This window comes from Cheilinus undulatus, linkage group 19, assembly GCF_018320785.1.
Source record: "Cheilinus undulatus linkage group 19, ASM1832078v1, whole genome shotgun sequence".
Lineage (NCBI taxonomy): Eukaryota > Metazoa > Chordata > Actinopteri > Labriformes > Labridae > Cheilinus > Cheilinus undulatus.
The window spans coordinates 11,233,518-11,305,606 of record NC_054883.1 but is presented as its reverse complement, the minus strand read 5'-3'; the positions used below and the strand labels follow the sequence as shown (position 1 = coordinate 11,305,606).

Genomic DNA, 72,089 nt, shown 5'->3' with positions numbered 1-72,089 from the left:
TCGGCGTTCCCCATAAGCCTCTTACCCCAAACCCTCACCTCCATCTTTCTCTGAGTCCTCACTGGAACAAAAAAATTCATGATATCCAGGGAAAGAAGAGTCAGTCAGACACCTTGACTTTTTATTCACACCTGGATCATGTTGGCTGGAGGTCTCCCTTCCCTGTAGGGTGTCCTATGACTTCCTTATCAGTAGTTACACTTGACATTCAGTTTTCAGCTGTGCCAAGTGAATACACATCTACACCACAATCTCCATCTGCTGAAACCAACAATTTCACCAGAACGTGTGAGGCCAGAGCAGAAAAATAAAGCAACAACTCAGCAGGAGTGGCCTACTTAAGCCGGCAGTTTGATGTGCTTCCGTTTGACTGATTTCACAACTGTAAGTTCCCAAAAGGCTTAGCTTTTAAATCCCTCTGAATGGTCTTAAGGGTCCAGACCTCACAAAAAGATCAAGTTGATGTCTTTTTATCCATAATGTCTTTTGGTTTCACTGTAACAATACGTTTAAAATATTCATAAAGGGGCTGAGAGCTGCGGAGGGCATTCATGTTTCCACATCAGCGCACAGACGGAATTTCCTCTTTGTTTTTCATCTTGAATAATGGGATTTGTATCATAATGCGACTAGTTCAAAGTACAATCATCATCAGCTGTTTGTTTGTAACAATGTTCTGAATAAAATCACACACATAAGTCACACTGAGACGATTCTTTGTATTTTCATAATCAGCAGTAGATGCTTATTTTCTGAGCAAGTTCAGCGAACCGCTGTCACTGATCAAAATTCTTACTTCAACGTTTTTTCTTCTCTGCAGGAGGTTGTGTTTATTAATTTCTCACATCTTTGCACAAGATGGAGAGAGTTGCCAGGAAAAAAATTCCCAACAGAAACCTTCTTCTCCCGTCTTCGTTCTCCTCCGCTCACACAGCTCAGCTCCCTACGGCGCGGCACAGCTTAGCAGACGGCTGTCCAGACTCCCCCAATCATTACACAGGAATCACACAGGGAGGTGTGTGGGAAGTGGCCGTGACTTAACGTGTGCAGCAGTGTTTACTGACATTAATCTCCATATGCCATAACCCCAGCCAATCAGGGAGCCTGGGCCTGGTTTCAGCTTTGGTTTCCGCAGCAGGAGTGTAGCCAGAATTATTTGGGCTGGGGTGACATCAGCCCAAATAGTGAAGAGATTAACTATGGACATAAAACAATCAGCATACAAACTGTTTTTCAATGCTTAGCTTTTTAATGAAAAAACTAAGAGCTGTAAAAGTTTTTTTCAAATTATCAGGATATCACACTACACACCTCCTGGGGAAAGTCTGCTCTTGGGTCCTGGAAAGGAGGCTCCGGCTGATTGTCGTGATTCCTTCCTGGCCGCGGGACAGGGGACCAGCTTTTTCCTCTTGCACAACTTCTTGAGGGAGCATGGGGGTTTGTTCATGCAGTCTAAATGTGTTTTGTGGACTTGGAGAAGGTTTACAGTCATGTCCCTCCAGAGGTCATGGGGGGTACTGTGGGAATATGGGGACCACTGCATCAGGTCCCTGTATCACCAAAGTGGTAGTTGTGTCTGCAGTCTCAGCACAAAGTTGGACATGTTCCTGGCCTCCACTAGGGCTGCCCTTTATCACAAATTCTGTTTGTGATTTTCATGGACAGCATCTTGAGGCGCAGCATCCTGAGAATTTCCGGTACGGGGACTGCAGAACTCCATCTTTGCTTGTTTTGCAGATGATGTGGTTCTTTTGGCTTCCTCAGCTGAAGACCTCCAGCAGTGATTAGGGAGGCCGGACCTTTTTTATGGACCTTTCTGTTGTGTGTGAGGTGTGTGTTGAACCCAGAAGCAGAAGAGGATGACGAGTTAAACAGATTTATTGACAATAATACAGTGCAGGAAGGGGGGGGTCCAGTGAGAGTGCACTCGGTTTGGGGCTGATGTGAGGCAGGAGTGAGGCACTGGAAGAAAAAGTGGAGAGTCACGGTTAATATCAGGTTAAAGCTTTCACAAGAAGAATTACTCAAAATGGATCACAAGTGGTAACCAGAAAGAGCCGATGTACCACGGTGAGAGGTAGACAATACCCTGGCACTGAGGCGAAAGTCCTTCTTCAGGGAGAGCTTGATTGCAGAACAGTCTCAGGTGTGAACAATTAGCCTCAGCACCATGGAGAAAGGGAAGCAGCCTCAGGAGAAACAGAGGTAAGTTTCCCACAACAACTCAGGAAAACAGAACCGGAAGTCACCAAAATAAAACAAGAAAAGACGAAACCACCACACTTTCAACCCCGGTTAACGCCCAGAGACCACCAGCTGGGGTGTTTAAAATCTAGGCCCATCATTCTAAAACCATAATGCACTGTATTGACGATCAAATTTTCACTTCCTCTACCTATAAAAGGGCAGCAACTGTCAAATACTTATTTTCATAACTTAGCATAACATGGAGAGGGAATGAATTTAGTGTAAAAGTTTACAATTGGCCCTATTAATTTAAAAAGGGGGGTTCTAGATATAGATATTTTTTTCAAAATATGTAAAACATCAATTTTGAATACAGTTTTTAAGTTATTTTTGTACCGTAGTGAAAGCGTGTAGAAGTAAAATTGAAAAGTTGGATTTTATTCAGTTTGCCTACAAGAGTTAATTTCCATGTCCATTTTTTATACTATAAAAGATTTCTTTTTGTATTTATTGATCATTCTTGACAGAAAAAAACTTTTAACCAACCTAAAAAAAGTCTGGGTTTTTGAGGAAGCCTTTAGGCTTAAGTCCTGTAAGGTACTTCCTTGGTCTGCTGATGCCACCAGCAGTTTTCTGGCCCTAAGGACATCCACTGTACAATCAGGGACTCATGGCAACCTTACTACCTGCCTAGACAGTACGCCAGGCCATGCTTACTTGCCACATCTACTCCTTGCTCTGCCCTTAAGGTGTGGTCTTCAACATATTATTACCCCATGCAAGGACATCCAGAACACTAAGGGGTTGTGTCAGTCCTCCCTCCTGCCCACTGTTCATAACATCTACGCCTTACTGCAGTTACAATTTTTGGCCCCAACATGCCTTAAGGTCTACACAGTACTGAAAAAGATGTTTTTGAGAAAGAAGCATGTGTGAACAAGGTTATTTCCTAAAACTAAGGAGGAAAACCTCCTGCCTATGTGTTGACAAGGCCTGAGTCTGACAGGAAAACTGTGAAGTTCATAAGTGAAGAAGCACCTCAAGGCCATTTCAGATTTCAAGGCCAGGCTATAAATTTTCTAACATCTCCCAGGCTTTGCATTTGTGAATACAGTTTACAGGAAAGGTCACAATACAGAGAGAATGTGCCACACTGAGCTGCTACACAAGACTCATCCTATTACAACGCAGTAGACTGATTTGAGTTGGAGTCATTCCTCTTATGAGGTGAATATTTTAGGATTTTAGGCTGGCATCATTTTCATTTGGGGCCCAATCCACCCCAGGCCACCTCATGGATACACCCCTGTTCGTGGGGATAAACATGCGCAGTTTTTGTGTTAGCTGTTAGGCATTTATTTCCACACCAGATTAGATCCTATCCCCTGAGCTTCAATTCATCTACAATACATTTACATTAAGCCAGTTTTGCAGCATGCACACTGATCTAGAACAGGCATGCTGTTCAGATGGAAAAAAAAATATCTCAAGCCCCAAATGAACACCCTCAAATCTCAAATGAAAACGAGCGGCTCTTGTAGCGACTCCAATTACATTTTGGCATATCAGTATGAGAATACATACTCCAGAGCAAATTAAACCCCCTTGCTTAACCAACCTCCCCCCCCAGCAATTCAATTGAATGTAGCTCTGAAATGACTTCCCTGACTGCTCTGCCACTCTCTCCGTATGAGGGGAGAGATTCACTCCAGTCTATTTCTGAAAGTCTAATAAGATGAACCCTCACACTTGCCATGCTTAGATAAGGAGTCACTTGAGTGTGTTCAAGTGTTTACCATGGCTCACGCTTGCCTTCCATACGCACAATAACCCACCCCCCATTAACCCTTTCTTTATCCCACAAGTGATTCTGGAGCAAATTTGTATCAGAAAAGCATTAGAAATTCATGGATTCAGTGCTTTCCACTGAATAAACTATTTCACTTAGTAATGGCACTCATCTTCTACATAATGGACAATGTTTCATTCCAGTCATTGCTCTTGCTTAGGTTGGTCATTTATAGAGATTCGGGGTAGCTACAGGCCCACTCGAGGGCTGACCTAAGGGGAGATTGGACTCCGATGAAGAGGGAGGAAATAAAGAGGTTGTTCAATTGGCCTCACATCTTATTATTAACCTTGTTACCAGCCTTCAGGCATACAGTTCCACTCTGTTTACGCATTCCTTCTGTTATTGAATGCCCATAGGCCATGCCGCCATTTCATCACAGCCTGTTAAATTACTGAGTTGAAAGCAAGCCCGTCCCGTCAGCTCGACCACTGTGAATCGCTTTTGTGCATGATGCAAAGCAGAAAATGTCATCAGCGGTGTGATTCTCAAGTCCTCCGAGAGGACGCGTCCACCTCCTGTTTCTGTCGCATCAACTTCTCCTGCTCATTCCGACTCCCCGTGTGAACACGTATAACTCACCGTGCCAGAGCTGGCTGGCATTTAGGTTGTTTTTGAGGAGGCCACGCAAAGTGCACAGAGTGAAATGGAGCATGCTGGTTATTCATTAATGACATTATTTCTTCATGTGAGCAGGGAGATGTTTGCAAACATGCCGGTATGAAGTAGTTTTACACACGCTTCTCTGCGGATAAGTCAGAGACAACATCTCCTTTTTTATCTCTTAGATGGCTTAGAAGCACGGGAACTGTAGTTGGGGGAAGAGTGAGACTGCTTAGTCATTGTACCATTTGAGAAGGGGCCCCAAAAAATTAATCAGTTTAACCATGAATTATTTATGATTAACTACACTTTTTTAAAGCCGAGTTCAATTTTACTAGCCACATCCAGGCCTGATTAAATAAAACCTGTCCAACAAAGTCAAGTGGCAAAAAGATCTCAAAAAGTAACACATTATGCTGTGATCTAAACAAATCCAAGAACAGATGAGAAATAAAGTCACTGACATCTATCAGTCTGGAAAGGGTTTCAAAGCCATTTCCAAGGCTTTGGGACTCCAGAGAACCAAAGTGAGAGCCATTGTCCACAAATGGAAAAAACTTGGAAATGTGGTGAATCTTCCCAGGAGTGGCCGGCCCACTTAAAATGACTCCAAGAGCGCATCACCGACTCATCCAGGAGGTCACAGAAGAACCCAGTTTAGCATCTTAAGTCCTGTAGACCTCACTTGACTCAGTTAAGGTCTGTGTTCATGATTCAACAATTAGAAAGAGACTGCAAAAACGGCATCCACTCATCTCACATTTACATAAAACATCTTGATGATCCCTGAGAGTTTTCGGAAAATGTTCTGTGGACTGACAAGACAGAGGTTGAACTTTTTGGATGGTGTGTGTCCTGTTACGTGGTGTAACAACTAACAGTCATACCAACAGTCAAACGTGGTGGTGGTAGTGTGATGGTCTGGGGCTGCTTTGTTGCTTCAGGACCTGGATGCTTACTATGATTGACTGAACTATGAATTCTGCTCTGTAACAGAAAATCCTGAAGGAGAATGTACAGCCATCAGTTCATGACCTTACATTTAAGTGCACTTGGGTTATGTGGCAACACAATGATCCAAAACCCACCAGCAAGTCCACCCTTTAATTTAATTAATCAGGAAGGGTATCACAGGCTTGACTGAGGCCTCGGTGGACAGTTTGATTTCTTGTCATGGTAAATCGAGGAGAGGCCAGTCATATAGGGATAGATGTGTCAGTACAGCCCATCTGATTTTCAATAGGAGAAATGTGCTGCAAAATTTAGAAACCTAAGAACCCCTTATAGGTTGTAAACAAAGCAAAAGCAAATTAGGTATCTACGTTTTATACTACTGAACTTTACAGCATATCTATTCTTGTTTTGTTTGTTTTCTCAGCTTAAATAATGTTTATCCACTCCTCTTGGGAATGACTTTTCCTCATTAATAAACGCTTTAGAGTATATTTTTAGGCATACATTTCAGCAATGACCAGCATGTCTATTTATAACCATTGATTGCATGATCACTGTGGCACAATCAGGCGGTGCAGACCTAGCAGAACAGCATTGGTTGATTGTTCTCTCTGAGCGAATTCTCTTTGATTATTGCTGGTGATTGCAACAGAGTGACTTCGGCTGCACACGAACTCCATCAAAAAATGTGACCTGTAGTAATCAATGCAACCGCTTTGTAATCACCGTGCGTGTTGATGTGAGTCGGGATGAAGGAATGAGTTTAAGCATGAGTACAGTAGAGTCAGCCGCTGTTTAATCTACTTGGCTCCTGGGTTGTAATCCTCTTTCTTCGACTCTGACCTCCGGGGTTTAGAGCACAAGACTGCACACACCAATCTTATTCAGATGATACAATAATAATAATCATCTCTCCTCCTTCTGTCCCGTGCCCCTGCCTACGCCGCATGCCACCACGGATCTTTGTAATTATCCCTGTGCTGCAGATGGCAAAACTTGATTAAAACCCTTCCCAAAAATCACGCTTTTGTGCCCATTTCACCAGACGACAGAATGTGAAAGTCCACCTGAGAGTTCACAGTTACAGTAGCTGCGAGGGGGCTGCTGTGAAGGTGGTTTATCAAAGTAATTGGTGCTTTTCACGTTGGCCCAGGGTGTGTAGCGGAAGGTAACAGATGTCTGTCTGAGGGAGATGTAGGTCACTGAGTTTCCTGCTCTCCCACTGATCCCATCAGATAAAGGCGAGGTGCTTTCTAAGGCTGCTTCCCACCATGCCTCACTATCTGATCTGTCACCCCATATTACTTCCTATGTTTGAGGAAAATCCATGTCTTTTGAGAGGCCATGTCAGAGTAATTACCGCGCCATGATATCATCTACCCCCACTTATCCTCTAATGGCAATAGAAGCTAAACCCAAGCATTGTAGCCTGCTTTTATGAGCTCTATCCCTGGATGTGGGAGGATTTGATTTGAAAATTAGAAAGGTGATGATGGCTGAAGCAGGGTGGCTTGAACTTCCTGTGTTATTATTCAAACCAGACAATATCCAGAAAAATCCTCAACATGCATCCCTCTAAGCATCTCCCGTGACACTTAGGTCTGTTTCGTGACACAGGGTTAACAAGGAGCTTAATGGTGTAATCCTCATCGGCTGTCAGTCTGACAGACTGTCCTCTTAGTGACTTATCCCCCTGAGCCACAGGTCAAGGGTCACAGCCCCGGGAGTAAACCACACTCCAGACAAGTCCATGAAAACCTGAGAAAGTCGAAACATGTGTGCATTGTTTAAAGCTGCTGTCAAGTGTTTTAAGGTGGTTATGAAATGAGAAATTTTACTACTGCCTCTTTATTACATGCAAGAGCAAACCCAATCCTCAGAGAGAAGATGGATTATCTCCATACATCTTTTGTATGACTGTGACCCCTCCTGTGGGTTAAGCCTGATTTATATTTCAGCATTATATATCCATGTAGCCTTGAACCCTACACAGAAGCCGATGCACATAGACTTCCTCCAGAATGAAACCACTCATCGAAGTCACAGAGACCACAAGCTCTGTGATTGGTCTTCACTGGGTGACTGCCAGTCTCCGAGTAATGTCTACAGTCATATTGTATTCATTGTTTTGTATTGTATGCAACTCGTCAAATCTACTTTCTAGCATCTGATAATGCACTATATGGGCAAAAGGCGGCCACCTGACCATTTCACCGACAGGGGCTCTCATGACAAATTCAAATACATAAACTTTCTTATGTATATCTGTGTATATTTGTGCCCATTCATGGGTCATGCACTGATGTTGGATCAGAAGCCCTGGCTTGCACTCTCCGTTCCAGTTCATCCCAAAGTTGTTCAGTGGGGTTAAGGTCAGGGCTCGGATCTGGCCAGTCAAGATCTTCCACAGTCATGTTGGAATTAAAAGGGCTTTCCCCAAACTGTTGCCACAATGTTGGAAGCATAGCATTTTCCAAAATGTCTTAGTATGCTGAAGCATTAAAATTGGCCTTCACTGGAGATTAAGAACCTAGCTCAAACCCTGAAAAAGTCCCATTCCATCATCCCTCCTCCACTTAACTTCACAGGTGGTAAAATGCAGTCAGGCAGGTAATGTTCACCAGCCATCCGTCAAACACAGACTCGCCAATCTGACTGCCAAAAAGAGAAGCTCATACAGAAAACCCATTACATGAAGCTCTTGCTGCACAGTTTTTGTGCTTACAGTAATGCCAGTGAACCTGGCATTACTGTAATGTAAGCACTTCAGCTATGGAATCAGCAGAGCTGTGGTGACTTTAATGCCAGTTCCGTTATTTTACATGGTCTTCCGCTTCGTACATGTACTGTACTTTAATATGGAGTTGCCCTTTTACTCTTCTTGGAAGGGTTTCCACAAGAATTTGGAGGGTTTTTCTGTGGGAATTAGTTCTCGTTCATTCTGCACAGCATTTCTGAGGTCAGGCACTGATGTTGGATGCGAAGGCCTTGCTGAAAATCTGTTCCTGAACGCTTCCACTTTCTAATAATATCACTGACAGTTAACTGTGGAATATCAAGCAGGGATGAAATTTCACAAACCACTTTATTGCAAAGGTGGCATCCATCACAGTACCATACTATAAGTCACTGAGCTCACCAGGACGACCCCTTTATGTATCACAAATGTTCACAAATGGAGACTGCATAACTCGGTGCTTGATTTTACACACCTGTGGCAACAGGTCTGATTGAAACACCTGAATTCAACAATTATGAGGCGTGGTCAGTTACTTTTTTTCCACATAGTGTATCTCTGTGTTCCTCATCCTGGCTGCCCCACCTGATTCAGCAGCCATCCTTTTCTTGTTCTCTGATGTCCCTTCCTTTCCCCCCATAACTGCAGTATATGGTGTTGCTTTGGCATAGTTTTGACACAAATGTTTAAATCAGGGTTTGGATATTTGATTGGTCAGGATGATAATTCTGACTACATTTTTTCACGCCAAAGATTCAAGGCCTAGTTCAAAACAGGATTGTGTTTTACGTCCACTTCATCCGTCAAGATTTAACAAAAAAAAGACTTATTGACAGAATAGGCAAAAGGTTAAACCTGTGAAAAAGATTCAAAAAGACATTGTCTTATTCACAAAACACAGCCAAAGAGTTGAATGCACCCCTAACTTTGTTACAGAACACATAGCATCTCTATACGTTGGTTCACACATGTTGTATAAGCACTTAAGGAGTCATTAGGGGAAACAATGCTTTTATCTGCATATACAGGCATGTGCATCAGTTTAAGGTATATATGGCACTAAGGATTAATCGCAGGGACCAAAGTGCCACAACCTGGGGCTGGAGACAGGGGGAGGGTGACCAGAGCCAAGCTGGAAACATGTCAACAAACATATGTGTCACTCAGCAGTCAAGGTCAAGCCCAACCACATCTCTTTTGTCCTGGCCTTTTCACCTCTCAGAGAATGGGGGCAGTTTTCCTGCCCTTGGGACATCCACAGTACGACCAGGGGCTCATGGCAACCCTACAACCCACCCTGCCAATACTTACACACCACATACACTTCTTACTCCACCGTTAAGGTATGGACTTTACTATTTTTCCAACAAATTATTTTTCCACGTCCCTGGTAAAATGCAAAGACATTCAGATTACGACCTGGGTTGTGGAAATCCTCTTTTCTGCATGGCGGTGCCCTCAGGTGGCTTACTCGCCACATCTATGCTCAGCTTCAGCCTAAACTTTGGCTCAAATATGTCTTAAAGTTTCGTACAGTAATGCAAACTTATTTGCAGAAAGTGTGAAATTAATCCCAGTTAGAGTAGAAAATTTACCACCTTTTGAGAGTTAGTGGTAATAGGGCTGCAGTATTAATAAAGGATATGTTATGCACAAACTTTCCAGTGATCAGAAAAACAACTATGCCTCTGGATGACTTAAAAATATATTTAAATCAGTAAATTAAATCTGCAAATATGGATTTGTCATGACCAAAGCTGGGGTCCTATCTGTCCGTCCATAAATAACTAATAAACTGGAATATTTTTAAAATTCTCGGTCATGCTATGCATACGTTAGAGTATTTTTTTTCTACATGAATTCGTCTCCATTCTCATGGATCATGGACAACATGCGTAAGAGGATACAGCTTCCTGTTCATTGGTGAGCTTGTTGAATAAGGAGCCAATTATGCATCTCAGCATGGGGTGCTTGTATTGTGAAATGCTGCTCAGACTTGGGACTGTGCAGCACCTTGGTGCTGTGCTGCTGCCACTGAAGGGGGATTTAGCATGCCAGCTGGTATCACGGAGTCTTTCTCTAACTTTGAATTTCCTAAGAGATGTTTAGGTTGAGAAACTTTCAGCTGGTCATTCAGAAAAGCTAAGTTTATTACATGGAAGGTTTCACTCGATTTGGATTAATTTAACTGAAGCACTCAGCAATTTAACATCATAATTAGGCTATATTTTCAAACTGATTGTGAGCTGTACAAACCTATTTTGGGGGGGTTTAAATACTGAGCATATTTGGTTGTGTTTTGTTCTCATTGCAGTGTACAACCTGTCCAACATTGAGAGCAACTGTTTGACTTTCTACAGGCTAATGTAAATATAAGCCTCTATTACTTTTGAACAGGATTAACAGATTAACTGCTATCATATTTCTTCACAGATTTATGGTTTACTGAGTAAAATGCCATGATTTAACTGTGTCCAACTCTGGACATTACTACTAATAATATAGCCATGGGTTAAATCCGTCCATCAGCACCTTGACACCTCATCCTCATGTCTCAAGCCAGGGGTCACCAAACCGACACCAACCTCAAAATTCCTCATCGAAGCTCTAAAAAGAGCCATCACGAGTGTGTCATCAGTTTCCCTGTAAAAACCACACACATATACACAACTAGGATAAACACCAAATTTAACCCCCCCTCCCCTTACCCTTCCCCGGCACACGGCCTGCACCACCCTCACCCTCCATGGTGGATTATGGGAAAGGCCTCAGGGCAAGGGCTGACTGGCTGGTTTCACTATCAGCCGGGTGTGACCCACATCCCTCTCCGGCTAATCCTTTTGTTCCTGCGATCTCTGAGTACCTAACCACATCTAATCCTTTGTGCTGCTTTGTTTCAGCGTTAGATTTCATCTCGTCCATGTGTCTTCCTGATGATACCCTTCATTCAACCTCGTCAAATGCTTGGGGATGTGCGGCGAATCTCTATTCGCCACATGGGTTCAAATAAAGGGAAAAAAGTTTGGGTAATTTGAAGTGGTATGTTCTGATCCCTCTTTATCTTATCTCCCAAAGTATATGGATTAGTGAGCAAACAATTACGACTACACTTATGCTCTTTATATTGTTTTCTGCATTCAGTATATCTTCAGTTTACATCTCCATGACAGAGATCAGAGATCATTTGGCTCTGTAGCAACTTGTTTATGTAGAAACTGTATTCTTGCAAAATGCCAATGTGTCAGAACGAATACGCCACGCTACGACACCCACCATTCATTGATCAATCAGTTCAATACTGTTAAAACAATGTGACATTGGTGTTGACTTACTCATTTCACCTCATGAAAGGGCAAGCTCAGCGAATATATGTTTGGAAAAAAACAGAGCCAGCCTTGTTATTTGGACACACTGGATTTCATATCTCAAATGGAAAATCAAACGATGCTGGCTTTCAGGTTGAATATTTCTTTAATGTTGTTTCCACTGATACTACAAAGAGAATAGGCCATATTTATTCTCATCCCTCACTCACATGGACACACACTTTTATGCGTGAGCACACTCACAAGAATTAAATTGGTTGAAGCCCCCTGAGCCATTTGAAGCCCCTTAACAGCTAACCCAGTATCTGCCTTAATAAATAAATAAAGCTCCTTGCATCTATTATACATGAAAATATGGACATATGGAAGGGATAAAGCTATGCATTAAACATAGTTATTCAGAACTAAATTAGAAGGATAATTCATACTGCTGAAGATCATTTGTACATTGAACAGACTGATATGGTCATTAAAACACTCTGAGCGTTTACATGCATTGTAAAGTCAAGCTGAAGCTTTAGCTAGACTGGACAATTTACCTGGACTGCTGTTCTCATTCCAGTATGCAAAAAAAAAACTGATTTAATGGCAGGAGCATATCCACCTTTGCTACTGTAGGTGCACGGCAATATAACCCCTTACAGTAATTCACGACAGATCTTCTTCCTGTCAAAACTTTATGGCTCCATTTACTTCATACACTATGTTTTACTTTTTGTACAAATGACATGAACATCATACCTGAGGGGGATAACTGAAGGCAGACTCCTGCTACATGTTGCATTTATGCTAGTGGAAGCATTTAGGAACAACAGCAACTCAGCCACTGAAATCCCAGAACAGAGTCAACAACTGCTAACGCACCTGGTGCATAAAAGTCACCAACTCTCTCCTGATCGCATAGCTGAAGAGTTCCAAACACCCCTTGGCATTAATGTAAGCATTAAAAAAATGTGCAGTAGGAGCTTCATTGAATGAGTGTCTGTGGTCGAGCAGCTGCATGCAAGACTCACATCACCAAGTCCAATGCCAAGCACCAGATGGAGTGGTGTAAAGCACTCTGACACTGGACTGTGGAGTAGTGGAAACATTTTCTGTGGAGTGTTGAGTCTGCACTGTGCCAACTGTGAAGTTTGGCGAAGGAAGGTCAATGGTATGGAGCTGTTTTTCAGGGTTTGGGCCGGCAGCAGAGATTTCCAGCAAGGCCTTCACATCCAACGTCAGTGCCTGACCTCAGAAATGCTGTGCAGAATGAACGAGAACAAATTCCCACAAAAAAACCCTCCAAATACTTGTGGAAACCCTTCCAAGACGAGTGAAAGGGCAACTCCATATTAAAGTACATGTATGAAGTCATGTTATTAGTGGTCTTACTTGTTTTTATAGCTCTTAAATATGCATCCCTAAAATTAAAGCCTGTTTTATAACCTACTAAAACACCTCACAGAAGCTTTAAACATGATACGAGTTATGTAAATCTATAAAGCACCTTTTTATACCCCTTTTCTTCAACAGTGCAGCAATGCCTGTCTCAGTCACAGCATGTATGAACATTAGCCATTGTCAGTTTTCATGTCAGAAAATTAAGAACCTGGCAGGATTTCTGTTCATTTATGGTCTAGCAGGAAACATTTTTTCTTCATAACCTATCACACTGAAGTATACAGAGCCAGGCTTAAGAGTAAACTACACTTAGAGCTAACAAAAGCTAAGCTTAATGGATCCTGGGAAGGCAAATGTGTGCTCCAATAGCTATAGACAGGCACATATTTCTACACATATTGCTTTGATGGCAGACATAAGAAAAAAGGAAACACTTTTAAAGCTAACAGCTATTGCTAGCCACGTTATTACATTCCTAGATTACATTTAAAGCTACTAGCTATGCAATTAAGATGAGATGACCAGATTTCTGAAGTAAAAACTGGGTGAAAAACTGGGGACATTTCCAGTTCGGCAGAGTAAAACCTGCAAATATAGTCATGATGACATACCAACAGGGACACTTGAAGGTAATGTCTTTTGACAAAAGCTATGCAGAAGGCATCAAACACAGCTTTGCTGCTTTATTCTGACACTGTATTGTGTTTATAGTTCATCAAATACTGGAACTAATACTAGAACTAAATAGCCAATAATCAAATAAATTATGTACTTTAACTTATTAACACAACTCTGCTAAATTACTGTTCATCTGTAACTCTTCCACTCTTCCCATGTATTTTTTCTTCTAAAATTCCAGATCCAGAAATATTTATTTTACTTTATTTTATTTTTATTATAATATCTTCCATTTAAGAGCTGTCATGGCTCTGTGTCAAGTCATTGCTACTGAAAACCAAGCTCTGTGGTGTAATAAGAAGGGTTTTGTTTTTTAATTCATAGTAAAAATCTGGGACCAATCCGGGAACAGGCCTCTCAAAACGGGGACTGTCCCTGGAAATCTGGGACGTTTGGTCATCCAAAATCAAGATAATTTTGAAAAAGTCCAGAGAACTGTATATTTCTGGCTTCAGCCATTTTATTTTGAAAGGAATTTCTGTTGCTCACAGACTTTATGTCCTGCAAATAGCTCACTTTTCAATTAACACACTACAGAATGTGTGCCATCATTATCTTAAAGTTGAAAGAATAAGAATATTTCTCAATTTCAACAACCAACATTTATTGCTAGCAGTTCACAGATAGGCCTACTTTTAAGCTACTAGCTTAGTAAAAATGCTAACATTATCTCAACATTAAAATAAAGTGAAAAACTCTAATCTTCAACAACATATTTTCTAGCTAACGTCTTTTGATAGCAGTTTTAATGGGTGTAGATACTTTTCAAACTACTAGCTTAGTAAGTAGCCTATGCCTATGCTCACAAAAAACGTTTTTGAAGCCAAAGTATGTTGTAAGCAGTTTAAATGAGTGTTCTTTTCAATGTACTAGCATATTTATTGTGCTTTAATTGATTAAAGGTTCAAGAAAATGCACAAATGTCTAACTTACAAACTTTTTTGTAACTAATGCCTATTGCTAGCTGTTTTATGAGTGTACTATTCAAGTTACAAGTGTACTAATCATGCTAACATTATCTCAACATAACAAGAGAGTGCATATTTGTAACTCACAACAACGTATTTTGAAGCCAGTCTTTATTGCTAGCAGTTTATAAATGTGGATGGTCCTTATTTAACACTGCTAGCTTACTTATCATGCTAACATTATCGCAACATTAAAAGAAAGCGCATTTTTCTAACCTTCAACAACGTACAGTATTTTTAAGCTAGCATCTTTTGCTAGCAGTTTTAATGAGTGTAGATTATTTTTAAATTACTAGCTTACTAAAAATGCCAACATTATCTTAAAGTGAAATGAAAGTGCTTATTTCTAACTTTCAACAACCTATTTTGAAGCTAACAGTGATTGCTAGCAGTTTTTATAGGTTTAGAGACTTTTCAAGCTACTAGCTTACTTAGTATGCTAGCATTATCTTAAAGTGAAATGAAAGTGCATATTTCTAACCCATAACAACCTTTTTTGAAGCTGAAGTATGTTGTAAGCCGTTTTAATGATTGCACTAATCAAGATATTAGCACAGTAGTTATGTTTCAGTTGATCAAAGGTTGAAAGAAAATGCATATATTTCTAACTTACAACTTATTTTGAAACTAACGTCTATTGCCAGCTGTTATGTGTAGATCATTTTCATTAATTATGTTAATATTATTCCAAAGTCATACACAAAGTCATTCATTTAAAGCTTATATCTGTTATTAGCTCTTTTTAACAAACAAAATTTGATTTTGTTTCTTTAAATGCGCTGTGTTGTTTGAGTGTCTCCTGCTCCTGTCTGTGCAAACTCCTACATCTCCTGTCTCTCTTCATCTCTTTTATCAAAAGTATAAACAATGAAAGAGCCACAGTATAATGTCAAAAAAAATGAGACAGACATGACTCTTTATGGTAACTTATTTATGTCAAGTTTTGTTGAAACCTCTGCCTCTTGAAAATTGAGATAAAATTAAATCTATCATGTGTGTGACAGACTGCATGGCTTAATTAGCTTATCTTGTAGCAAATTGTGGCATGTATGCTAAAAAATTCTATTTCACCTGAAAAATTGAACACCTGTTCTGTTGCTAGTTTTATGTCAGCCATGAAATGAGTCATGACATTAAAAATGCAGTGTGAGAAATGAATCCAGAACATGTTTACTACATAAATACCACCTGCACCTTCCTAATTATCACCTGAGTACCGTGGTGTATCATGATTAGTGTCAGATTTTTGCACTTAATTTATATTTTTCCCCCATCTTTCAACTGTCTGAATGTTTTCAACTGAACTTACAAAATATAGAGCACTGAATCACAGATGTCTGTAAAAACATAAAAAAAAATCAAAAACCAATTTTTAATGAAGATTATTGCTATGACAACTCTAGTTAATTTAGCAAAAGAGAGCCAAAAATGAACATGTAGGCAGCTGGCGAGGCAGACACGGGTCATGTTTTGTCTGAACATGTGGTTGCACTCACAAACGCTCCCTTTCTTCTTCCTGTGTTTCTCACTCTCCCTCATCTCCCACTCACACTTATGCAAAAGGCAAAACTTGGCAGTCAGACACCATAACTACTCAACAAATTGCTGTCCGGCCTGCTGTAGGCCCGTGTGCATCATGTCTCAGCGTTCGAACGACAGCCTTGGATTGCTTATTATGCAGTTTCTCCGGAGTGCTCTGCTTGCACATGCACGCCACAATCTCAGTGCAGCAGCAGCTGACTGGGGGGAAACTGTGGAAATAATTGTCTGTCGTTCCTCGTTGGCTGCTTTGACGTGTGGTGAATCCCTTTGTGGCGCGCTAACAGAGTTGTCTGAAGTCTCTGTCAGCGTGGGTAGATGACGCGCGGCGCTACATGCTAGCTCACATCTGTGGTGGATGCTACGATATCCACGTCGTGTCAGACAGGCTTGGTGGGCAGAGGAGAGGTTGCGGAGAAGACCATGTTGAGCATAATAGCAGCAGGTTTGACCCTGGCAGATGGACAAGACAGCCTCCGAATAGAGATTTCTCTTTTTTTTCAGATAGCATCTTGTGCTTTTTTTCACACATACAGACCAAACACAGACAAAAGCAAGCTGTTGTGTCCAACCAAGCATGTGTTAAAATTAAGAGCATGAGAGCTGTTGCTGAAAGTAGACATTGTAGTTGATTGCCGTATTTTGATCAATTTCAAACGCGAAAAACAAACTGATTGTTTGCTCAAGGTATAGTTTGCTACTGCTTTTTCCCAAATTGGATTTTTTTTTACTCAAGTAAAAAGATCTCACACATTAATCAAGAAACTTAAATTGCCTCTAAAGTCACAATCGACCCAGCAAATGGATGTGAGCGTCTGGTGTTTACTCTGGCATTGTTTCTGAAATATTTACTCCTGTAGTGCTTCAAATCAAAGATGCAGAGAGCTGGGAATCTTTGAATAGCTGCAATCAACTTTTCATCAATTTTGCACTTGTCAGAGGGGAACTATTGTGCATGCAACAAATGCAATTTGCAAGGAGAACAAGTGAGGATGCATGCTTCCTGGACTCCCTTGTCCTCTTGGCTCTGTTGGATTTGAATGGCAGTAACTATAAAATTCCCTGCAGAGTGAATGGCGTACTACCTGTGCAAACTCCTTTCCAAAATCCCAGAAAAAGTGAGAAGAAATCCGTGGTTAAACTTTCCAAACATGTCATCAGCCTTAACCTAACGTCATTGAGTTTTTCAGTCCATGGAGAAAATGTTTCATTTTGTCCACTCAAGTGTCACTAAGTGATGGATGCCTTTGTAGCGGCCTGCGGGGGCAAACGTGCAAAGCAGCAAGGATTTTAGCACTGCTTTTCACAGGCATATTGGAGATGCCATGTGAGGTCAGTGAGGAGTAAAAATAGCCCCAAGAGAGTGTTAAAGACCTCGAACTCATGTCAGATGTGCGGCCCTCTCTGTGCTCTGGAGGGCAGGGAAACTAAGCATATTATTAGGGTGCTCCAATGCAGGCTATGGAGCTAACGCTGTGGTGTATATCCATCCAAGACATCTATAATTTGTCTCATTCACCGTCTGTGATGGCGGCCCTTCTTACCTCCTACCACAATCAGTGCAAATGTCACCTAGTATCATCTCTAACTTGCTAAATGCTAATTACATCTTGTTTGAGTCACAGCACACCATATGGTGAGAAAAAAATCTGATCTTGGCTTTGCTGCAGACTCACTGGAAAATGCACCCAAATTCAGCATGGATTTTGAACAGATGTGCACATCAAACGTTGGATTCACCAGGCGAGGAGGTGCGACAGGCATTCACTGCTATCTAGCGTGCACGGTGGCTAATGTTTTGTCTTTAGCACGGATGAATACAAGCTTAGATAAGTGAGTCTGCTGAATAAATGATGTTGATAATCATAGCTGTGGGTGTCGCCTAATGTGCCCGGGGAGAATGGGATGTTAGGGGATGAAGGAGTGGGGGCTGGGAGGCGAGGAGTTGCAATCATATGTCCTAGCAAGCCCCTCTAAGGCAGATGATAATGTGGGTCTAAACTGCAGCACGGGTGGGTAATGGGATTGCAAGCACGCCGGTCCCCTGCTGGATAAGCTCCCCTGATAGCGCCACTGACCTCTTCCCCTGATAGCTGGGACAGAAAGCAACAGCACAGCTTCGCTCTGGTGTGTTTTTGGGTTGGCAGTATCATATTCAACAAAAGGGCAGAGTGGGAGTGTCAGCGAGGAGGGGAAAAAGGTAGGAGGTGTGCACTTTGGCCAGCCAAAAACAAAGGGAGAGGACAAAATATCAAAACAGGAATAAAAGTTTAGGAGGTCAGATTGTATTATTTCATTCATGTTCAGGCCTCACTCGGGCTCCAGTTGTAGAAGTTTATGGGAGATTTCTTGTCCTGATATATAGGGAAATGGACATAACTTTGCACTGTGCCAACTGTGAAGTTTAGTGCAGAAAGACATGACTTGATGAGCTTGGTGTGAAAGAACTTGACTTGACCTCACAGAGCCCTGGCCTCAACCCCATCAAGCACCTTTGAGATGAACTGTAATGGAGATTGCTACCAACTCCATATCAAAGTACATGTATTTGAATACAATGTCATAACAGCCCCTGCTGGTGAAATGGTCAGGCAGCCGAATACTTTTGTCCATATAGTGTATGTCCACATGCTTGGCTAGACACAAACGATGTCACTAGAGAACACTTGTTAGGGCATAGGAGAGCTCAGGACAAAGTGTCTTAGTAGGCAAATAATTTCATATCAAACTAAATGCTAATTATAACTGCATTTAGTTGAATAGTCTACTGTTGAGAAAACACATTATGTTAAACAACCCCTCAGCATAACAGTATGTTAAATATAGCTAGCATTAGTAGTGCTAGTGCTGCCGGGCTTTGATCCTCTTTGCGGGTTAACAACCACATTCCCACACTGAAAGTCTTCACTTATAGCGTTGGTTATTGTGAGTAAAACCTGAAAAAGCCTCTGGAACACTTTATACCAATTCCTTGATCAAAACAGTGCTAAACCTTTATTCTAAACATGTTCTTATGAGATGCTATCAGTCTTATCAGTTTACCATTGTTTACATCAGGTTAAAAACCACAGTGGCAGCAAGGCAGCAGTCAATGAGAGCAGCTACATGAGCTACTAGAGGCGACTTCTCTGTTACATTTAGATGATTAAACCAAGTTTGTAGTTAAGAATGTGTTTATCTGACTTATAATCCTGGGGCTAGCTACCAAGGGATCTGACTTCACAATTTATCTGTATAATTACCCACATCCCTACTGAGAACATGTAACTACTGGTTATAAACAACAGACATGAACACCCTCTGGGAGATGACTTTTATGATGTAGGTGGTATGTAAAGTGGCTAAATTAATGCCACAAATCATCACTATTTTTAAATGTCAGCCAGGTTTGTTGATGTTCTGCTATGTCAGATAATCTCATGAATCATACACCACTTAAGTAAACCATGTCACATCCCCTCTGCCTCTTCACTAACCCCGTTGTTTATGTGCAATTTCATCTTGCTACCACATTGGGTTTATATTTATGAGGCTGTGCAAAGCCGACATTCAAAATAGACACTGTGGCAGCCATCAAGTAAGTATTACTCTGTGCTGTGTTATTGAAAAGTATGTTTGAATTTTAATATAGCAGATATCAACTCAGTAATGACTTTGTGAGAAAAAGAAAAAGTAAAGCCAAACTACTTCTGAGTTTGTTGTTCTCAACTCTGTGTTCACACTGACATCACAGTGCTTTGTTTTATTTATTTATTTATTTATTTATTTATTTATTTATTTTTGCATGAGCCCATGTATCAAACATTAGCCTTGTCATCTCATATGGGAAGAAAGATGGTCCTGACCACTGTGAGGCAAGGAGAACCAAAAGTCTTCCATCCTTAAGAGAGGACTGTTGGAGCAATGATGGGGAGGAAGGTAAGTGGTGCATTTCTTTTTTTTTTTATTAAAAGAGTTGAGCTTTAGTGGGACATAATGGTAATCATTTCTGTGAGACATATTTTACCTATTTGTTATACACATAATAGATATCTAACAAAAGCTGTAATAAATGGATGTAGTTAAATGAATGTTGGGGGAAGGATAACCAAGGTTGTGTTTTCTGTTTGGGAGTGGATGTCGCATTTTTAATGACCTGTGCAGTACATGTCTGAATTTTGCACTTCTCAAAACAGTTTAAAAAATGAATACAATTTTGAACTAAACAAACAAAAACAAAACCTGATGTGATTTCATCTAAATCCAATGAAACTCACCTGATTGAAAACAGCAGCATGTCTATCTATTTAGAGCACTGTCTGTGTTTTTTTGATGGCCATGGCTGTTGAATGTTGTCATCACTTTTCTTTTTGTCTGAGCAGGACTACAGCGCAGGACACCAGTGATCCAGCTGGACACCAGTGATCCATTTTGAGTTGCAGAAGTTGAGCACCGGCAGAGGGAGTTTCTTCCATGTAGCATAGTTGTAGTTTAAGCTACATTGTAATTTAGCATTAAATTCATGGTACACAACCTATAGTGTTGAAAAACTGGGCTGCTGTTGGAAGTATAATAAACTGCAGTTCCCTGATTGTCCACTTGAGGCTGTCTGCAAAAATCCCTGAAAGTTTATTGACCCCCATATCAAAGTGTACATTTTTACAGAAAATTAAACATATCTACTGTCAGGTTCACAAAGCACTTTTGGTCTAAATGGATTTAGTATTTATTGGAACAGATGTGTGGGTGAGAACCCATCAGTTTTGACTGATTTGACACTAAGTCTAAGAGTCATGCACCATCAATACTGATCTGACAACGCTGTAGCTTTTTTGTCCCGTCTCTTTGTTGGTAAGTTGTCTGAAAGTTAGTTAAAGACAGCACCACTAATATGGCAACTGCCATCAGTAGGTTTCAAAACAGCTTCAGAAACCAGCAGGTGACATCACAGAGACTACGTCCATGTTTTATACAGACTATGGCTCAAAGATTTGAAAATAATAATTGCACTTTATCTTCTGTTGCATGTGTATTAAAACCGCTAACTTTACTAGAGATAGAAAGCCCTTCGAGGCTCTCTATTCAGTGACCAGTCTAAGTTAGTTTATTTTATTACACAGCTTCTGCTTCCTCTTTTGGGTTTGATTCAACTGTTCAGAGCACATAAGACTTCTATCATTTAAAAGTAGAAAGATATCAGTGAAAATATGATTGGACATGCCAACACATTCTTATGAATAGTCCATCTATCCATCCAACCATCCATCTATCCATCCATCCGTCTATCCATCCATCCATCTGTCTATCCATCCATCCATCTATCTATCCATCCATCCATCCATCCTCTTCCGTTTGTCTGAAAGAGATGGTCTGGTTGCGGAGACAGCTGGCAAAACAGGTCAATCCAGACATCCCTCTCCCCAGCAATGTTTTCTCGCTCCTCCTGTGGGAATCTGAGGCATTCCCAAGCCAGATGGGATACATAATCCCTCCAGCAAGTTCTGGGTCTGCCCCAGGGTCTACTCCCAGTTGGATATACCCAGAAGACCTCCACAGGGAGGCCACCAGGAGGAATCCTGTTGAGATGCTTGAGCCACTTCTATTGCCTCCTGTGCAGGTTTTTTAAGATTATTTTTGCTTCTGTGTGTGTGTGTGTGGGTGTGTGTGTGTGGGTGGGTGGGGGGGTGGGGAGGTGGGGGATCTTTATTTGGATAGGAGGGTGCATGGGGTGCATTTTCAACCAGCTAGCTAAACCAATACCATGAAAGAGTGTAGTTTTTATGCCTGTGTAATGGCAATGACAGGAGGCATTACGTTTTCAGGTCGTCTTTCTGTCCATCCATCCATCCATCCAGGTCATTCTTGTAAACCAAATTTCTCGAGAACACTTTTAGGACAAATGTCCACTTGGACTCAATGATGAATTGGAGGTCCGAGGTCAAGAGGTCATTAGGTCTCATGGTCAGCCCTTGCAAACTACCCCCTCCATATTTCAACTCTTTTTGTGAGCTCTTGTGGAGTGTCTGCCAGACTGCATGCTTTTCAGAACCTTGGAGTAAGAGGCGTACTTAATGCCCATCAGTGAGTCTGCACAAATGCTGACTTACTTAACAGATGCATTACCTTTCACTGTTCTTCACTGGAGTCGTTCTGTAGGTTAAAGTTCCTTGATATCTGCACAAACTTTAACACAAATCATTATCATTATTATAGCAGCATTATATTGGAGAGATGTAGAAAGATTTTTTTTTTTATTTTAAGAAAGGAATTGATCTTTTTTTAAATGCTTTTGGCTCTAAAGGAAAATCATACCATATACAGGTACATCTCAAAAAAATTAGAATATCATCAAAAAGTTGATTTATTTCAGTAATTCCATTCAAAAAGTGAAACAAATATATTATAAAGACTCATTACACACAGACTGGTATATTTCAAATATTTATCTTGTTTAATTTTGGTGATTATGGCTTACAACTAATGAAAACCCCAAATTCAGTATCACAGAAAACTAGAATTTTACAACCAATAAAATGCTGGACTACTGACATTTACTAACATGGCTCCTTTTGCATGAATTACTGCATCAATGTGATATGGCATAGAGACGATCTGGCAGTGGCACTGCTGAGGTGTTATGGAAGCCTTTAGTGGCCTTTAGCTCTTCTATGTTGTTGGGTCGGGTTTCTCTCATCTTTCTCTTCACAATCCCCCATAGAGAATCTATGGGGTTTAGGTCAGGCCAGTTTGCTGGCCAACCAAGCACAGAGATACCATAGTCCTTAACCAGATATTGGTACTTTTGGCAGTGTGGGGAGGTGCCAAGTCCTGCTGGATGATGAAATCAACATCTCCTTAAAGCTGGTCAGCAGAGGGAAGCCTGAAGTGCTCTAAAACTTCCAGGTAGATGGCTGTGTTGACCTTGGACCTGAAAAACACAGTGGACCAACACCAGCAGGTGACACGGCTCCCCAACATTACTGACTGTGGAAACTTTACACTGGACCTCAAGCAACTTGGATTTTGTGCCTCTCCACTCTTCCTGCAGACTCTGGGACCTTGGCTTCCAAATGAAATGCAAAATTTACTTTCATCTGAAATAAGGACTTTGAACCACTACACAATGGTCCAGTTCTATTTTTGTGTTCCCTCCTTGTGGAGGGTGTCAATGACCTGCACCTGTCTTCTGGACATCTGTCAAGTCTGCAGTCTTCCCCATGATTGTGTAGCCTACTGACCCAGACTGAGAGACCATTTAAAGGCTCAGGAAACCTTTGCTGGTGTTTGGAGTTAATTAACTGATTGTAGTGTGACACCATGAGTCTCCAATATTGATTTTTTTCACAATATTCTATTTTTCTGAGACACTGAATTTTGGGATTACATTAGCTGTAAGCCATAATCATCATAATTAAAACAAATAAACACTTAAATTATCAGTCTGTGTGAAATGAATCTATGTCATGTATGACATTCAATTTTGGATGATTTACTGAAATAAATCAACTTTTTGATGATATTCTAATTTATTGCGATGCACCTGTGTATACTGTAAATATCCAAATACCAAACAATACTCATGAACTCTTTTAGGAGTCTTAGACTCACCTTGCTGATATTTTATCATGTTTCTAGGCCAGATGGAATCTATACATATTCAAAAATATACTCATTTTACTTTCTTTGCAGCAAATCATACATTTTTATGTGTTGCATGCCATTTCATTTCCCAATGATCTGCCAGTTAATTGTTTCATTGTCTATAGGAATCTCTTTAACTATAATTTGCTTGATATAAAGACACTGTGGAGCTTTTTGAGGAGCCTGGACCTTGCTGTGGTGGCCAGGACTCCTTCCCACTATTTTTTTAAAATGACATTATTTATTTGAAGTAATTTTAGATGTTTGAATCATTACACCTGTAATAACTTTATCTTGAGAATCCTCAGAGCACTCAGCCCCTGGCAGTTGCTGACCTTGGCTGAATCATAGAAATCTGCTTTCAGATCAGTAGTTCACATCTTCATCAGTAAGTGTCAACTCATGACTGTTGTTCCTCTTTCTCAAAACAGCTTGTTTCAGCCAGCCGAGTGTTGTGATGACTTCCCCAACATTTCTGCTTGACATACTGAGTAATTTTTGCAGTTTTAGGATTCCAACACAGATGATTTTTCCCTCTTTGGAGCTCTGTTGGTTGCCTTGGGTTTCTTTGAATACTTGCAGATCAAACTTCTGATTAAAAAGCACTCGACTGAATGTAATGCACCTTTGCAGATGTGATTAATTCAGAATTGAAATAATTTTTCTTAAATGTAAGACTGTAGCTGCAGAGCGAAGCGTGAGGCTTTTATTCCTATCACTATCATCAAAAGCTTTGAAGATAACCGACTGACTCGGCTCAGCGGATTACACTTCCCTCCCCCACAGTTAAAAACACTCCTGAGCTTTACTTTGAAGGGGGATTGTCACAAAGGTGTGGCTCGTCCTGGATGCCCTTGGCCTTTAGTGATGAGATAGTTTCCTGTATTTTGTTTTTCTTTTCTGTGTTAAAACGTCCAAAACTTGAACATCAAACTAGAACCAGATTAACTTAAAAAACACGACTCCCACATTGCTTCTTCTTGTCCTTGTCAGGCTTACTTCTGTACTTTCATACAACAAATAACTCCAGCAGTGGATTTTTTTGTGGTGGGCTGAAGTGTGCGACAGCTTTAAAAAAAATAAAATAAAAAAAAAAAACAGACAGCCTCAGAGCCAGAGTGCTATCTAAATGAGGCATAATAGATGTGAGAGTGACATAACCGTGTTGAAGGGATGTAAGCAGCCTGACAGGAACATCGCTTCTAGCAACTCCTGTGTTGCATTAGTGATGATTTTCCAGGAGAAGCGCTCACAAAGAGTCTTCAGAGCACTTCTCCTGAGCCCTGGCCAAACCCGGAAAGAAAGTTCCCCAAAACAAGAGGCCATGTGCACGACATGGCTTCACACGTTGTTATTCCTAACCGACCCTCAACGCTGGCCAAATCTGTTTTCCCCCCCAACATGTCAAAAAAAAATATGGGTCAATTTTGATCTAAAAATGGCTGCCTCTCCCTGGGGCTTGCCAGAGCATGAAATAGACTTTACTTCACGTTAGCCAGGAAACTTTCCCCGTTTTTCTTTTTTCCTTTCAAATCACTCATTGCTCATTTTTCATCTCCTTTTTGTTGCCGTAATCTAACATATGGCGCATCCCCCACTCTGTCCTCCCTCTTTTCCTTTTTTTATGACCTGAATAAGATATCACCCGATTGCCAGGTTTGGAATATGACAGGCGAGTCTGAAGTCATGTAGAGATTTAGATAACACGGTTGTGGAAGACTACAATGCTTTTCCAAGGCTGCCTTTCAGACTTCCTCCCCCCTTGCTGATAAGACGAAGGTTGGGGGGTGGATTTCAAAATGCTTTGAATTGACTTCTGATATAACAAAGGAAGTTGAATTCAAGCTGTGATTTCCTACACTGAAAGATGAAGCTAAGAAGTGCAGTAACTCAAGTGTCCACTGGGGGCTAGCTGCCAAACTCCCTATTTGGCAGAATATCAAATGTCAAATATATGAGTTTAAACATCAGCTAGAGGGTATTTCTTTTGTTTAAATTTTGTTCTAATTGCTGTACTAAAAAGTAGTGAAATCAAACTCACTCTTAAATGGGTTTGTTGTTCTCAGCTCTGTGTTCACACTGACAAGATGGGGTTTCCTTCAGCTTAGTTATGCATCACTTGCAAGTTAAAACTTTTTTCTTGCTGGTATTTTTCCCATAGACCTACACCTATCCAGTCACTAACCCTGCCACTGTGAAAGAGAAGAGGCACAGCCCCACCAAATCAGAGATGCTGTTTGTAAGTAAAAGTGCTGTTGCAAGATCATAACTGTACAAGAATCAGCTGACTTTCAAACTTCAATAAAATAGTTAGCTTGTGCTGAAAAGATGCAGAAACTCAAGGTAAAAATTTATTCACTGCAGAAAGATTTTAGGCTATGGAATTTATGATGAACTGCAATTGTCCCGACTTCTGCTCTAGTCTCTTTTTGTTAACAGTAATTGTGACATTCTCTCACAAAACAAATAATAACTGACTCAATAAAATATGTGAATACCAACTTAAGTGAAGGTACTGTACATTGGTTTAATAACAAACAATATTTTAATAAATTTGTTTTTTATGTAAGGTTCGTTTCATTGTGGATGCTGCTATCCTCCTCCACCCCAGCCACCTCCATTCAGCTCATCAGGTTGTCATCGCGGTCTTCTGCTCTACTCATCCAGCATACCTCAGTCTCCTCCAAGCCACCTCATTGGTGTCTTTGTCCAGTTTCGCAGAAGTCTACTCCACATTTTCTCCTACATCCCAACACCACCACCAGTGTCTAGACTCTAAAGGCCAGCTCAGACTACATGAATTCAGCCAGATTTAAGCCCAACTGCGACATCGCAGCTCGTCGTCAAAGCTCGGGCATGATTCTGAGAGTCGGGAATGACTAACAGTCTTGAAGTGAGACATAATTAACGACATGTCCAAGATGCCCCACGACCACGAGGGACTAGCATGTCAGAAATTTTTCGTACATCGTCGTCTAGTTTGACACCCTGACCTGACATTGACGTGAATCCTGTCTAACCACAGGTGAAAATTTGCTCCTTATCTCTGCATCATCATTTACCAGATTTACCACTTTTATCCCATTTTATTTCCTAAAACTAATGTGTAAATTTTTTTTTTTTTTTATTACGTTATCAGATGCATACCTTAAGTTCTATCTGAAGGGGAGAGCCAGTCCATATTGTCCTCCTCTTGATACATCCTTACTTATTATCCATAATCCAATCCATTATTGTTTCTTATTTTCCTTTATATGAGCAAAAGACCACTACAATCACACAGAGCGCTTCTGTTGCACAGTGATTGATACTCTTTGAATCCTAATCCTGGTGCTATTTGGTGCATGTTTTCCCCCACTTGCTCTCCCCACATTTTCTTCTCTCTTTGGCTATCCTGCATATATATATTTATATAATCTTTAAAAAACAAATGTGAAAACTGGCAGAATAAAAATGAATAAAAACGACTGTTTGATCCAAAATACTTCAAAGAAATAAGAATCTAACTAAGCTTTGAGTAGCATCTAAATGGAGATCATACCTGGGAAGCACTGCATGAGGAAGGGTCGGTGCATTGCCTGCAATATCTACTGGATCAAAAGATTCATACTATATCTTTAAAGTGTCTATTTTTACAGCTGAACATGTTTATGGTCTGTTATCTTATTCATTAATTTACATGATTGAGGCGGGGCAAACTTTGATGGACAGGTGGATGTGTTGTAGCATTTTCTCAACTGCTCAAAAGTTAGTTGGGGATAATATTTCCAACAAGGCCATTTCTATTGTATGACTTAGAAAAGCATCTTTACAAACCTGTGGGTGATATCGTAGAGTATGTTTCATGCAGTCTCATGGTTGAATTGTAAAAACACAATTGTTTTTACCTTTGTATGATGTGTCCTTTCTCAAAAACAACTTCCTGATGCTATAACAATACCCGATCATCTCTCAGTTGTGGCTGCAGAACACAATATGTAAAAATAAGCTGCTCTCGCCTCCATTGTGGCTTCAACAACTCTGACTGCAATTTATGGAGGAGGACTGGCTTGCAGTAAATTGGATAATGCAGCGAGGAAATTTCTGGGTTCTATTTGCCGTCATTTAGAGTTTACACATTCCCAGATGCTCTTCCTCCACAGCCATATTGTCTCATTTGGATTTTTTGTTACAAAGCATCTTCCTATTTCTTTCCTCTCTGTGTCCAATGCATAAACTCCCCGGCGGCTGCCCCCTTGAAATTGCCTCATGTTTATTTAAACTCAGAGGGGTGGCAGCGGAGCGCCTGGTGCCCCATTTGTTTTTTTATATATTTCTCTCTCTCTCTTCGTGGTGTTTTCTTATAGCCAGCCAACCCCGGAGTCATTCATCAGCCAGGGCTTAAGTGTAGCTACAGCGCAGAGGGCTAAACAGCACTTCACCACAATGAGTGTGACATCAACTCTCTACACAAACCAGCGGGTGTGTCAAAGAAAAAAAGGCACAATTACAGAGGAGAGGGAGAAGGAGAAGAGGTGGAGGAATGACCGCGCAGAAAGAGAGAGAGAGAGAAAGAGAGAGAAGGAAGGAAAGGAGGCAGAGAGTGTCAGTCATGAAGCTTCTAATTTTGGTTCTGGCTCGAGCACTACTTTGTTCCACCGCGGGCTTTTTATGCTACGAGCATGAGCTGGCTCAAGACAGACGGAGAAGAGCTATTGAATTAGCTCAAACCGCACTCCACTCATGCACAAAAATATCATGCACACGCAGAAATAATGAGCAGGAGAAGAGTTAAATCAAAGTGGCAGCCACTATTTGCATGTTGTTTTTCTTGTGTTTTTTTTTTTTGTATAATTAGCGTTCATGTGAATGTTACACCTCTTCTATTTAATCCAACGCCCTTGTAAAAATTCCACATGCACTAAAGTTTCCAAATGATCTCCCAACCAAAGACGGATGAAAGAGAAGGACTCGCATCCTGGCTGAGTGGCGAGCACAACAAAGGGAGCACGGGCGAGGAACCAAATTAGAGGAGAGATGAAGATATGGAAGATCAAAAAACAAGAGGAGAAGGAATGAGAAGAAAGAAGGAAGAATTGGCAAACACTGACATCCAGCTGTGACACACTATCAAATTTTACAGTCCAAAATCGCCTCAAAAAAGATAAAGACAGAATCAAGAAAGGACAACACACAGCCATAGTGAATATATCTATATATATATATATATTTTAATATATATATATCCTCTTTTATTTTAATATTTAAACCCACTAAAAAGTTGTAAATACAACTTTTGAATGAAAGGCACAGGAAAAATCAGACAATGCTGATATAATACTCAAAAGAAAAATTACAGTACAAAAGTGGACAGTTAGTTGAAACGCACTTACAAATCCCTCCAGGTTCAACTTCAGGGAACAGAAAGATATCGCACACAACAAAGAGGCGAGGGAGTGGAAAAAGGGCCGTTGAAAGCCAGAAAGCCAGAAACCCATTAGCCAAACTTCTCTTTATTGCTTTTCTTTACTGACGTGGGCCATATCAGCTGTGCGGGTCTTGACTGAGGACAAAAAAGCACCTGCTGTGCTTTCTAGTTTCACATGGAGTGGCTTAGATTTACATGATTGTTCACCAATGTTACTAAATACTCCACTAGGGGACAAAGAAAAGGGATTTTTTAAGGTTATTTCCTATCATAATCCATTACCAAATAAGCCTGTATTTGTGATTCTGCTTTAATTCCTTGGTACTCCTTAGTGTAAAAGCAACCAAACCTCTAAGTGGTGCTGAGTGTTTAAATATTCAGCAGAAATTTCTGGGCTGCAAAATTTAAGAGAGCAGGTCAGGAGCCGGTTCTGGAGCGAGGAAGTAATTTAGGATTTTTTTTTTCCATATTAATTTGATAGCGCTTCCTGCATGCAGCACTTGTGGGAGAAGTTTGACGAAAGGATGAATCCATCAATTAGAAATATATGGGGAATATGGAACTGGAGCCCACTATTATGAAGCTTAAAGAATCACTTTATTTCCCACTTTCATTTTTGGTTGAATTAGAAGATCTGTATGCCTGTCAGATCAGCTTCTACAAATCCTAAGGAGTAAAAATCTTTGACTTGCACATGTCCAAAATCCAAAACTTAGTATGCAGGCCTGCCATCTTGTATACATTCCAGCTCTTTTGGACAGCTCTATCGGGGAACATCTGGAGGGAAAGGTGCATCACTGTACTGCTTAGGGTTCTTAATATCATATATAGCCTCTTTGGTATAGGCACATCTGCATCAAGGGACCACCACTGTCCAATTATTCCCTTCCTTTTCCTATGGGCAGCTGTCTCACTCTGTTTCCTATTACAAAAAGAAAAAAAAACACATGAAAAGAAATAAAATGATTGCCACAATCTTGGAACCTGGAAATCAAGTGATTGATTGGAGTAGCAGGAAATCAGACTCATATAACCGTCAAGTTTTCTTTTTTCCTCTCTACCTGCTGTTAGCTGAGCCTGACAGCAGCAGATTCATGCTACCTTTGCCTTCGCTGCAGCCATGCTACACAGAAAAAAATATAATGCCATGGTGCAGCAGAAATGTAAACGCACCAATTTACTTTAAATCAGCCCTGAAAAGAATGTTGAAATAAGAAAATAAGAGACCCTCAGGGGCGTCATGAAACAGGTATTTGGATTGGATGTTATGAAACACAACAGTTCTGACAGATTTGAGAGTAAACAGGAGGATGGATGTGTTCAGGGCTGTGCCATGTTGTTGCATGGATGCTCTGGTTTGCTTTAGCCCGGGTCCAGTGAATGATGCATTTACCAGAGCCCTTTCTTGCCCCCCCCCCCACTGATGGATGGCAGCCCACCCAGGGAGAGTAGAGGTAACCTCTATCCCCACTCTATCCTGGTTCTAAGCAGAATCTCTTAGCGCCACACTCCTCTTTAACACCAGAGGAAAGTCAGGTAACAGCAAGAGCTTTAACAAATCTTGCTTTGAAGTTTGAGTCTTACACTTCGTGATGCAAGACGTACAACGCCTCCTAGTTCCAGTGCACAGAGAGGGGGCGAATGACATCATGTACAAGAACCAGAATGTCAAGAGTCCGGGGATAAAGAGTTCAGGATTCAGTCTGTCAGTGCGTCAGGCTAACGCCCACTCCATTCATTACCTGGCTGAAGCAGAGGAGGAGGCGGCGGCTAGCTGTGTGAGGTATTCTCGCAGTTCCTTTGCCGCCTGGAAGCGGCCGTAGCGCTTTTTGGGTCTTGTGCACTCGTCCAATAGTGCCTCTAGCTGTCCGTCTTTGGCTATGTGGGCTGGGGGGTCATGGAGGAGGCCTCCGGTGGTGCCCCGCCACGTAGCGTAGCGTGACAGCAGGTTCTGGCACACGGCGTAGTAGTTGTGGTCCACGGTGACCCTGGAGCAGAGAGAGTCCTTGGAGAAAGACAGGCAGGCCTCCCTGTCGCACTCCTCAAAGCGGCTCTCGTACCACACGTCGTAGTTTTCTGGCTTGTCTGCAGGGAGACAGAAATGAAGGGTATAAACACGCTGATCATAAAAATAGTCAAATATATTAGTAGAAGTAGGTGATCAACATTCATTTTGAATATGGTAGCACTTCTATTGGGTCATAAGCTTTCTTCACAGCGTTCATGAGCTGCATATTCAACAAGACATTTGGAATGATTCTGTTTACAGGTTTCTTTTGCCAACATTAAGATAACATTCAGTACTACATGGGAAATTTGAAGCCCCACTGATTTAAGGTGATCACAACCAGCTGTTTGGCTGCCTCAAACAATCCAAAATAACAAAATCTCAAGGTTTTAGTGCAAATTATTACTCAAGAAATCAACCCAAACAGAAGCTAACTGCACCGCAAAGCCACTTTTGACACTAAAGGGAAATTCTTTTTCAAAGCACACGGCCAAACAACTCATCTACAGTTTTATTTGACAGAAATGAACCACTTTCTTGATTTATTGAGCAAATAAAATTCTCTCTCCAGCTCATTTCACATTGCTTTTTCTCTTTAGAGGATTGTGCTGGGAGAAAGAGAAGGAGGTGAGCCAAGAAAATAACCTGGAATGATGAGAGACCTATTGGTTTGTGCATTAAAAAGCAGATCAATAACATTGTTGGTGAGGGGAGGGGATTTGGGGGGACGGGGTGAGCTAGCAAACCCAGAGGATGCAATCACATGATCAGTGTATCAGGGTTGTAATGCACTTCTCCTCTGCCTCATCAGAACAACTCAATCAAACATCCAGTGCTGCCCTGTTAGCAAGGGGCCCCACTATGAGGAGGAGGGGCGCATCAACCTCAATCAGAGTGGGTGATGAAGATGGATCTGCCTACAATGGGCACGCACACATAGATGTATAAAGATGGACGCGTGCGAGCAGCAAGGTGAGGTGAAAGCAATTAATGTTTCAGAGGCGGTTATGCATCACACCTCAGCATTGATTGACAGATGGCATCGGGAGAGTGTCCTATTCTTGCTCTCTTCAACAAACACACACATTTAGCCACACACAGCCGGCAAACAGAGCACTGAAAAAGAACAAGAAGCAAAAGAAAGGTTCAAACTCAAGGGCGAAGATGAGCAAAGCAAAGAAAGGGCTCTAAAAGAAGTCTATTTACTTGCACCACAATCCCCCTCTGTTCGAGTCTGTTCTGCGTGTAACAAAGCTCCAACATTTCCAAAGCAAAACGAAATCATTTCCAATTCAAATGAGCAGGAGAGCGCTGGACGAGGTAGCTCCTCTCATCTCCTGTGTATCCGGTACCTTCCATGTTAAGGAGCTCCAGTCGGACTCGTATACATTCACCTCACTCCCCCTGCCTTTCCACGGCTGCGCTGAGAAGGGACATTGGGTCTGAAATGCTTGTTAACGTGGCCTTACGAGTGGCATTCAACGAGTACGAGGTGGTTTTAACAATGCATGCCTGTGTTTGAGTGCATTATTGAATGTGAGACAGAAAGACCTGGGTTTGTGTTTGTGTAACGCCGGCGAGCGGCCGTGTCAGAGAGAAGAGAACGGGACTGAGTGAAGTGTTTGATACATTATACAGCATGTGTTTCCAAAAACCACTAGGGGTGAACTCATCCTCGAACGCTATAAACTCAATGATGGGGAATGGCTTCTTCTGCACCACTGGACTGTGCAAACAGCACAGCACAACATGAACACAGCGTGTGTTTTATCACAGCAGCATCAATCAGGACACCACTAATGAGGATATGGAATGCACGTGGCTTTCTACATGTTTGATCTGAAAATCAGTGGGCCTCAGTCTGGACTTCTGATAATCAAACCCCCCGCTTTAACTTGCTTCTAATTGCAGAAATCAGACATTGCTTTGTGGAGCTCCAGGAGGTTACTTGCCTTTTCCCTACTTCTGTCTGACACATGGCCGTGACCTCGTAAGACTCATTACCACTGCCATCCTTCTTCCGCGTGTTGCGCCCCGGGAACTTGGCTTGCACACAAAACAGATCCCAACACACAAACACACAAGCAGCACGTAAACATTCTTGAGGCTTAAACCCTGAATGGCCGGGCTAAGCAGCTTGAGTTGTCAGGCTCTAACTGTGTCAGACACACAATGGGAGTCTCAACCTGGACTGTGCTGTGGGAGCTGCAAAGGGCGACTGTGGACAGGGTGCAATATTGCAGCTTGTTGCAATGACGTGTTTTTATCCACACATATAAACCCTACATGATGACGCAGAATTTAAGGAACACACTAGAAAACTTTACAGGCTTTTCTAAAGTGCTGACTGAAAACAGACCTTCCCATTTCACTACATTATAACAGTTCTAATCATATCTCTTTTGTTTTGAAACCAACAACTTCACCAGCTAAATGATTTTCCCCAATAGTAGTCTAATGTAAGCGAAAACTTGGCTTGCAGTCACAGAAGCTCAAGCAGAGCATCATTTGGACACTGATGATTAGTGATGCATCATTATGAAAATTAGGGCACATTTTGACACTGATTTGAGTAAAATAATAATTTAGCAGATGGTTAAACCCAATTTGAATGTCCACTATGTGAAGTTTGCTCGTTTCTGTTTGTAGTACATTTGTAGTCTGAGCTGTATTGACCAATCACATAACAGCAGGCTTTTGGTGTATACAGATAAAACGGTTTGTGCTGACAACAAACCAGAGGAACTTTGTTCATGCTTATGACAAACCAGCTGCCCTTGGTGGTGTTCTTATGATTTGTTTGTTACTATAAACCAATATCTGCATCAAAGTGCAGCTAGCAATCTGTTATAGATCAAACATTTCAAGTTGAGGCACAAATCTGCTCGACGCTGTAGTGTAGTGTAGTGGAAGCTAATCAGTGTTTAGATTTCCTCCTACCTAGAAATGCGTTAGAAATTATAAGAACTAACCCCTTCAAAAAAAAAAAAAAACGTGTGGTTTTAAAGCTGTTTGCTTCAGATCCCTCATAAACGCACAATAATTCTGACTATCAGTCAAAACAATAAGGATGATAAAAAAAAAAAACGTACTCAACAAGGTGCATTTACTAAACAATAAACCAACATTTGCTTTCAAGAATGAATTTCACACAAGGAGAGAGAAAAGCTGTTAAAAGTGCCCATCTTGCTTCAAGCTACGTATAAAGCATTGCAGAAAGCACTTGCAGCATAAACCAGGAAGGGCCCTTTTAGCAGCTTTCTCCCTCATTACAAGAAAGTAGAGCCCTGTGTAGGACTCTTTTCTCAATCTCACTGGATTCCGACCCCTACTGCCAACTCCCTCAGTGTGTGCCGTCCACTCCTGCCCACACATGCAAACGGTGTGTTCAATCTGGCATGGATTCTGACAATCCATGTTAAATATCCATGATAACAGACACTGTGTTTATTTAAAGGAATGGCTTAATAATAGCATTGCCAAAATAATATTCACTGACCTTATTTCCACATCATTTCTCTTTAAGTCATACAGAGGTTGAATTGTTTCCTGATCTCTGGAAAGTCTGTGTGTCATAAAAACTATAGCCTACTTCCGTCAGCTCTCTCAGACAGTAGACTACTCTTTGGCATTGTGGTGGAATGAGCATATGTGTTATAAGGGGGAAATGCTGGAGACAGGGGCAAACTGAAGTCAAAGGCGTAACACTTTTGGAATTTTGGATTTTATAGAAATTCTGTACATATTTATGATTTCTTCATGGCACCATTTTCGAAGCAGTACACCCAAGAAGTCTTCTCAGAGGTATCAAGGACAATCGGAGCAAAGGTGTGGCATGCAAATTGAGACAGACAGACAGGCCTCTAATTATAGCAGTAAGATTCATCAATGAAATTGAAATTCAGTTTACTGATATACACCAGGTGCAAATAATCACAGTTCATGACAAGTTTAAAGCAGAATGTACCAGTCTTTTATGCAACATCAAACATTTCCATCAAAATGATAAACAAGTGATAACAACTATGAAACAAAGACTTTCTCTAATTTTGAAAACCGTTGGAAATGTTTGAGGTAATGTTTTAACTCATCTTAAAATGATTAACATAGAGTTGTTTTTTTCTTAATTAGTCTATCATAGCTTTAAGGAATGACCTTACCTAGCTTGACATTTTTAAATTCTGCATCATGATGACATTTCATTAAACCTACTTCCCCTTAACTATGAGTAAATAACATCAGATTAGTTTCTTTCTGAGGTGTCAGTTTAGCTCAGTTGGAGGGCAGGTGCCCATATACAGAGTCCTCAATGCATCAGTCACCGATTGATTCTCAGTCCAACTGCAATTTGGTGCATGTCTTCCCCCACCCCATACTTCCGGTCTCTCTTCACCTGTCCATCTGAAAGTAAAGGCAAAAGGCCCCAAAAATGATCTTTGAATTAGTTTTCTTTCTGGGTTCATATCACTGCAGCTAGAGCAAGTAAAGCTGCTGTAAGCTCCAACTTAGATCCTGCTGCCCATCACATGGACGGTGCTTCTCCTGAGGATAATATGGACAAAGACAGAGCAGTGTTTACACTGCAGACTTAAATGCCTCAGAAAAAGGGAAGTCTTGCCCGGAAGGCATTTCACGCTAATCTCTGACTTCAGCAGAAGTATTGAAAAATTCACATCTGTTCCCAGAGGCATAAAGCATCTATCAGACGATGATAGACAATGATTTCTGAAAGGTTCCCAGACTGTCTGATTCAGATGTTTGTTTTGGCATGACTTTATTGTCACTTTTCTTGTCTGATTTTCAAATGAGCTACGTGACTGGATATATTTGAACGGTTGTAATAGTTTTTCCTCTTGAAAATTCACTGAAAACAAGTCCTACAAACTGCATGTTGCTGACCTTTGCTATTGCAAGATTCCCATACTACAGAAATTTTCACCTATGACCATGAAAACAATAGAAAGCTGTCCAACAGTTGAGTTCATCCTCCTGATATCAGACAGAAGAAGTCAAGCTTTGCCAAATCATAAGAGTTGACACTCAAAAAGAGAAAACAGAATTCACAAAATGCCAAGACCCTTTAATATGTCCTAGAGTTTTTTTTCTGACGATTTGGCTGTTTGTAATTTTACTAAACAGCACCAGTACAGATGCTGATGTGACACATCTGTGCATCTCTTCCAACAAATCTAGGTCAAACTGTTTCATTCCCTTGTTTTCACTGTTTGTAATTGATGGGTCTATTGTGTTGTAATCAGCACTGTTGTACAGTCTATCTCCGTGCACTGAAGAAAGAATCTAGTCTAAAACAGGCTGAGAACATGAACAAGCTATCCTACTATTTACAGCAGCTTGACCCTTTCTGATGTACTGAGCCCACAGCTACAGGGATACCCATATCTACTTTATTTACAATAGAACGTAAACAACACATTATATGTTGAAGATGAGACAAGTAGGGACAGGGCAACAAAAGGCTGGAAATGTGAGTGCAGATAATTAGGTTCATTAGCTACAGGTCAGTACTATGACTGGGTATAAAAGGAGATTTTTAGAGTGGCAGAGTCTCTCAGAAGTGAACCAATCTTTGAAAAAGAACGCTTCTATAAATTGTGGAACAATGTCCTAAAAATGTTCCTCACCGTTAAACTGCAAATTCCTTGAATATCCCATCCTCTACAGTACTTTTGGAGAGAATTTGGAGAAAACTCTGTGTGCAAGTGACAAGACTCAAGGTCAGTATTGGATGCTTGGGGTCTTCAGGGTCTCAGGCAGCAGTACACTTCCAGAAATCATTGCCCATCAACACAGTTCACTTTACCATCCACACATGCAAGTTAAAGCTGTAACATGTAAAGAAGAAGCCATATGTCAATACAATCCGAGAATGCTGCAGTCTTCTCTGGGCCAAAGCTCATTTAAAAAGGACTGAGGCAAAATGGAAAACTGTTCTGTGGTCAGATGAATCCAAATTTTTAACTCTATGTGGAAACTACGGATGCAATGTCCTGTTGCCTGAAGAGAAGAGAGACCACCCAGCTTGTTATCAGCACACAGTTTAAAAGCCTGCATCTCTGATGGTATGGTGTTGCATTAGTGCCATGGGCAGCGTACACATCTGGAAAGCCACTATCAATGCTGAAAGTATATGGAGGTTTTAGAGCAACATATGCTCCCATCCAGCGAGGTGTCTCTTCCAGGGAAGGCCTTGCATATTGCAGCCAGACAATCCTAAACCACATACCACATCTATCACAACAGCATGGCTTTATAGTAGAAGAGTCCACGTGCTGAACTGACCTGCCTGCAGTCCAGACCAGATCAAAACAAAACATTTGGCGGATCATAAAATTAAAAAAAAATCCAGTAAAGAAGACACATAACTGTTGAATCCTACATAAGACAAGAATGGGACAACATTCTTCTCCCAAATCTCCAGCAACTGGTCTCCTCATTTACAAGATGTTGTTAAAAGAACAACTGGTTGAGCCCCAGGACCCACCATCAACTCCTCAGTGAAAAATTGTGTCCAAGATTTCTGATATTTTTTAAACCAATTAGTTATGTGATGAAAAAAGTACAGCATGGACCTCAAGATGTGACTAACCAAAGAGACAGGGAAAAAACAAGTATGTTTGAAAAGAGTTACATGTTTTTTTTGTTCAATTATTGCTACCAGGATCACTTTTGCAACCTACTGAAAAGGGTTCTGTAACCCACTTTTGGGTCTTCCTGACCCACCAGTTGACAACCACTGTGTTATACAATAGTGAACATGTCCCTGACCCAACTTTTTGAGATGTGTTGCTCCCATTAAATTCAAAATGAGCCTCAAAATGTCTCAGTTTCAACATCTGACATGTTGTTGGTGTTCTATTGTGCATAAAATATGAGATTTGCAAATCACTGCATTCTATTTCTATTTACATTTTACACAGAGTCCAAACTTCTTTTAGAATTGGGGTTGTACCTCAGTATGTTGTGGACATCTGTCTGCCCTATTCAAGTGTCACGTCTTGTAATTTGGCAAAGCAGTGCTCTATCTCAGGATAAATTCATCAGACTACTTCCCCCCAACTAAAGAAACCCCACTCAGACAATAATTTATATCTGTCACAAGACACAATGGTGGAACCTCAACACCTAGCGACGAAACAGTTTATCACTTTAATAGGATTTCTGCAGGAAGGGACAAATCTCAGAGCCTGACTGGGTGGTCCGCCCCCTCTTTGAAGTAGCCCATGCACAGAGGGGACAGAGGGGTCGGAAACGGCCGCACTGAGTCTGTGATGTATGGCTCTCCCTGTCCTTGTTATGAGGTTTATTCTGAGAGGCATAAAAAAATAACTAGGGCAGCAGAGATGGCTTGTTATCCACACGATCTCTGCTTTGATGGGAACGAGCGTGTCGGCGGCAGAGGGGGGTGCGGGAGGAGGGTATTCTTAGAGGAGAGGAGGCTTTGGGCATTTGCCAGGAGCACAGCCGTCGGTCACCTGAGACCTTTCCTCGAACCTTCATCACTAGAGCTAGAGTCTGCAGTTATAGTTAGGACATAAATTAAAGATTCAATCTGTGGCCTGTGTTTAGATGACACTGGCTTCTGTGACAGACTGTGACAAACAGTTTGATTAAAGATAGAAGCCGTGAGTGGATTTTATGTGAATTCTCAATGCAAAACTGACTGTCAAAAGTACAGTGCTGTCAATGATACCTTTTAGTAATAAGTGTTTTAAAATGTTATAAATTCTGTTGTTCTGATAAATGAAAGTAATAAAAAGTACCTAAGCTTTAAAAAACTTTTTCAAAACTTGCCTGACTTGCCTAGATGCATAGTTTTTTTGTGCAATTTAGACAGTTTCCCTGCAATATTTTGGCTGCTCAAATTAAGGAATACCCAACATTAGGTCCCTCAGACTTTTATTTTTTAACCATCTTGGCAACACAGCTAACTTTATCTTTTAAAGTGCAAAAGGCAGTATCGTGACAACTCTACACTATTATAATGATATGCAATTTCCTCCTTTTTTAAGCTTAAAAGGTGTGTTAAACATGCATGTTTAGCAACTAAAAAGAGTTTTCATGGCAACCAAGGAGATGTAAAGAATTAGGCATTCCTCATGAACATATGGACACTTTCACCCACACAAACAGAACACATTTCTACAAGTGATAATCACTACCACTCACTCTGCTTGATCAGCCTTTTGTCCGCCACAAGAACATTCTCGGCATCGACGACGATGACCTTCCCATCACGTGGCCCGACCGCAAAGTTGTCGAAGCTGACGTCGAGCAGGTAGAGGGCGAACTCGAAGTCATTGTTGGTGAGCTGCTCGGCAATGTCCATAAGCTGACGCGCCAGGTCCACCCTCTTCTCCCAGGGCGCGTTGTAGAAGCTCCACAGCTCCTCGCCCACATAGTTGACAGCTACCATGCGCCCACACGCTCCCAGGTACTTGGCGAATGGCCACCCTTCATCAGACGGAAAGCTCTGGGAAGAAGAAAAAAAGATAGGATTTAAAAGCAGATAAAAGAAGTCTGAGTAATGTGAAGCTGGCTAAAGGAAAAACAGAAATACTTTACTGGCTTAAAACGAAGGGCTAACACACCAAAAATGTGAGAACCTTCACACTGTCAGAAAATATTTGTTTAACTCACAATCTCTCAAAAAAGAGAATCAAAAGGGAAAAAAAATCCCAGGAGCCAAATACAAAGTTGCTGTGTGCGATGGTTGAAAATCTGCCAAAGGATCACATGAAAAGGAGCCAGCAGTGGGTATAATGGATTAAATTTAATAAAAGAAAAGAGCCAGTTTGTGTTAAAGCCCTACAGCTACAAGCTGATGCATGCTGCTCAACTCAGTGCTCCCGGAGAACTGATAGGAGGTGATTTGTGGTAGCAGCAGTTAGCAGCAAAGTCTTATGAGATGTGATGCAGCAGTGGGGCGATTTCAACTGCTGCATGATGTTGGCTAACCAAGTTAATGCAGTTTGGGCACACTGACAAGATATTTCTGTGTATTACAGGTTTAAACTGATAAATAATAAGGTAAGACTGCTAGACGGAAGGGGAATCACGGCTGCTGCCACACAATATTCCAGTCTTCTTCAGATTTACTCCACTTTTTTGAGATTAGACTGAAACAGGCGCGAATGCATCCTCATGTGATGAGTGTTTTCATAGGCTCTCACACAAAAACAACACACAGAAAAATTTAACAAGTTGGTCTTGAAGCAGCAGTATTCAGCAATGGAACAAGACATTCTGCATGTCTTTTCCATCTCTTTTTGTGCTCTGCAAACTCACTCTTTCATAAATCACTTCCCTTCCTTCTGGTACTTTTCATTGCCACCGGCTGTGGAAAAATTAATGGAAAATAATAGAATGAAACCTCCTTTTTCGCAGCCAACATAAGTTTTGCTACAAGTGATAAGCTTCCATCTTTTACAATAAACGTCCCCTGCCATAGGCCTCTATCTTTTACAATGAACACCCGGCCATATGTTGGCTTAATGATAGCCCACAACTCCTATGTAACAAATCTCTCCAAGGCCGCAGTTTCTGGCAGACAGCCGCGGCACAGACACAGACAGAAAAATCAGGAGTGCTCATGTTTCACAGGAGCCTCAGTAGCCCTCCCTCCCTCTCTGAAACCCAAATGCATCAGAGATATTGCAGGGAGCATGTCATACCACTGCAGGTAAGGTGTGAACTACCACGAGTGTTGCGTTTCAATTTACACTAACAGTAATTCAATACCTCTCCAGCTTTTTATTCAGTTGGGAGGGGAGGATTTTAAATATGCAGGGCTGCCCTGGCTCTATTCAATCTTTAATGAAACACAAATTATTTAAAAACATACATTTTAACCGACACCCTTCACCCGAGACGGCCATGCAGCTGCTGTATCATAAAAACAACAGCTGGACCTCTGCCTCATAGACACTGATGAACCGAAGGGACGCTTTGTGTCAAAGACACCATGGCTCAGTGATCAGATGACTCTGCAGCAATTTGCAGGTTCACAATTGCACCATTAGCTAGTATTGAGACATTTTTATCTCAGACACTACACCACTCTTAAGCTTAAGAGCTTAAGATTACAGCCCTCAACTAAGCTATAATTTGGAGTTTATTTAAATCTGTAAAGATCCAAAGAATAAAATTCAACAAGCAAACTTTGCTTCTTAGCCAAGGCAAAAGGTCTAAAGTGCAACATTATCTGATATATTACATTAGCTTCTTTTTGATATCAGTTTTACTAATGTTTAAAATAATAAAGCAGATATCAAAGAAAACCTCATTTGATTAATGATTTCCTAAAGAAGAATAAAGGTCTCTCTCACTCTGGGTTTGTTGTTGTCAGTTCAGTGTTCACACTGATGGGATGGTGCTTCCATTAGCTTGTTTTTGTATCACTTAGGTCGTGTTCACACCTGATAGTCCGGGGACTCGGTCCGTTTTAGAACAGAAATGGCAACATTGTTGCACTTTCCTTTGGTGTGGTTTGCATTCACACTGCTCTCTTTGGTCATGCGGACCAAACCGTCTGAACACCTACAACCTTTGCCCGCTAGGGGCGCTGTCGCCACAAACAAACGGCGACAAAGCAGAAAAGGAGGCATAGAAGAAGACGAAACTCCTTCCGCCGGTCTTTTCTTCCACATAAACAATGAAAAAACACAGAATTCACGCTGTCTTGTGGTTTCTGCTCTTGCATTTCGGCATTATGAGCAGCCGGCAAGGTGGTGAGCTGTCCAGCTTGTCGTCCTTTACACGAGACGACTTAATCAGCACAGACTACGACACGTTGCCATGGATACCCAGACGCAAAGGGAGGTACCGACATGTATTAGAGCGTAATAAATCACATACAAACCCGTATATCATTACGGTTTATGCCTCATCCTGCCTTTGGTTCACAAGTTGGTCTGCTTTGTGTTCACACCTCCAACGAACCACTTTAGGGTTCATTAGGGGGCGGACCGAGACCCCTGTTTCAAGCGGTCCAGAGTCCGCTTGTTTGGTTCGCAAGTTCAGTTCATGTGAGCGTTCACACCACCCGAAACGAACCGAGAAAACAGACCAGAGTTCAGTTAAAGTGGACCAAACAGCTCTGGTGTGAAGACACCCTTAGAGGCTCAACATGTTTCATATGTTTTTTAAATTCACATGAATCCCTCTCTCTAGCTCTGTTACCAGTGGGGGAAGAGAGATGCCCCTGACTTCTAAGGAACACTGTTTGTAGAGGAACAATGGCAGAGTTTTGCCAGAAGAGTATTCCAACGAGAACGAGGATTTTCCGAACTGAAGAAAAGACTTTATTTGGTCTGAAAAACTTCAAAGAAAGAAGAGCATAATAGAATTTTGGCTGCATATCTGAATGGAGATCAGAACACTTAAGGGCTTTGCACACCGAGTCTGTTTCTGGTTCATTCATCTTACGTTTGCACACCAACTCCAACTGGACAACTCTCGTCCATCATTACTTTCTTCTGTCATTTTTTTTACATCCAAACCAGTCATTTAAATGAGCGATTAACTATTTAAGCAGCTACAGCTCCCTTTCTCTCTCTTTTTTGCTCTCTCGCCCTTGCACTGATTTGTCCATGATTTGGATTTCAACCAATGAACAAAACATATTAAAGGCCAAACTTTTACTCACAGCTACATAATAAGACAAATTAAAATGAAAAGATTTGCTCTGTCCCTCCAACTTGGCACAGCACTGTGATGTATGAGCTTGTGCAAATTACCCCTATGACACAGTATGCATGATATTATCAGTATATCACTCTCAGGAGATATGAAAACTTTGCCAGATATGTACAGCCGTTATATCGACTGTGATAAACCTTTACAGTTTATCACAGTCTGCTGTAGAGGTGTAAATCTATACCCAAGGCATATATCTTGCTTCCATCAGTTTTCAGGAAGATCCACCACCAATGGAGGGGAGGACAATGATAAGTTTGCACACGATGCAGTCTTGGTGGAGCCTGCTCCCCTGAGGTGACCCAATCAATTGTGGGCCAGACACAAGTCTGTCCAGGAAGCAGTGTTGGCTTCCAGCAGCCTGTCTGTCTGTCTGTGCCCGTCGTCTCTAGACTTGGCAATGACTCACCCCAACTTCCCCCAAAAATCTCTTGGGTTTAAAGCCTTTTTCTACATTTTCTGATACAGCACACTTGACAGGAAGAAGTAGAGATGTTTTAGGAAGTGAGAAATTCCAGTTGATGCTAGGAAACAAAGGATAGTGGTGGGCTGAGCTGGGTAGGAGACAATCCCAGATTTCTACTAGCCAGCGGGCATTCCTACATAAGAGATTTCAGGATTAGAGAATGAGCAGGCTAAATATCTAAAATGGCTGTCTAATTTTTGAAGTTGGTATAGAAAGATTAGGCTGAAGCTGGATCAGTTGGTGTTTCATCCCTATTAGGCCCGCTTCCCTTTGACCCAGATTCAAACGGCCGATCGCTTTATGTTGCTGCACATCTAAGCGGCTCTTGGTCTTGTTGACAAAACTTAGCATGTCCAATTTTACGGCTAAACCTGCTTTGTAAAAATGCCATCCACTCTCACTCTCTTGCACCCCTGCAGGGCGGATGGATGGATGGATGGATGGATAGATGAGGGAAAGAAGAGGGTGGTGGTGGGAGGATTGAGATGAGAGAGAGTGCGATGGAGACGGCAAACAGCAGAGACAAACAGAGTGTCTCTCGCTTCTCCGCTCCAGTGGACAAGAGGAATAAACCAGCAAAGACCTGCCTGCTAAACACATCTCTTTCTTTGTTGTCAGGTTGCAGCCTGAATGGGCGCAAAAGTAGAGCGGCGGCAGATGGGGCTGGGGGGAAGGGGGAGGTGGGGGGCTTGATGCGAGAGAGGAGAAGGATGAATGCCCCAAGGCTACTTTCAGACATTGTCAATGACTGTTATGCCTTCATGTCTCTCCGGCCCTTGTCCATGGCTCTTAACATAGACATCGCTCACTCACCGCTCTGACAGCCTCATTGCGCTTCTTCAATTACCGAGGTCTTGACAACTCATACCTAGGTGTCGTTTTTATGAGCTTCCTATATTTAAGTTTCATGGCCAGTGAGTCCAAAAGGTGAGAACTTACTGAGGCAGAGTTGGCAGGAACATGAAGTGGGCACCTGAGCTTTTGGGATTCAGACTCTCCCATTGCAGCAGGTTGATAAATACTCCTCATGTCCCACCAATCATTCTCCCTTAGCGCTCTTTAAACGGTTACTCTGCAGAAGTCATTAACGTCTGCAATGAGGCGTTCAGGATGGGGTGGGGCTGTTGGGTGAAATAAATTGGAAAGCCACAGCCTAATGTTACATCCACTGCACTATCTGTGAGCTGAATAGGAAGGTACTGTATGTATACGTGTGTTCTTAAGCGTGTGAGAGCGAGCTGGCACAGAGAGTGAATTTCACCAGTCGTCACCTAATAATGTTGTGCCATTGAAAAATGCTGAAGGTGCAAATCTGCCAATGACACATCCCAGTGACTTTTACTGCTTTAAAGGTCTTATCACCTCCTGTTCCTGTCATTGGAGGAATCCTTTTATTTCCTGCATGGCAAAACCTTTAACTTAAAGAATCTGGTGCTTAGTGCTCGTCTTATTTTCTGCACACGTTTTTTTAAAGAAATTCACCCAGTTTTGACAGAAATAATGAGGTCTGCTGCAGGGATAATGAAAGCAATATCGAAAAACGGGCAAAACAAAATAGTTAAAGATGACCTCACAGGGACTTCTAGGCCTAAAGTCCAGCACATCTAATGTTCAAGGCTGACAGCTTCCAGTCGGTTGGTCCATAGGTGAGTCGAAGACCTCTTATCAGAACAAGATCACCTTGATCGGCCAGTCGCACACATGCAAGTGATCAACATTACAAAGAGGCACACTAAGTGATGCAGTTCATGATTCTCTGATTGTTCCACAGTGGTAACGCTCTAAATAACTTAAAATCCAGACATTCAACCATCGGCAAATCCATTTTATGAAGTCCCTTTATCATTGCAATATCATGTACATGTTAAGGTTAGTGTCTGCTATAGACAGATAGAGAGAAGAGAGGAAGAAAGGCGATCTCCTGCTCCTTAAGCCCTTACTTGTGGCCTTTTATCACTTCACCTCAGTAAATAAATGCTGCATGCTCTCTTATGTGCTCAGAAATTACAGCATGGGCAGGATCGAATGATCCTGTCAGTAGTAAAGATGCACAATAATGTCGGCATGGTATTGGTAGCAGAAGATATCGACTTAAAAAGTCAATTTTGGTATCAGCATATGAAACTTTCTGCCACTATTACCTGATATTTTGGCTGTGAATATCAGCCCTAAATTCAAACAGGCCAATGTCCACTGAAGTCTTTCTCTTGATATATCGATTTAAAACACACAATTTTAAAGTTGAAAGGTAAAGAAATCAACAACTTTGAGTCCTTGAAACAGTGGTTCTTGGCTGGTGGAGCTGTTTACAGTGGGTCTGGCAAAAGATCTATGAAGTACTACAGTCCTTAGTGGACATGCATCCACACATTCTATTTTACTCAGTTTTAAGATGAAAATTGGTAAATTGCAGGGATGTAGTAGTTCACAGAGGTCACAGTTTGGTCCAGTTTATTGCTAAAAACAGAAAAAGTCCCAGATTTTTTATTCTAGATTTCCCTCACTTATCATTATTCTATTTTTACAAATGTTAGTGCAGCCGATACTTTTTAACTTGTTTGAAATATGAATCTGAATCAATCTATCAATCAATCCTTGGTTTCATGTAATGTTATCAAGAACTATCAGTGATAGATGATAGAGACTGCGGTATATTAAACATAAGACAAAAAAGAAGACAACCAAAACTATGCAAAAGCAAAACAAACAAAAGTCCAATATCTCCTGATTTAAAAAATGTAAAAAAAGATATAACATAATATGCATTAAAACATGTCCTTCTTAGAGCAATGTTTCATAATTCTGATTTATGAAGAGTGCTGTGACACAGTTTTGGATAAAAAGCTGGTGCAGCGGTTACTTGCTCATGTAAACACAGGATGGGACGTCACTGTTCTCTACTTCTACCGGTCAGTGTAGCCTTTAAAATGTATAAGCAGCAGTAATAGCCTCGCTTTTTGCATCCAGATTCTTTTTAAAAACAGCGGGATATGAGGAAAGGGAGAAAAGGTCAGCAGGACTCACTGCTCTGCCTCTCTTGCAGCGGTGCTAATCAGCATTACTGCAACCAAGATAGGTGGGCATGTATCGTTTTCTTTTTTCTCTTTTCTTAATAGTTAAGACCAGTGTTACTCAACCCTGCTCAACCAAAGAACCAAACTGTTGGAAATTACCTTTGTGAAGAGCCACAATCTAAGTTGTGAAAAGTTGCAAAAAGGGTTAAAGTGGTAATACAAATAAGTTAAAGGTGGAAAAATGACCAAAAAGGGGCAAAAATTGATGAAAAGGGGTAAAATAAGCATAAAAGGGCTAAAACTGGGTAAAAGTGGCAAACATAAGGAGAAAGAGTGGCAAGAAAATGGCAGAAAGTGGCAATAAATGGGTGAGAAGTGACAAAAAAGTAAGTTAGATGTGGCAAGAATGGTCAAAAACCAACAACAACATAGAAAAATGAAGTGAAAGTGACTGAAATGGGGAAAAAGCAGCAAAAAGTGGTATTGCAAAGGGCTACTCATTGAATGAAAAGGGGTATAAAATGGCAAACAGGGAAAAAAATTTAAACAAAAAGGTGGCAAAAACCTGCAAAAAGGAATAAAAGTGGCAGAAATTGTTACAAACGGCAAAAAAAATAGAAAAAAAGGGGCAAAAAATTGCAAATAAGGGCAATGGAAATATACTGATAAAAGAAAGATTACAATAACCTACTGTAGAAAATAAATGGACTTGTGACTTGTAATGGATAATTTCTGAGGTCAAAGTTTCCCTTTTTTAAGGTTTTCTGGGAAAATAACATTTCAAATTAAGACAAAAGAGCCACAAATCATCACTAAAGAGCCACATGTGGCTCGGGGGCCACGCATTGGGTATCACTGGTTTAAACGTATTCGTCACCAAACCATGAGCCCCCGAACCATCATGGTTCTGGGTGAATATAAAAACTGTTGAGGTCTTTTCTTTATTTATCCTTATTCTTTAAACTTTAAAGTGTTTTTAAGGACAAAATTTTGTTTCCTCTGTCATCCTCATACCTTAAAGTGTGTCCAAAAGGACAGAAATTTCTTGACCGACAAGCATATTTAAATATCTGTATCAATATCATTATCGGCTAAAATGAATCCGTAAATATTGGGATATCTGCAAAAATCCAGTATTGTGCATCCCTAGTAAACTGGAATGATTTCTCAATCTTTCAACTCATTCATTGCCTTTTCTTGCAATAACAAAGTTACTATTTCAATGATAACAAGGGTATTTCTCAAGATCTCTGGAAATCGGCAAAACATTATCTGTAATCATTAGGAAATAGAGTGTAAACCAGCAGAGAACCAGTGCCTTCAAAACAGTAAAGTGTAAGGAATGATGATTAATAAAGAAAAAGACTTCAGCTGACGTAGGTCTGTTGGTCCAGCCAAAAACTCCACCAACTTATTAAAGTACAGCCAACATAGGCAATTTTTATAATCTAAATATCAGTTGTAAATATCAGCAGGCTAATATCTGCCAACACCGATGCCATGCCAATAATACTGTTAATCTCTTTTATAGATCAATACAAAACAATAATCTGAGGTTTATTTTTAGGCTGTATGATTTTGAACAGCTACTGTGCCATGATCACAGAAATCATGAGTATAGGCAGGTACATGCTGATTGTCTCTGAATCAGCAGTTACTCCAGTGCAACATAAATAAGAAATTGTGCTTCAAAAATCTAGTTTTTTTTTCATTTGGACTACCAGAACGATGCAGTGAGGAGCCTGAGATAAAGTGAAGGTTATATCTTTAAAATGCAGTTTTTTTTCTTAACCTGAACCACCAATCAATTGGTCAGTGAGTGGGTGTAATTTTGGTCGACCAAGTTGTTCTTTGCTCGACTACGGGCCTGCTGATGTTGAAGGTTGTGCGTAAACACTACGGTAGCAATGACAGGGAATGACTGTGCTTTCCACTCCTCCTCCCTGTACTACAACAGACACACTGGCGTCCTCTTGGGGGGGAGATTGGAGTGGGCTGAAATGAAACAGGGCCACAGACAAATGGGCAGCCTCTGGAGAAGAGGATGAAACGAATGGAGCGAGAGGCACAGGAACACACACCTGCGTCCTGACATCTGCTGACAAAGGCATGCCCTTCTACTGGGCCACTCGGGGGAGGGCGTGGGTGAGTGTGCGTCTGAAAAGAGAGAGTTCGAAAGGGGCTCTTTGTGCGTGCGTGCATGTGTGTCTATGTGAAACTGTATCCAAGTGCATGTGAATGAGAACATGCAACGTGACCAGGGCTGATAACAACCTCTATTCAGAGGCCGAGTAAACATGAGCGGCTCCCAAGATATTGCCTTGGCTGGCCTGCAAAGAACACTGGTCAATCAAACACACATATGCATACAGACCCGCACACACAAACTAAGAACACACAGAGCTGCGTTCATAAATGCAAGATTTAAAGGCGCCGGTTGCCTTCATCCTGCAACCACAACTACTTACAACAAAAAGGAAATTAGTAGTTTTCCACAGAAGTGTTTCATGTGTGCAGCTTGTTAAAGCTCCAAGCAGGGTGTGGTAAAAATTCTCAACATTTTCTGCCCTCAACAAAACCCCACCGCTTCATAGCAAACAAGTTGGGACAGGACTTGTCAGGAGTCCGGGGATCAAACAGTGAAGCTGAGGAAGCGTGGCGTGCAGACGCGTTCAGCCAGACACAACAACAACAGAAAAATAAAAAAAAAAGTCTTTCAACCTTAATGTTACAAAACGATGCTGTTTAGCCTGTTTATCAAAGAGGAGCTTAAAGAGTCACATCTGCCCTGCAAGGTTTGGGTCTGCCAAGCTGGACTTGGAGAGAAAAGAACACGTCGCTTTCTATTCCACTCTCCAGTTGACCTTGTGTTTCTAGAGGATGTGTGGCGAGCCCCGTCTGGCATTTTGCGGGCCATTTAAGTTTAAAATCCAGTCGGTCGGTCTGCAGCAAGAGCTCTGGCCCCACAGGGGAGCCGGCGCTAACTCCTCATCCTGGCACACATGGTGCTACCCCCTTTCTTCTCTTTTTCTCTCGTCTCCTGCTGCTGCTTCCCCTGCTAACCTCGCTTTCCCCCCTCTCTCTCTTTGTTCCACTCCCCAAAACCTGCAATACGGGGCAGTGATGCTGTCTGTTCCAGGAAATGCCTAGTCAGAGCAGGGAGCCGAGGAGAGCATTTGTGTCTGTCTGTAAAGGAAAAAAGGAGCAGGGAGAGACAGAGACTGTAAAGTGTATGTTTCTGAATTTAGAATAGGACCTGCCTCTTTCTTTACCAGACAGCCGCTTCAAAGGAGTGCAAAGTCACAGTGTGTAGAGCTGGCAGCAGTCTTGGGAAACAGGAAAATCATTGACGGAAGACACTAGAAAGGACTGCTGGGTCTGTGTGCATGTGTCTGTGCGTGAATGTCTTAGAAGTTAGAGCCAATGAGAAAGTAAGAGGTCAAAAACACTGAGCCCAGACGAAAAATCAAAACTATGAAGGTCAGGTAGATAGACAGAGAAAGACCACGTAGCGTCAGCTTGTGCAGCAAAGAAGGAATAAGCGTGCACATGATTCAGTGAGCTCCGCGGAGCCTGAGCGGTGATAGAAATGGGTTAGCTTGAGTCTGTAGAGAGAGAGAGAATGAGAGCAAGATGAGGAATGAGGGCGCAGGGCAGAGCAGCTCGGGGTTTCTAGAGTACACTCCACCGCTAGCTGATAGCCGAAACCCTTCCCCGACCTGAACCTAAGCCACCTCATAAATCCCCCACACTGGAAGACCAGGAATGTATTAAGTCATAGCAGCGGTGTTGACTCAGTCTAGGTGGTATTGCCGCCCACATGGCCAGAGGAGGAACCTAAGAGAAGCTTGGCTTTAGACCTGAGGGCTGTGGGTTTGAGGCCTACATCAAGGGTTGTGCATTTCAGAGTAGACACCAATTATGACAGGCTGCAGTGAATTGGCCGTCACTGACCCTGCATTGCAACCTCTGAACTGAAAAGGAAAATGCTGAGAGAATTAGGTCAGGTGCATGAGTATTTCAGTGCATATTGTCCTGAACAATTGTGTATGTGATAAATAAAAGTTAAAACTTGGATTTCCCTTCAAGGAATTAAACATCTAAAATGCAACGAAGGGCTTAAAAGGCAGGCTAAACCCTGGGGTTTTATAACCAGGGATACATGATTAGCCAGCTTAACGGTTAAAGTCAGATCCCTTGGTAGTTGGCACTAGAGTTATTGGTTGGTTAACCAAATTCTTGATTTTTTAATCAGTTCAGGCACACAATCCCAGTCAAACCCTCTGACTAACCCACTGGTAGCCACTGTAGCTTTAGTTAATGACTACTGCCATGCTGCTATTATGATCTTTAAACTGATATGTTTACAACCTGTGGTGTATTGAACATGAGACAAAACATCAGGAAATCAAACCAAACAGATGCCAAATAAAGCAGTGAAATGAATAGCTTATTGTCTTATTTGAGTAGCTAAAAACATATAAAACATTAAAAAAGCAAAATAAAATGTGCATTACAACATATATTTATGGTTTATGAAGTGTGCCATGTCAGTCACATAGCTGAAATTAAATAGCCAGTGCAATGATCACTAAAATCACCACTTGTGTACTATGGTGTAGGGCCACAGACTAGCTTATCTAAACACAGGAAGGAACGTTGTAACAGAGCTTGAAAAAGTGCCTCAATACACACTTGTTGCCGGTGCTCTCCACTTCCTTATATCCATGCATGGTCTTTAAAATGTCAACATTGGTAATGTCTTCAACCCTCTCTACTTTCACATCCAGAGGCTTTTTTTGTTTAAAAAAGCATTTAGATGCAGTGAGACATCAGCGTGTCTCACTGCTCTGCTGCTGGTCTTGCTATCCAACTTTTCCTCTTTGTGTGTTATGATGTGCCTTCTTCTTCCTCTTCTTTGCAGGTTGTTTAGTTGCGGTTAGCAAGCATTACTGCCACCGAGATTGTCAGGTAAACATTGTCATATGCTATTGCCTTTCTTCCATTCAGGTGTATTCATTGTGTGACTATGTGCACCAAACTGTGACCTCCGAACCATCACAAATACAAATAGCATTACACGCCTAATAAATAGTGCTTAAATTTGATTGTTTTCTGCATGTTTTCTTAACTTGTCAGAAGAAACAAGTACAATTTGTTAGGGGAAAAAAAATAATGGATTTTTGTTGATATCTGTTAAACCAGTATTTACAAATTAACTTTAGCCAACATCAATATGAACATATCATTGTGGTTAAGACCTAAAAATTCAGTCCTTAAAACACTCTGAAGACTTTAGCTGATGGAAATCTGTTGGTCCTGTCTGAAATTTAAAGCTGGTTGTAAATATCGGCAGAAATTTTTTATCTATCAGTACAGATAATCATGAACTTAAAGCTAATATCTGCCGATACTGACATCAGACCAGTAATATTGTGTGGCCCTAATTTATGTGTGAAATGAACTCCTTGGAACATCATTAATCATAACACAGGATGTTTGAATTTCAAGATTATACAAATAAAAATCAAGTAGTGTTGATACCTGTACTGATGCCATGGGGAAAAAAAAGAAGTTTTCCATCCAGTAGAGGTCCCCTTTTTTTCCGATTAAAGAATAACTGCAAGCAACTTGCCCACTGTCTAAATTGTAAAAATCTGGACTGTTTGTGTTGCAGATGGCCTTGCTGTTAGGTTGCGCATCATAGACGCCCAGGTTTAAGTCTGACTTGTACCTCCTTTCACGCATGCCTTTCCCCTAATCTCTTCTTCCTGTTTCCGACTCTATCCACGGTCCTCCTCCCTAAAGTAAAGGCATTAAAAGCCCAAAAATAAATCTTAAAATATATATAGGCTATATGGTCTGTGCTGAAATGTTGCCAACATATTTGACAATTTAGACAATGTGTAGGAGTTTGCATGCACGTTTTGATGGATTCAGTACTCTCCTAAGCACCTTTCTTTTAAAACAGAAGTAGATTTTTGGTACTTTATCGTTTTTCATAACTATCAATCAGTAACATTAAAGAGAATCCATCCTTTCAAAATATGAGGTGTCATAAAATATCTACAATTTTGACAGCACATACTAGCAGATTTCATTTGCAAACAACCAGAGTCCCAACTCTCCAAAATGAAATCCTCGCAAAATGTCATGTGGTCCAATGTGACTGAAGGGTAAACATACACTGTGGGAACAAGCAAGTAGAAATGGCAATGTCCTTTAGACTTTACTGTAAATCTGCAGAGAAAAAAAAAGAAACCGCTTTGGAAGAGTCATTGTTGTGATTCCTCTTTCAGTCAGCCTGCTTCCTAATTGGCTGCTGTTTCATTCCATGTGACAATCCACAGAGTGTGTGCTCAACTGTCCTCGGGGTCCCCCCCACACAACAGGACATTGGATCATCAATATTCAACATGTTTAGGTTCAGATCAGTGTGGTCGCAATATCCTCCAGAGCAGATTGGATCAATCTTTACACACCACAAGAAAATCTGGTGACATAATCTTTAGAGCCAGCAAAATCAGGACTTTGCTTAGCTTTCTCAGAAGGCAGCTTTTTGGCTAAAATAGGCTTGATTATCTTGTATTTTGTACCATGTTTAAGATCTCTACATACTAGTTTGAAGGGTGCAAATGCTAAAGACTTAAAGATGCTACAGTATATACCTGATCTCATATTTTGTCTGGCAGGAACAATGTGCCTGACGCCTTAATGCAGTGGACAATTTTATTACTGCAGCCAAACTGAAGGACTAAAAAGCATATTCTTGCTCTATTGCTAGGCTCTCCGGGGTACATGGAGTAGTTAAGAGCCACTCGTTACCGATCCATATTGGCCGTCTTAAAGAGGTCCAGGGAGAGTTGTGAATGGGGTTGGGCTCTCTAGCATCAGAAGGCTGCGGCTTAAAGATCTGGGCGTAAGGTGGGTGCAGCCTGTAACAGTAGGAAGCTGGTGGGCCGCAGGGTGGGGGGAAATCTAAAAAAGGAGCTGGTGGGTGGGATGAGAGGGGTGGGGGTTCAGCCACAGGCATTTACCTAACCAAACACAGCTGTCATGCGTGTGTGTGTGTATATATTTGTGTGTGTGCTTTGAGAGAGGAAGAAAGAGAGAAAGGATTATGGTAACACAAGCAGTCTGGCTCATTCAAACGGGGGAAAACACCACAAGGCTCTGGCTTGTACAACACACACTCTCTCACACAAGCCCTCCTTTCCTCCTCCGCCTCCTCCTTCTCTTATTCTCCCCTTTCCACCAGGGCCTCCATCCAGTGAGGGCGGCCAAAAGAGGGGAGTCAGGCTCAGATAACTCCCTGTCTTATCCTAACAGGATTCAGTCTGTACACAAAGGCCTATAAGAATAATGAAAGGGGGGTTTGGGAGCACTTGAAGCAGGGTTAAGCGGCGTACACAACCTCCTCTCTTATGTGCTAAGATCGTCACAATCCCCCCCAGACCCAAAAACAAAGGTTCTAATCACATACTTGCAACTTTAATAGTATTTACCGGTGGACTTCAGCCACAGAGCCAGCCTCAGAGACAGAAGGCTGTGACTTAAGCTGGGATAGCATGCAGTGGTGGTGATTGAATAGAAAGAAATACATAAAACTAAGAACAGAACAAGCTTTGATCCTCTTTGTGAAGAGGCATGACCCAGAAAGATAGACTATAAGAATGCAGAGTGTTTTTGGAATAGAAAATGTAAACAAAGGGTGAGATTATCAAATGTTATTGCAGTAAATTTTGGGGGCAGTTTATTTGTTTTTGCTTAAAAAATAAAAAATGTTCCCAGTTGATTTTTTTAATATCTGATTCCTGTCAAATGTAGATGCATATTTCTTGGTTTTATGCAATACAATGGTGCATGAAATTACATGCCCCTATAGGCCCCTGACACAGTCACCAAAAAACAAAGAAAACAGACAGAGGAAACTGTTCACCTTGACAAAACTGGCTCATTGCAAAGTACCAATTCCAGTTGATACTATACAGTATGATTTATACTGTCAGGAAAAAGCTTTAGCTGCAGGCATTGAAAGCTCATGTGACAAGTGTTAAGCTGGTTATGAAACAGACTAAAATCAATATTGATACCTCTATCTATCAGTGGTTCTAAACAGGTGGGTCAGGACTAGAAAGCGGGACGCGGAGCCATCTTAAGCAGGTTGTAATAGTGATGATGTCAAAAAGTCTATGAAGCACTATATAAACATGTTTGACTTGTTCTGTCTCTTTGTTCTGTCATAGGTTTCAGTGCCTCATGACAGTATTTGGGAGGTAGCGATGGCCATCCCGCCACTTTCTGAATATCTGATATTTTATTTCTGCTCTTATCACAATACGCCGTTTAAAGACACCACAATAAAATCAATAGCCTTTTAAAATGTTTTACACAGTATCCTGTAATTATGGTAGGTAAGCTGCATGTGCAAGGGCTGGTGATTGATTAGGTAGTGTATGGCAACAATCATCCAAGGAGCGCAGGAGGACATCGGCAGCAAGAATCTGTAGAAAAATGTTAATGACTGCATAAGACGTTTGATTTTTAACATGATGCATCGCACCACAATGTGGAAATTGAAGGGAGGGATGCATTAGTGGATTCATCTCTTGCATGCACAGATCCTGACTATATACTAATAAAGATAAAAATACAATAGAAATGGACAGCAAATATTATTGGGTGGCTTTAAAAGTACCTTGGAGAGCCAACCAAGTATTGCAAATGTTTGAAAAACACCGTTTTTGTACGGTTTTAAGTCTAAACTGCCCCATTTGTCATTAAATAAATCTGACTGGTTAAGAAAATATATGTAATTATATATATGTCTTTATTTTCTAATTAATTTAAAAGGGACAGAGCACATTAATGAGCTTAAGCATGAAAGACTAATGTAAACATGCCATTTAGAAAAACTGCTAATTTGCATCCGTAGTCCCTTAGCAGGCCACTCATAAAGAGACAGAACAACAATACTTCATGCTGCTTTTTCAGGGGCAACACAGATATTGATAGTCAGTAGTAAATGAGACCGATAATTGAATTTTTTGTACCGAATTAATAAATAAAGGAACGCGGCACGGTGAAAAAATGAAGTAGTATAAACAATTAAGCCCATATAGTGCATATAGTGAATACGCTATTTTGTAGTGGTGTCCAAATTCTGAGTGAGCATTGTTATTTACTATATAGTGCACTCATTCTATCCCACAATGCATTTTGAGAAGTAGTGAACAACCAATGCTCACTAGCCCAGCAATATTTACCATCATGCATTGCAGTTGCTGCTCTCAAACATGATGGACGAATGAGAGGAGCACAGGGACACGTATAAAAACTTAATTCAATACTTTTTTGTTTGTTGGTTTTAACCAAATCTGTAAGAAAATGTTAAGGATTTAAAATGTACACTATTTTGCCACTAAAGACACAAGCTTTCATATCTATTAGTATCTTTATATTGGGGGAAAATTCATCAAATTTAATATCAGTTTTCAGTGAAATTCCACCATTAATTTGGATCCTCAGCCGTTGTCATGGAAACCTACGAGCTGTTGTTGCTAAACCTTTTAACTGTGAGACGGTGATGACGTCATTGCTCATGGCCGGAGTAGTGCCCCAAATCATTTTTGTGTTTTGCAGTTGAGTCCACTGTATGCTGCTCACTATATAGTTGATAGGGAGTAGGGAATGAGTGAGTGGTTTCGTACACAGCCTGTATCACTGGCACCCTAACTGAAGTGTTGATTGGCTAGTACTCATATGAAACTAGCCAATTATATGTTGTATACAGGACATTTTGTGAGACTATAATGATCTGGGTGTCCAGATTCTAAAAAAATTAAATAAATAAAATATTTTAGCCTAGTCAGCATTTAACTGTTTAAATATTTCTATGTTTTCCTCTAAGTGTCAATGAATGCCCTTTAGCTGAGTTCAACCCCTCTTACCTATACTAGGCAAGCCACAAGGCAGTTGATGAGATTTTACTGCTTAATTGCTGTGGATATTGTGTTGTTCATGCCTGAGTTTAAGGCTAGTATGCTGTGTTACCAACCAAATGTGACATGCTACACGTAATTGTTCTTTTAGACTTGAAGAAAACATGTTTAACATCTGCATGGTTAAACACATCATTGAAGAGTAGCATGAAGAACAATAACCAAATGCTTAACGTAACAACCATTACTGTGATATTTGTTATATGTAGACAAGATAAGACACAAGCAACATTTCAGCCATAAAAGACAGGGATTTGTATCACCTACAGTGCAGTTGACTACAGCTATTCAGTGCACGACTAGTGCAGCAAGCTAAGCCTTTTTTGAGAGCACTAACTTGTACTCCTGATTACTAATAGGTATAGTTCTGCAAAACTCTTCTGTAAAAGTCATTCCTGATAAAACTGTCTCAATGTTTAATGGTTTTGGGGTTACTTTGATAGCTTTAGGGATACCAGAAAGACCGCAACATACAATATTTTTTCCTCCTACTATATGGTGCCTATATAGGCCTCAGACTGCCTGTTGATGATCATTGGACAACAGTCTTGGCTCCTAAGTGATACAGAAAGGTTGCACATCTATAATGAAATGATGCATTTAAATGTATTTTCTATTAAAAAGAAATCAAGGATCAGTAGGTCACGGTCAAGGCACCATCTTTACCTCTCTCTGTGCCAAGACACACCCTGAATTTATACGATTTGCTTTGGCTTAGACTCTCAAAGTGGATGAGCGTCGTAATAGATTATGCAGGGACTCATTAAATCAACAGCATACATGAGAGACATCTCCCCATTTTAAAAAATTCAAACAAGCTGCCAGTGTGTTTGCTCACACCATATGAATGTTTACTTTCACATTTGCTTTTAAATGCTGCTGTCACAAATCTTACGAAGGATTGGAGATAAGGTCATCCGTCTAATCTCTCTTTTCTGTCGATTTGGTATCAGTGTTAGACGACTGTGTGTTCAGTGCCTTCTGAGGAGTATGTTTCTGTTTCAGGTGAGGGTGGGGTGTTGAATGAGGAGGAGGAGGATATGAGGAAGGTGGAGAGGGACGGGAACAGAAAAGACAGGCAAGGGTGTCTGAGACAGCACAGATTTGAGTTCTAGAGGAGATGACTGAGTTAACCCCACAGGCTTGTCACATCCTATTCTCAGCTTCACTGAGCAAGTCGGGGCTGAGGACCAAAAGGGGTGCGAGCGCAGTCACATGCTTCTGGCTGACTCGCCTGGCTTAATGATTTGGAAGGGAGGACTAGGGCTAAATCGAACTAATTTAAGGTTGGGCCAGATGCACTCCATCAAACACAACCATCACCTGATGAATCGATGAGTCATGCCGCCGAGGGAGAGGAGCCAAGGATGGCAAATAAGGTTCTAGCTGGGGAAACTGAGAGGAATTTATTACTTGGTTTTTCATGCAAACTGAGTTATTGTCAAATTAGAGGAGAAATTAAATAGCATCATGTTCTTTCTCTGCTCAAGTACTTGACACCGCTACATTTATTACAGTAAACTAATCTGTGAGACCTTAAGAAAAAACAGCATTAGTTAAGGGAAAACAGATGAAGTTGCATAAGGTGCCTCTCATCGCAGAAGGATTTTCTTATCCGCCTGTCGTCATTTTGTCTTCCAAAAATATTTATTCCCCAAAGCCAAATTGTCTTCCACGTGACGAGGAGTGGGGGTGGTGTGTGTTTCTCCGTGTGTTTGCCTGCATGTGTGCTTGTGTACCACAGAGCACACAGAAAATGCATTGTTGGCCAGCGCCGAAACAACACAGCAGATTGTTTCCCACTGACAAAGAGGGTCTGGTTTCTCATAGTGAAACAGGGCCGATTTACTGCCTGTGGCTTCAAAAGACTGGAAACAGAAGCCATTCGAAAGAGAGTGCAGCTCACTGAGCGCGCAGCAGAAAAACGTTCCTGGCATTATTTAACTGTATAAAGGCAAAGGGATGAGAGATAGAGAGGAAAACCTCAAAAACCACAGAGCTGGCAACCAATGACAGCAGGAAATCATTTAAACTAAATATAGCAAACTTAAATTACATACTGAGAGATAGTGGCCTCTCTAACTTACAGAAGTGGTGTTAACTGCAGCCAGGCAAAGAGGAACATCGCTCAAAGCTTGTAAGAAGACAGAGTGATAAATAGAAGAAATAAGGATCAGGTTTCATTAAATAACTGGCCATAAAACTTGGTGCACATTCCTCCACCTTTTGTTAAAACCAGTCCCCACACAGTAGCACTAACCCCTGGCAAGACCAAGGTGTTGTAGTACAGCACGTCTCCTGTTCAATCTCTATAGACGCCATTAATTCTTTATGGTCTACTGCTGCCCAACCTTGTGTATAGGGTCTCTCAGTCTCTCGGCAAATTTTCTCCTCATCTTTTCAGTTCAGTGATGCTGACTAACAGTTGAGGCGTTCAGGATGTGTGAATCTCAGAGATATCTGGCACATTGTTGTTTTTTTTGTTTAATATCCATCCACAAGCCATGCCCACCATCTGTTACCACAGGCCCATTGCAGCACACACAACCCTCCACAGTTCTCTTCCTTGTGCCTGCAGGTCACAAGTTCAGGATGAGATGAACTATTCATGAGTCCCTGTAAAAGTGCAAAGGCTACAAAGAGCAGGAAGGGAAAGGAACTATGGGAAATCAGACATGTATTGGTGCATTGTCTATGGCTATATGAAAGATGAGGATTGTGGAGGAGAAGGGGATTCAACAAGCCTCTGAACTGGGGCATAATGGCATTAAAAAGACTGATGGAATTATCTGGCCAGAGTTTGTGGAGCGTACACAAGCAGAGGGGGAAAATATAGAGGAGGGGGTGACACACATAAAAGAGAGCTCTAAAAAGAAAGAAATGAAAGGGAAAAGGACATAAGGGGGAGGGGAAAGGGACCACACTTGGCTAATCAGATTTTATAGATTGACCGGACTAAAAGGCTGATCTGGCCTTTTGTCCTCCGAAAATGCCTGAAGGTGTGCGGTCCTATGTTTTCGCAGGAGGGGGGCTGGAGGTCAGAGTGAGTTATTGAATGTCTACACGGGCCATGAGCATTGTTGTTCTGTCCCCTCACGAGACAAAGTCAATGCCAGATTGAAATTGAAATTGATTGGCTGCTTGTAAATCAGTGACAAAGAGGATGTGGGAAGTGCGTATATGATATACAGTTAGGCTGCTTTGACATGCAGAATTACAAAATGGAAATGGCAGGTGATAAAAACGTCTTTCTTTATGTCAATGCACGACTAAAAGAGATAATATTTTGACATTTTCATGGAAGCTCTTAATGGGCATACTGAACATCTACATTTCTTACTGTACCCATGATAAAGACTCCTTTTTGGTTGTTTTCTTGAGATCTTGATTTATTCATGTTGTTATCTCTGGTTTCCTTCTGATAACTAGTTTATTTTTCAAGATCTTGAGAAAAACACAAAAGTTAACTATTTCATGTGAGAACCCTTGTGATGCTAATCCCAAATAAAGGGAGATAAACAAGTTTAAATCTTCAGAAAACAACCAAACTGTACTTATTCTCACAAGAAAACCAAGTCTACTAAATGTAATACAGAACTGATCATTTTTTACTTTTAATCCAAGCTGAATTCAAATTTCCAAACCAGTGCTCTGACAGATTCTTATTAAAACTAAACAACAGAAGAAACAATTGAAAAAGTAGTATCACCATGTCTTTTTGTCATTCTTTCAACTTGTAAGCCAAGTTGCATTTCTGTACAGTAGTGCTAAAGTAAAAGGCAGTAATATTGCTGAAAGATCTAGGATATTTACGCTGATCCCACTTAGCAGCCCCGTAAGATATCCCTCCGCCTGCCGCCTCACACAAAAGACGAGACTCCGGTGGACACAGACGTATATTAAAATTAAAAACAACTTGGACCATTTACAGATGCATCCTTGAATAATTCAAAACTGGCCTACATATAGTGTTAAATATGCAGTATTGCCGCCAGCCAAAATCTCTCATCTTTTGGGAGGCCACAGCTCTTAAAACCTTCTCTAAGTCTAAGTAGAGGAATGTTTCGTGCTCCAAATAGCGGACGTGTAGTCTCGATGTAGCCTGGAGTTTAGGGAGGGTGTAATGGCTTGTCTCAGATCTATGGTGGAGGAAGGAAAAGGGAGGATTCCCACCCTGTAATTTACTGGGGGCTTTGTGGGCCAACACCCTGGCTTGCTTTGTAATGATGCTCTTATTCTCTGTAGCTAAGGTAATCCAGGGACCATGCCATATCAGCTATAATGAAAACACCCGGTGCAACGGATCAGCTAACAGGCAAAAGGCAATATTTTCTTTATGAAAAGAAAGCAACCTTTAAAGCCTCGGTTACTACCATTTACCCATCAACAGATGCTGTCTTGAAAAACACATAGCATGGAAAAATTAACGGCTATTATGAGAAACTGAGGCAACTGTGTAACCTTTAAAACAAAATCAAAACATTGGTTCAAAAAACAGTCATGCATACATGTATAATATGTATAAATGTGCTTTCTATGTTGATGTCCAACCCACAGATTCAGGCTATACATGCATTCAAACCAGTGCATTTTATATGTGGGTCTATTGTATTGTATTGCAATTTATGTGCTTGAAAAACTGTTTGAGCTTTTCTGTGTGTTGCCTTGTGGACTGTATAGTGAGTTTTCTTCTAACAGTTAAATCAGTTATATGTATTTGTTAGTATCTGTAAAATACTTATACTCAATAAAGGAAATAAAGGGAAAAAAAGGGTTGAAGCAGAGACCGTACCTGAAGAACAAGTGGCTCTGGGTTGAATGCCAACGTCATAAGTAGCTGCATTCTCTCTGTGTCCTTGAGGTTCTTTAACAGGAAGCTGCCTGAGTCTTTGGTCTCAGCATACCTGCGGACCACACGGTCCAGCAGCCTCTGAGATGGGCAGTGCACGAGGTCCGACCATCCCTCCACCACCTCTGGAGTGAGCAGCCGAACATCACCGTTGATCCTTGCAAACTCAGTCTTGTACATAGCCTGGATGAGGTCGCACCGCGGCCTGCCTGTGGCCCTTTTGCAGATTTTCTGGTCTATCTCGGCCAGCTCCTGATTGGAGCCGAGTCTTTTGAGCACCACGCGGCGGGTGCCCTCCCTGGGCTCACCGTACTGAGCGAAGTAAACATTCTTGACATTGAAAACGTCCAGGAATCTTAGCCGACCCCACGTCTCGAAGGATACCTGGCCGTTCATGAATTTGCGACACCAGCTGGTGCCAAAGCAGGCGGGACACTTGTTTAGGTTGATGAAGCGTCTGTCCATGAGCTCATTCTTCTGGAAGGAGGCGAACAGGTTGTGGGTGTTCATCAACAAGATGACAAACAATCCCACCACCAGCAAGAGTTTCAGACAGCGGTACAGGCGGCCAAGTTTGAGAGGCAGAAAGCGCAGCATGATGGGGGCAAGGGGAGGGGCAGGGGGGTTCTTGAGGGATAGGGAGGATGATCGTCAGGGAGCTATCCTCTATGCCTCTCTGTCATGGTGTACCGTGTTAGCTTCTAAAGTGGCAAGCAGGGGCAAGGTTGGCACAGCTGCCCCGTGCCAGTTTCTGGCAGGGGCCGGTGAGTCATGTTCTCCCTCCTTAGTGTTTGTGTGCAACCTCGAGCCAGAAGGCCTGAAATCAAGTAAAGAAAGAGAGAAGGACTCATTACATCAGAGCAAATAAAAAAGATACATCTCATAACATGAAAATTGGCCCCTTTTGGAGCTGAACTGAAAAAGGTGTGTTAAATTCATCTTCTTCTGGGCCTGCAACTTAAACACCTAAGCCATATCATGCAATACTTCCTATAAAACAAAAGAGCACTTTCTCCGGCATATGAAATAGTCTAACAAATTTGAATTGCTGGGTCATTTGAGAGATTTCATTACTTTTTTGAGCAGAAATTAGATGGCCCACAGCCAGTGCAATAAACTTGCCTGTGCCTGTTTGAATGCTTCTACTTTGAGAATTCATCTCGTGTACACTTCCCCAATAAAAGATAAATATAAGGATGGAAAAAGACAAAATAAAGTGTCAGCAATTAAATTAAGAGGAAATGTACAACATCCTTTCCCAGTATAAATAAAATTTGCTGCTCTCTGAAGATGATTCCTCACAGGACCTCCTCCTGTAGCTACAGAAGTATCCATCACTTTTTGCTCCCGTGCACAGCAAAATAACACGCCGCCTGCATACCTCAACAGTTACATGAGCTCTGAAAACCTTGATTTTTTCCTTCTCTTTTCAAATGCAGAAACCTTGCTGCATTGTGAAGAGAGTCACGCTGTGCGTAGTTTAACCTTTGATCAGAGTTGGTCTGCTTCGTTTTAATCATGCTTTGAAGCCGTTTCTTTGAAAATGGCTGGTGTCACTAAAATAACGTCTGTGATTGGGAGTGGGGGGAAGATGCTGTGGATAACTCCATTAGGCATATCGATGTCAACTGAAAAGGGAATGCTAAGAACTGAGGCGTGGAGGACGGAGACAACAATCTGGTCTCTCTGAAGCTTCTCAAGCCCCCTGTAGTCTAACTCATGATGAAGCCATGTTAGACCCCCCAATCAGCTTTTAGCAATGAGTCTTGTAAGTCTTATAAGTCGCTTGAAGAAAGACAATGACTCAGGCCATGCAAATTAGCCATCCCCAATTAGAGCTCATTAGGACATGCCTATTAGGACAGCTGACTTGAGAGGGCACTGCTAACGAGCAGGCACAGTACTGTGATTAGAGCGTGTGTCGATGGCTTCCTTGCATTTTGCTTTTCAGATCGAAGCAGCTGAGATACGGATAGACACGGGGGCTGGAGGCTGCCAAAACAGCAGCGATTGTGAGGGGATGCACGGCTGTGGAGTGTCAGATAAGACGGTGAATGCACTAGCTCTTCCTACCTGACGCCTCTGTCTGAAAATACCTCAAGCTGATCAGGCCAACATCCCTTATGTAAAAATAGACCATATCCAAATAAGTGAACTACAGACAGCTGAACTACTTTTTTTTGTTTAAGGGAAACAATTTATGAATCATGCATTTTTCCCTTCTATTCTTAACACATAACTCAAAATCAAACAATGTGACTCAACAGTCAGCGGTGTACCATTTATAGGATGTGGATAATGAGAGTTGCAGACTCACTTTCCACTTTTGAAACAGGAGTAAACTCACAGCAGTTTTAAACTGAATCTGTCTGCATTTAAACAAATGGCTACTGGAAATGCAAGTGTCATGTAATGCAATTTCAAAAGACAGAGGACTTTTCCATTTAATCACACTCAAGCACTCTGATAATGGTAAAAGCAGCTAAAAGCATTGCAAATGTGTCTTTCAGATGTTCCTTTTTTCAGCCTCATGCCTACATAAACCTGTGACATCTCAGAGTCCAAACTTTACAAAATAATTATTCTTACAGAGGCTCTAAGTAGATATGCATCCTTAGACTTTGTTTTTTGCTTTTTGTCCTCAGTTAACAAGTATATTTCAGTTTTCTCAAGATATCTGCTTTATCCCACATTCTCCACAAAAAGCTAAGCTAGTTTTCCCATGGTAACATTTCACTTTCTTTAAAACAACATAAAGAGTCACAATCTCCACAAACAACAAAAGATTACGCATTATAATGTAAAAACGAAGTAAAATAAAATGTATGGATGTATGTTCTGCTTTAGTAATTGTTTATCTAGCTGCCTGACCATAATGCCCACAGTGTGATAAATGATTGATTTAGCCAATCAAATCAAGCAAAAAGAAACCCAACACAATTATGATACAGTGCCAGCAATCACCCTAATTCAACTGATATTTCTATTAAGAGGAAAATGCAGATGATTGGAGGATGAAAAAGTCTGAATGGCTAAGACAAACAATTTCAGCAGGAGTCAAAGGAACGTGCTTTCCACAGAGAGCGAGGGGAAGCTGATTGCTTGAGGGGAAAGCTGAATACCCTGTTGCTATAAGATCTCGATTCAAGTGCCGTTTAGCATTTGACACAGGCAGTCACGGCAGCACTCTTGGCTGTGAGATCTCAGGAGCAGATTTGAGATTTAACTCGGATCAGGAAAGGGCTCAAAGAGGACGAAACACAACCTCAGCCAGGCCCGCGAGGTGATCACCTCTTCATCCCCTTTCCAGAGAATGAGACGGAGACAATGCAAGCTGGAACAAGCCTGGAACAAGACCTGGTCACTGCGGAGTAATGAGATGCATGAGCTGACAGCGAACGCGAGGAGGATACATAGCTTCTACCTGCTCTCAAGAGAAAGTGTTAGGCCTCGATTACCTATGGAACATTACCTGGATTAGAGCAACGACTATGCTTATTAGTGAAGTGAAAGGATAAAATACATACTGCATTTTCTTTCTGTTAATGAGAGACAGCCAAGGGGCTAAAATGCAAGAAATGTCGTCAATAAAATATAAACATTTTTCCACAGATGGCTTATATTTGATCCTGTACTTATTATAGCATGAAGCACGCAAGAATTAGAATCGAAATTCTACAAGATTTAAGAGTTTTTATTGCCTGCTGCTGCTGCAGCTCCTTTACAGAGAATAATTGTGTGAATGGGGCCAAAAACATTCAGCTTTATTGGAAGGATGGCATGGTCATTTACGACGGGGATGTTTTTCCCTGGTAATTACACCACTAGACTGCTTCTTGTGAATTTTACGCCTGCATAACTGTTTATTTCACTCCCTCACTGTCTGTTTGCTGAGAGTTATTTAACAGGACATTCACAGAGGAAAGCAGGCTGAATGGTAAAGTTGCCCACTCAGGTTTTGACAAGGGTAAAGTTCACCTATAGCCCCAAATTAAAGCCAGATGCTTTGTATTCCAACACAGATGTTACCCACCGGAATAGAGGCCAGTGAAATTTAAAGCACTGTTTTCTTTTAGACAAACCTCATTGTGCCCGCAGAAAACTTGTGTTTTAAATTAAGCCCCCCCCCCACCCCAGTTCCTCCCCACGGTGCCTCTGCTCCTTCTGCGAGAGGGAGGGATGCACAATACCAAGAGGCAAACCCTGTTTAGAATAAGCACCAAATTACCTCTCGTCGTATGCACCCGCTGCCAAAAAAGTGGGGAAAGTAAAGTTTTTTTGGATGTTCTCGGTCTACAAAGTATTGCAGTGAGCGCTTCGAAAGAGTGGCAAAGAAAAAGAGGGCAAATCAAAGGATGCCTGACTCGTCATGCATGGGAGATGAGTCTCGCATTTGAAATGTTCCAAGTTTGGCAGATGTTAAAAGCCGCAAAATGGCTCATTACTGGGACAGAAAAGGCACAAGATAAAGCAATAGGCCCCGTGTTGGCTTAAAACAGAATGACAAAGGTCGAGGCAGAGGGAGATGGCATGGTAATATCCTAATATTTCAACTTTTTATTAAACTTAGATTCCAACAGAATAACCCAGATAAGAAAGAGCGAGTTGAAAAGGAAATTTCCATCATGAATAATCTTTTGCACAGCTCTTTGTGTAATACTGGTTTCAGATAATAGTATATGAGGGCAAGGCTACTCGCAGGCTAACCCATTTCCTTCACTGCACCTGAGGCGAAACTTCATTATGATATAATGAAGTCAAGCCACACATGAACATGTCTGATTAACTCCACTGGAAATGCAGAAGAGAGCAAAGAGGGAGTTCTGGGGAAGGGCTGTGGAGGAGTCAGAAAAATAGAGGATACTTAAGCCATACCAAAAGTACAGCTACTGAACAGCAAGGTGAGAGAAACTTTGCTCCTATAATGAAAGTGAACGGACAGAGATCACTTCAATACAGAGCACAAGTTCTTCATCCCGAATGAACGCACACAAACATGAATGTCTACCCTCGGGGGCCGCCTGCATTACCACCAAACCCTCCTCAAAGCTCGGAAAAAGCCTCCTTGACCCCCTCCCGCTTCCACAGTAATGTGCGGCTCTAGCCGGAGAGAGGAACTACTGTTGCCAAGGTTATTGACTGTGGGAGTCAATAATGTTTGATCACAAAAACATTCAGCCACAGCCGGGTTGCCTCAGTACAGCAAACACTGAGACAATGATGGATAGATACAAATGACAGATTCACATGCCTAATGGAAAAAATTGAGTCCTCATAATACGAGCACCAATTAGTGGCATCCCAGTATGGACATCAGTCCATTCATCTCTGGTTCAGAGCAGAAGCAAAGAGGTTTTAATGAGAATATCAATGATATCTGTTTGCACCGGGCTGCTGCAGCTGTTTTAAAGCACTCACTTGTATAGAAAAGACTTACTCTACATCTTTTAGCTCATAATACTTTTTGACTTAAACAGCTGCATGTTTTCAGCATACATTTTTCTCTGAAAGTTTGAAAAGTTGTCAGAAATTTCTTCCCGTTTTGATGCTATTGCAAAACAGCCCATCAGATTTTCATCATGGGAAAAAATGTTTACAGTCTGAGGTAGTTAACTTGACAACCTGTGAGATGTTTATTGGGTCACAGATCATCCTAAAATTAATGCTCTGTGTGTTTCACAAGTATGATCTGGCGAGTTTGGAGGTCAAATACACAAAATATACTTCTCCAGTGGGAGCTTTTAGGCTACAATTACAAGACGTTTCCCTGCTGAGAGCTGAGAAACATTCAAATCAACCACCAGCAGAATGTCTTTAGTGCATCGGTCTGTTTTCATAGTTCCCTTGCCGACTAACCTTGCAGAAAAGGCTCCACAATTAGTCTCCTGATAGGGAAAAATTAATTCTAAGCAGCACATTCTATTCATTAGACTGTAAAGAGAAATTCCTTAGAACTTATAATAAGCTAAGCCTTTTTTTGGACTTAACAGTAAGACTGTAATCTGTTTTCCCTTGAAGAAATCAAGGGCACAAGTGCACAAAGAAAGCGTACAGTCGCAGGAATCTCATGGTCAAGTCAATTTAGCAATTAGCGCAAATTCTGCTTTTATTTCCAGTGCTTTATCTCCTCTGTCTGATGGGCACAATGTTGAAGGTGCTGCTTGTGGAGGAGATTAATTCATAGCATGTTAATACAAATCATGTCAGTGAAGTGGAAACCTGTTGAGGTAGTATTTGTTTATCAGGAGAGGAAAAACTACAGTAGGACTACATGCCAACTGCCATGAGAATAATTATTTTTGGAGCTAGAGGTGGTCACCTATGCATCACTTTTCAGATCTGACAAGCTGTTAGTGCATTTATCACAAACATACGCAGTTATTATACTAATTTACAGACGTCATTAGGTTGTGTTGAGGCACCAAAGCTGGCTGCAGAAAAGGAAAAAAACAGTCATTCTATGATGGAAACGATAGCTCTGTTTTGAGTAAACACAGCCAGCTCTATTCGCGGTAATAATAAACTTCCTGTCGCCTTTCAGCGGATGTAGGTATCAGATAAAAGAGTTAGTTTCTAGAAAGCACTATTTTACCAAGCAGTTTAATCATTCCTGAGGTAGCAACAGTGACGCTTAAGTGTCAAGCATCATTTTTACGTGACTTCAACACACTACACCTTTGATTTATTTACCTGTTTAACCCGAGGCTACAAAAGAAATGCTTTAAAGATTATGTTAAATTTACTGTTATTTTTACAGGGTTAATTTCAGTGTGAATACAGACTGCAAAGAGAGGAAACAACTGTGAGACAAACCTGTATGACTTTTTTCCTCTCCGGGTCCGTAGTAGTGAAATGCTTAGCGCTCACTTGATATCATTCTTCAAAGTTGCGTTTACTCAGTAGGAGGGCGACGGACGCTTCAAATCACCGCCGACAAGATTCAAACCGAAAACAGCCCTTCCAAAGGTCGACGAAGACCTCTATCATGCAAACTCACACGGGCTTCCCATTTCTAGCTCCTAGGTATCTAGCCAGCTAGCCTGCTAGCTGCTGAAATAAACAGTTGGGTTGTCGAGTCTTAACTCTTCATATACCGGCTCTTTCCGACTGGACGACGCGGTCCTCTTCACAAAGGGCAACAACGTCCGTGTTGTCCGTTACCGTCCATATCTGTCCGCTTATCACGAGTCCATTTGTGGTCGCGGAATTGCCTCTTTTTTTCTTCTCTCAGGCAGCAAGCTCACTCCTCTCCAACACCACAATGGGTTCTGTTTCCACTCTTTTCAACACCAGCCTCTTTAGCCTTTACGACATCCGCTATCTGTTTGCGGCTGCAGTTGCTAAGCGACTGTTCTAATATTGTCTCGTCTGAAACGCCGCCCCCAGTGCAAAGTTTGCCAAGATTTCTATTTTTTTCTCGGCCTTTAAGCAACCCATAACGGAAAATAGACACATAATTTTGTGAACTGTTTGCTATGATTTCACTGCGATTAAAAGCCATTAAATCCTCATTTTACGTCTTTTTAAAAGAAAATATGAGCATAAACATATGTTATAAAAATGTAATTAATAAAATATAGGATTGATTACGTTGAACTGCCGCTGACTTAACAGAATGAGATGCGGTGACCTGCATTCCCTGTAACAAAAGTGCGTAATCGAGACAAAGGGAATGAAAAGACAACAGTCTATAAATATTTAATTTGGTTGCGAGACTGTTTGTCATATATATTCACATATGAGAAACAGCGCTTTGTCTTCTTTCTTTATGAGACACCAAAATAGATTCATTTTAGGCCTTGTCTTTACAAAAGCAGTTGCTGATAAATAAGGACCAGCGGGCAAAATCCAAGTAATTTAAGTTTAGTGTTTCACTTGAAAAATCTTAACATGCAGCGTCGTTTAATAAATTGGCTGAGGCAATCACTACAAGTTTTGTATATTTATGTGTAACAGTCAGAATAGGTCATTCATCCAAAACTAAACGACCAGCCTTGTAAATTACTTCTAATTAAGGTCCATGACTAATTCACTTATAGCTAGGGGACAGTGAGTGAGATTCAATATTCTGGCTACTATGAGCTCCATATGCATTAGTTTGTATTCACTGCCATCTGCTGGATAAGCTGTGGCTGACAACTACTAATTGGTGCATTCAGGTACATCTGGACATCTCTCAGATATGTTGTAATGACGACATCATCAATCTTATTTCCCTAATCATTCCTGTTCAGTTTTACTAAGCTTATATGTAGTTTCTTCTCTCTTGATTAATACAGTTTATTGAGGTTCTTTGTGTCGTTTTCAACATACTGTGTCAAAAATCTTTTAAGACACTTCCCGTGTGATTTTGCAAACAGAGAATTCCAAGTAACCATTAAAGCAGCCCTCGCTCTGCTGTGCTGCTGATGCGGATGTTGCAGCTGACATGAAGCAAAAGTTTATTTCCAAGAAGTTTTTACCTGAGCTTTGAAGATGACGAATGCTTTGAAGTACAGACAAGACAGTGCAGCATTATTGGTGCTAGCAGCAGTTGGCTTGGCACTCATTACGATTCTCAGTGTCTGGAAATTGAAACAGTTTAAATACAGATTTATACACGAAACTGGAGGTGCAATGATTTATGGTGAGTAGCTCGAGCTGATAATGTGTCTTAGAACAAAATGCGGAAGCCGCTATTCAGCAGCATCCTGGCCTGAACTCAAATGTCATGTCAATCGATAATGCTCATAATTTTCACATTTTTAGCCACAAGGTCCATTGAGGCCAAATCGTATTGTAGTTTTCAACAATTTGTAAAGCTATTTTTTAGAGCTATCTGTGTGGGTAGTTTATAATTACTAGACTAACTACTGCTAAGATGGGTTGGTTTGGGCTAGCTTTCAAAGCTGAAAGCAATTAAATACATACATTACTCGATGTGTTTCAGTTAAGATATGACAGACTTATTTACATTTTGGTGGTTATCATATGGGGATAGATTTTTTTATTGTAATTATTTGTTTACAACTAATAACCTAGTTTAAAACAATTATCAGCCCAGATACCTTATAACCAGGGGTTCCCAAACTTTTCCCTAGCTCATATAGCTTTGGTCTCTGTCGAGGAAGTCTTTTTCTAAAATGTATTAAATTACTTGTATATTGCAATGGCAGATATTAGATAACATAACATCCCTGTTCTCTACATATCTCCTGATTTTATTGACAATTGATAGTACTGTTCATTTATTTAATTTAGTGCATTTTTGTTGTAAACAACAATCCTTTCATTTCTTTATGTAATACAATTGGCATGAAAAACATCAGTTTGCATTGCATGAGCAGCTTACTTAATTATAATAATCAAAATAGAAAAAAATAGAAACTTAAAACAAAAAGTAAGGCAATTTGTGTTTGGTACATTATTTCTTCATTGTAACAATGCTTCTTGGTGATAAATCTTATACAGTTGGAAAGCCTGTTTGTTATCCTTTTAAATGATGCCACATTTGTAAGGATCCTGCATTTGTGGGATGAGCAGCAGAGCCCAGTATGTGGGTTGCACCCATGAAAAATGTGCCAGATCTTCTCTACCAATGCCAAAAAGCTAAGCTTATTTTGCTGTTGCTACTGACTATTGTTTTGAGATTCTGGTACCCCCAGGTGCAGCCAATCAGGTGCCCAAGCGGCTGCACCTGATTGGCATGGGCCCTGCTACAGTGGTCAGTAGATGTCTGCTTCAAGAATCGGCATGCCACGTTTGACTGATCTGGATAAGGCCCGTCGGTTGGGCAACTTCAAGCTGGTGTTCCGCAAAACCAAGTTGCGGCGAGTGAACCCTAGTACCATCTCCAAACTGAAGGCCAAGTTCCATATAACGGGGAATGTCAGAGACAGGCCACGAAGTGGGCGTCCCAAGAAGACAACACCCCAAGAATACTGTTTTCTCACCCTGCCAGCAAGCGCTCTATCCTCCAAGATGACACCACTCGCCCCCACAGAGCGGGGTTTATCAGAGACTACCTCCAGAATTTGGGAGTGGAGAGGATTGAATGGCCTGCCAGCAGTCCTGACCTCAACCCCATTGCACACTTGTGGGATCAGCCTGTTGCTTGTGCCAGAGTGACCAACACAACCACGTTGGCTGACTTGCAACACTGGTTGAAGAATGGGATGCCATCCCACAGCAGTATGTGACCAGGCTGGTGACCAGCATGAGGAGGAGGTGCCAGGCTGTTGTGGCTTTGTATGGTGCTTCCACACACTACTGAGGCTCCTGTTTGTTAAATAAATAAATTGTTAAACTGTCAATATGTCTTGTTTCTTTAAACTTCAATCATCCAATCCACCAAACACCCAACAAGAGTCAATAGCAGAATCAGCTGTTTGGCATTGGCAGAGAAGATTTGGAACATTTTTCATGTGCCCAACCCACATACTCAGCTCTGCTGCTCATCCCACAAATGAATGATCCTTGCAAATGTGGCATCATTTAAAATGGTATTAAACAGGCTTTCCAACAGTATAAAATTTATTGCCAAGAAGCATTGTTACAACAAAGAAATAATGTACCAAACACAAATTGCCTTACTTTTTGTTTTAAGTTAATATTTAGGCCTATATGTGTTTTCTTAACCCCACTGGCATTCCCCCACTTTAAAAAATGCATCTCCAGTAAACTCTTAGATATTCATTAACAAGTGTTATATTTACACTTGATTCATACTATATTAAATGGAAGACAGTTCCACTGGAATTTTATCACCACATTATCATTAGTATAATTATTATTAACAAGAGGTAT

The 72,089-nt window shown here is 41.2% G+C and overlaps 2 protein-coding genes across 2 annotated transcripts in view; one reads left to right on the top strand and one right to left on the bottom strand.

Moving 5' to 3' along the window:
* Nucleotides 1-29,074: 29,074 nt before the first annotated feature.
* dipk2ab (divergent protein kinase domain 2Ab) lies at nucleotides 29,075-68,553 on the bottom strand. The gene is made up of 4 exons (XM_041814769.1): nucleotides 68,118-68,553; nucleotides 61,248-62,121; nucleotides 39,447-39,750; nucleotides 29,075-31,336 (listed from the first exon to the last, which is right to left on the bottom strand). Exons 2-4 carry the CDS (start codon nucleotides 61,899-61,901, stop codon nucleotides 30,990-30,992), a joined length of 1,305 nt encoding a protein of 434 aa, XP_041670703.1. The 5' UTR covers nucleotides 61,902-62,121; nucleotides 68,118-68,553; the 3' UTR covers nucleotides 29,075-30,989.
* Nucleotides 68,554-69,744: 1,191 nt separating this feature from the next.
* Nucleotides 69,745-72,089, top strand: part of LOC121527051 (sodium/hydrogen exchanger 9-like) — a 138,293-nt gene continuing 135,948 nt past the window's right edge. Inside the window, exon 1 of the mRNA XM_041813728.1 lies at nucleotides 69,745-69,930. Coding sequence (XP_041669662.1) covers nucleotides 69,780-69,930 — 151 coding nt within the window. The 5' untranslated portion in view covers nucleotides 69,745-69,779. The remainder of the gene's footprint in view (nucleotides 69,931-72,089) is intronic.

Bases quoted from the DNA above. Each gene is read 5' to 3' on its own strand.
- dipk2ab (XM_041814769.1), bottom strand. From the start codon at position 61,901: ATGCTGCGCTTTCTGCCTCTCAAACTTGGCCGCCTGTACCGCTGTCTG. The intron at 39,751-61,247 runs GTACGGTCTCTG...TCTTCTTCCCAG, and splicing joins CAGAGCCACTTGTTCTTCAG to AGCTTTCCGTCTGATGAAGG. The intron at 31,337-39,446 runs GTGAGTGGTAGT...GTCTCCCTGCAG, and splicing joins CAAAAGGCTGATCAAGCAGA to ACAAGCCAGAAAACTACGAC.